The sequence below is a fragment of the Diadema setosum genome, chromosome 16 (assembly GCF_964275005.1).
Source record: "Diadema setosum chromosome 16, eeDiaSeto1, whole genome shotgun sequence".
In the NCBI taxonomy this organism is placed as follows: domain Eukaryota; kingdom Metazoa; phylum Echinodermata; class Echinoidea; order Diadematoida; family Diadematidae; genus Diadema; species Diadema setosum.
In genome coordinates, this window is record NC_092700.1 from 3,508,916 (window position 1) to 3,581,004 (window position 72,089).

General features: G+C 36.0%; 2 protein-coding genes across 2 annotated transcripts in view; both read right to left on the reverse strand.

Annotated features, from left to right (window-relative positions):
• Nucleotides 1-4,544: 4,544 nt before the first annotated feature.
• Nucleotides 4,545-53,432, reverse strand: LOC140240208 (ovostatin-like). The gene is made up of 33 exons (XM_072320001.1): nt 53,341-53,432; nt 50,291-50,510; nt 47,446-47,611; nt 46,245-46,300; nt 43,640-43,832; nt 42,581-42,671; nt 41,096-41,180; nt 40,373-40,484; nt 39,284-39,393; nt 37,914-38,078; nt 35,683-35,883; nt 34,630-34,777; nt 34,574-34,591; nt 33,474-33,655; nt 31,903-32,055; nt 30,602-30,745; nt 29,815-29,890; nt 28,368-28,554; nt 26,187-26,415; nt 24,929-25,070; nt 20,147-20,250; nt 19,205-19,256; nt 17,451-17,543; nt 16,227-16,403; nt 15,387-15,628; nt 14,422-14,496; nt 13,042-13,216; nt 12,095-12,318; nt 11,305-11,544; nt 9,293-9,432; nt 7,405-7,582; nt 5,819-5,921; nt 4,545-4,597 (listed from the first exon to the last, which is right to left on the reverse strand). Exons 1-33 carry the CDS (start codon nt 53,430-53,432, stop codon nt 4,545-4,547), a joined length of 4,626 nt encoding a protein of 1,541 aa, XP_072176102.1.
• Nucleotides 53,433-60,742: 7,310 nt separating this feature from the next.
• The window catches only part of LOC140240209 (alpha-1-macroglobulin-like), a 67,220-nt gene continuing 55,873 nt past the window's right edge, over nt 60,743-72,089 (reverse strand). The window contains 8 exon segments of the mRNA XM_072320002.1: nt 60,743-60,836; nt 61,250-61,352; nt 64,790-64,967; nt 65,672-65,811; nt 66,891-67,130; nt 68,773-68,993; nt 69,661-69,835; nt 70,316-70,390. Of these exon segments, the coding sequence (XP_072176103.1) occupies nt 60,784-60,836; nt 61,250-61,352; nt 64,790-64,967; nt 65,672-65,811; nt 66,891-67,130; nt 68,773-68,993; nt 69,661-69,835; nt 70,316-70,390 (1,185 nt within the window). The 3' untranslated portion in view covers nt 60,743-60,783.

Below are 72,089 nucleotides of genomic sequence, written 5' to 3' on the forward strand. Positions count from 1 at the left end.
AGTTTTACGCCCTTTTCAATGCCTGTAATCCCACTCATTTCAATATCTCGCCTTTTTTTTTCAAGATTATCAATCATATAATTAACAGGTTGATTGAAAGTTAAAATGCCGTACAAAATCATATTTTGTATCATTGTTGTTGTTGTTTTTTTTTCAAACTGATATCAATATTTGACACAAATACTCTGATTTAAACCATTAAGCCTCTTTTTTTTTTTTGGCAGGAAGTGTCACAGTAATTGCATTTTTTGCTTTTCAGCCTAATTGTTATTATTCGGAACAAAATATTTATCTGGTGTTAATTGAAATAGGATGAATTACTTGAATTTCTCAATCAAACAGAATCGAATTATATGGTTATATCTGTTATCTATTATCAGATAATCTACATCTGATTAAGAATTGCCAAGGCACGGCCAGAAAATATGCTATACAAAGAAAACGCGACGATCACAAACTTAAAGGTCTGTGATCGTATACAAATATTTATATATACATATGAAGAGTTTGTTTGCAAAAACCGATAAGTCCATATTTGCCAAATGGAGATATTTGCGATTAAATTTCAAGAAAAATAAGGAGAATAATAAGATCTTTTTTTTCTTCTTTTGACCATAACTTCAAAAATGTACCTTTATATGTAGTGACCAATATATCATTTAAAAGGTATTATTTTGTACTTTATGACAGTGACCGTACTCCAAAATCTTCAAAAATGGACTTATCGATTTTGCGAACAAACTCTTCATATATATATAAACAAAACAAATCTATTCTATTCTATTTTCAGAAAATTCAGTCTCCTCGATATTGTTTTATTAGGGTTAGAGACAATAAAGACGAATAGAGACGAATTAAGAATATTATTTCTTTGGGATTTCTTTTTTTTTTCTTGAACACTTTCTGTAGAACATTGTAATTCGGTATGTTAACTACTGAGATCCCTTCAAATCTATTATACACCTTTTACACACTTCACTTTCAACTCTGACATATTTTAAAAGGATCATGCTAATACATAGGAGTTAGAATTTATCATGAATAGATTATTCTTGCAAAGCATGCTAAGTTTTAGTATAATCTGATAATTCCTTAATTCTTGTAAGTTGCTCTAGAGGTTTACAAAAATTATAGTATATTTGATGAAAATTGGTCTGAAATGGCTGAGACACCCAAGAACAAAGTAAAACAAAGTGGTCGTCATAAAGGCTGGTCCTACCAGTTTCCTTAGGACCTCTTTGTTTTTTTTTATATCTATATAAGCCAATTCATCACCAATTTTCATCAAGTGAGTTTGGGAATTCCTTTTAGTTTTGCTTGCTCTCTCATACTTCATAAGAGATTTCTCATTATTTTACAAAACAAGGCAAGTGCCAAATTGTGTCTCGCCCATTCGCGTACAAGGAATTAATATGTTTTATTACTCCCAGAAGTTAATTGATCTGCTTATGACTTTTGACCTTGTGGTGACCTTCAACACCCCAAGGGACATTTACCATCCAAGTTTGGTCACAAACGAACAAAGGGATCAAAAGTAATGAGCTATAATCGAAACGTGCCATAAAAACATAACATTGGGCCCTAAAAATTTGTTGACCCTTTTCTGTGACCTTTCACCTTGTGATGACCTTTAACTCCCCAAGGGACATCTACCATCCAAGTTTGGTCACAAACGGACATAGGGACCAAAAGTTATGAGCCACAATCAAAACGCGCCCTAAAAACATAACATTGGGCCCTAAAAGTTTATTGACCCCTGTCTGTGACCTTTGACCTTGTGACGACCTTCACCTCCCCAAGGGACATCTTCACTTTAAGTTTTGTCACAAACGGACAAAGGGATCAAAACTTATGAGCCATAAACGAAATGCGCCCTAAAAACTTAACATTGGGCCTAAAAGTTCGTTGACCCGTCTGTGACCTTTGACCTTGTGGTTACCTTCAACTTTCCAAGAGACATCTAATATCACCCAAGTTTGATTGCCATTGTAGCAACATGTGCTGAGTTACGTGTGATAAGAGAGTCTTGCAAGTAAACTTTAACGTATGACCTCAAATGACCTTTGACCTTATCATGTGACCTCTTACGGCACCATAACATGAAGGTACCCCCAGTGCATCCATCACCCAAGTTTGATTGCCATTGTAGCAACATGTGTCGAGTTACATGTGATAAGAGAGTCTTGCAAGTAAACTTTAACGTATGACCTCAAATGACCTTTGACCTTATCCTGTGACCTCCAACGGCACCATAACATGAAGGTACCCCCAGTGCATCTATGACCCAAGTTAAGTTGTAATCCAAGCAACTTATGTGAAGTTATTTGTCAAAAGAGAGTCTTGCAGGTAAACTTTAACATAGAAAAGAGAGTCTTGCACATACTCTTTAATATATGACCTCAAATGACCTTTGACATCATCACATGACCTCCGACAACACCATAACATGAAGATACCCCTAGTGCTTCTATCATCCAAGTTTGGCTGCCATTGCTGTAACAGTTGCCAAGTTATGCATCATAAGAGAGTCTTGCAGGTAAACTTTAACATTTGTGACGGACGACGGACGGACGACGGACGACGGACGGACGACATTTGGATCCCTTAGTCTCGCCTTCACCTCCGGTGGGCGAGACAAAAAGTAGTAGCCTGAAGCTTGAACTTTACCAAAAGTTTACCATCCCTTTAATATCTGGTTTTATACCAAATTTACAATAACTGCCACATCCCTATATAACTATAATTAAAAGTCGAAAGAGAGAGAGAGAGAGAGAGAAATACACCAAGAGAGAAAGGGAATGAAGAGAGCTGTTTGAGAGAGACAGAGTGAGAGAGAGAGAGAGAGAGAGAGAGATAGACATAGTGAGTAAAACAAATTGAGAGAGGATAAGAAGAAGAATGCAAGGTGAAGAAGGAATCGAAGGCAGGACCGTACAAGAAACGGAAAGATAAACGATAAAGAAGGTGAAGAAGAAGACGAGAAAAAGAATGAAAAGGGATGACAGAAAATTACGCAGATAGAAAGTAAAAAATAAATCATGATAATGGTTATGCAGACTGAGCTACTACACTATAAAATCAGACCCAATGTCTAATAAACTCTCCACACTAAAGACACGTTGGGGGTACAAATATGTCAAGAGATTCAAACGTTAAGGCAACAAACTTTTGAATGAATAAATGTGACCCGCTGCAACAAAAGGATCCGAAAGTCGGGGGAGGACAATTTTCTTAAAATGACATGATATTATTCCCTAACTCTTCCACTTTAATGTCATATATAACATGACTCATAAAAGTACTCGGTTGCGGAGATATTGCTGATTTTACTAGCGCATGTGGAGTGGTTTAGGAAATCAGCGTTTCCAGAAAACCGCCTTCAAAGTTTTCCTTCCGACACTATCGTGATCAAGGGAAAGCAAAAGCTTTCACCGTTTGACAATAAAAGGTACACTCCTAGCAACCGCTGCGATGTTCCAGTCTAGCATCATCAGTCTATGCACGACCAATCAGTGACAAGAATGCCACTCTTTGACCAATGAGATTACCCCGCTGTTGCTAGGGGAGGAGTCTAGCTGCGGCGCTAAATCCAAATCTCCGGGCACGTTTTCTCTTCCGTTGAAAGTCGGAAAATCATGACCCAGAAAAATGCTATTTTCTTGCCTTTCCTTTGATCATTTAGCTTCAAAATTTCGGCAGACGATAGAAGGCACATTAGACTGCAAAAGTATGTCAAAAAGAGAAATCTGGACGTTTTGACGGATTTTGATGATCTGACTTCAAACTCGATTTTCTCGGCTCACCCGTCAGCGACTTTAGGATCCTCTTGTTGTAGCGGGGTCAGAAATGAATTAGGATCTCAATTTGTGGGTTGTGGCTGTAGAGCTTTACTATGATATGAAGAACGCTACCGGGCCCTCTCCCTTTCTAGGCCTACTGTGAGAAGTAGAAGATCACCAAACACACGCATGAAACACACACACACACACACACACACACACACAAAAGAAAACAAAGAGAGCAATAATGAATTTATACTGTAAACGCACCATAACTAGCAATGACATTAACACTCTTTGAAATATTGACTTGGGGCAAGGTTTTCATTGACCTGGCTGGTGTTGCTGTTGGTAATTCGATTTTGGCATGATTATCATTTATTCAATAAAATTATTCTACGTTATTTCGTAATGATTTTAGTTATGGCGACTAATATCAAACAAAAAAAAAGTTAAGTGTGTATATTACATCTGCAATTCATTGCTCTGGCAATACAAACTATGTTTGGCTTCTTCAATCATTTCACCAAGTTTTTAAGTAGGTTAAACATTGTGATCATTATGGATTTTTGATATACCATCAAACCCTTGTTAATTATGTTCAATGTACATATTCCAGTGGCTACTCCCTTTCGTTGAGAATTTTTATACGGTAATGCAATTAAACTTCCACTACTTATAAGAGAACATAATTCACATCTTTTGAACTTTTGTAACCATTTGACGTCACGATTTGGCATTTGAAGACGGATACCATTTAATTCTTTACTCATTGTTTGCAAGTTCGCAAGGATGGTAGTTCTTGAAGCTGACTAAATCTGAAAGACAAAACAAAAGTAACAATGAAACCATAGCTTCAATAAGCACCGTTATTATTCGCGACATATTTACAAGTTGATGAAAAGACGAAAATGAGGAAAATGTTTTGACATTGATGCAGAGAATGGACCTTCATAAAAGTTACAGTTTATCTTTGGGAGCAGCTATTAAAAAAAAAAAATGTTCAAGATATTGCATTTCATGCGCGTTTGTAGGCCAGTTGCATCACAAAACATCCTACCATATAACAATTTTGCAATAAATCCTATTATGAGAAGATATCATTATTTTTCTCATAAAACCATAACTGTAGACCGTTTAGTTTAGAAACAATTTTATTATACTTATTTTTCACATTTTGAACGCTTAACATTATCAAACATAGATTTTACTTATTCAGATATTTATATTGGTTATTTCTATTACCCACTTACATTTTGGAAGTATAAGTTTGAAGTACTAAAGCTTGTTTTTTGTTTCATCTAAAATGGTAAATAATGCCTTTAATTTGGCTCTCTGCCATAACCCCTCACAAAACCCTTACCTGTGAGAAATTTCATTTAATTGTGTTGAAATTTCAGGTGTTATGTGAAAGATGGCACTGAAACAATCTCCGCTCTCATCTTACACTCGCAGTTTGCTTTGCAACACTTGATTTTGTGAGTGTAATTCTCAATATATCCGTAAACATATTAGATGACAATTTATAGAACATATTCTGTAATTACGTCGCAGGTTATGTGTTTTAAGAACCGTGGAGTTGGAATTGTAGAAATTAGTCATTGTGTGAAGGTTATGTACACATCTCCGGTGATATTGCTGGTAAAAAAAAAAAAAAAATACAAAAGAAATGCAAATTGTATAATACACAACAACAAAAAATCAAAATAAAGAAAAATCAAAAAAGATAAACGTACAAAAATTGTACTAACTACATGTGTAATTATAGCTAGTGACCTCATGCTTCCACCTAAATAAAGACAGGTAAATTCTGCTCATGGAAATTTAGTAACAGTACTATGCATCTAAGTTGTTAGAGACAAATAATAAATGAGACTTAGGACCCTAAACCAGATTGACATGCAAAGTTAGACGAAGTAACCCTGCTAGAAAGAGCACAGTGTTCCACATTGTGAGAGCGATAGTGTAAACATATTGTGAACACAGTGTGAAATTTCCTCGTACTCTTGAATTGAAAGAAGATTGAAAGCAGAACTTACCTGGCTTGTAGTAGTCATAGACTTTAATGAACGATGATTTGGCATCTTTCACGACTATATCCTGTTTCACGTTGATGAGTACGCAGCGTTTTCTGCTATCAAACTATGAGGGCAATAGAACGAATTAACATGTAAAGTAATTATCTAACTTCCCGTAGAAGCTTTTAAATACAATTGCGTTCTGCCCGAAGAAGCATTTCATAACTTCAGCATCATCTATGCCGAGTAATAAGAAAAAAAAAATACAGTAATATACTGAGAGCGCAGCTTGAAAGATAATGCGTCGTTAACGATAATGTACTTTATGATAATAAAACATTATCGCGTCTTGAACATTGTGCATGAGAGCTACATAGCAGAAAGAAGTAATCAGTTCAATATACTATGACCTCATCCAAGGATATTCATTACTGTATATACAAAATTCATATCAATCATCACACCATGAAACATCATAAAAGATAGGATAGGTTTCCATATGTGACCTTGCATCACAAAGCCAACAAAAAGTCACCTGACATAGATTTTCAGTTAAGGGCAGACTCTAAAGAGCAGACTCTGAGCCATAAAATGATGTATAATTCAATTCAAATGGACTCCCCCCAACCTAAATCCAATCTAAATCAACCCAATCTCTTCATATGGGAAAGAAAGCACACACTCTGGAAAGCGAAGGACAGGGTCTATTCTGATGCTTAATCTTTACGAAGTCATGCTACCTGTGCGATGAATGGAACAAAAAACAGGATGTAAACCACCGGAGAAACAACAATGAAGAGACAGAGTATCATATTAAGCTGAAATTGAGCATGCTTTAATAACATATTTTTTTAAATCATAAAGGCCAATTTTTAAAGCAGTAGCATTATCCTTTCTAAAGTTATTAGAGTTGAAAGTGAAGAGTATGGACAGTGTTAAAAAAAAATGTAAAGGGTTCGCTTTAAGACACACCTAATCACACTGTTCTACTAAAAGGTGTTCGAGAAACATTCTAAAAACACAGTTTCCTGTTCGTTTTATGATACCACACTTTAGCATAATGCAGAATAAGACTTGCTCTTTCAGAAAATATGAAAAAACTGAAGATTGCTTTGGCTGACCCATTTCACGTATTTTCAGGCCTCGCACAAAATCAATGTGTGCGACTTTTTGTTAGTTTTGTGCATGGTCGCATATACTCAAATGGCAAAACGGCAAGAATCTGGAACAAACATATTCTCATAATCAGTATCATATTTTTTTCATTTTCTAGTACTCAGTTAAATTCTATTAACGTTTATGTCATAACAGTCAAATATTTTACCGACTAACATTCACCCCCCCCCCCGAATGAAACATAATTTACCCACCAAAAATTTCCCAAACTGTTATTTTTAAGAGAAGCCAAAAAATGTGATTCTGCTAAAAAATCAAAGGTAATGGTAAAACTACAAAAAGAAAAAAGGGGCAATCCAATGACACTATCCCCATCAACTGCTAAAATAATATGTAAACCATATCATGAAATACAATATAAATTTAACATAAAAAAAAAACGAAACTTCAAACAAACAATAATACATCGAATTGCACTGATTTTCACTTACAGAATCAAAATAGAGGGCCAGAGGTTTTCCAGGGGCATACTTGTAAATGCGCTTCAAACCAATGGTGGCGCCGCGTCTTGTGAGGAAAGCTTCTAAAGAGTCCTCATGGGGGATGAATCCAGACACCATTTTAACCTCCATTACAGCCATACCAGTCTCCACCTCATTCCCTGTGTACCTGTCAGATGGGAGAGAGAGAGAGAGAGAGAGGGTGTGAGATAGATAAAAAATAAAGAGCGAGAAAGAATGACTTTAAAATAGAGAGACAGTTAAAATTATACCTTTTTTTTTTTTGCTCTGTCATGCTCACTAATAAACCTCAAACCTTCGACATATACGACATTCGATTTTTCTTTTCCACTTCTGCAGTGCCAACGTTTACTGAAACAGGGTTTATTGTCACATTCATATGTACCACGCCGAGAGCATGATTTCTTTTGCCTAATAATGTCTTAATAGCCTCTTGTATTGTATTGGGAAAATGACTAGCCTTAGCTGTGACGACACCCGAAAGTCTGATCTGAGTTACTGAGTAGCCTGTTAATAATTGCCTCTGCCAGATTTAAGTATTCGTAAGCACCAAAGGCGCTGATTAAACTTACCTCTTAACCCTAAAAGGGCCGGGGGGGGGGGGCGGAATCCGCCCCCCCCCCCCCTCGACGTTTCGCGCTATAATTCTGTAACGCGAGAAGGCCTCATCGCGAGTCTTCTTGACTTTCTTCGTTCAAGTCTCGCGCAACTTTTGAGACCAAATTTGCAACGTCCGCGCATACTTTGGCGAAGCCACGCCCATTTTTGTAAGGGAATGTCGCTCCAAAACGGGCACAATTTTGTGATTTTGTGTACATTTCCTATGGAAAACAGTGCTCTGTCATGAAAGGCATAAAAACCTGATTATTTTTACAATTAATCACTTTCATTGATTAATTTTGTGCTAATTATGGTAGAAAAGTGGTCAGTGACAATTTCCAATGAAAAAACAAAGAAAAAACAAAAGTTGAAAAACAAAGAAATACATAAGAAATTCTGAAAACAATAAAATACATAAGAATTGAAATGAGTTTTGGAAGTTTTTGTGATGTGCAATTGTTGAATATGCTAAAACAGATTTACAGATCAAAAATTAGACTCTCAATGCTTTTAATTAAGCTAAAATATCACCTTGAGCTTAATTTGCATAATTAATTAATTAAAATTAGAAATTGATTGTTTCAAAAAATCTTATAACACAATCTTGTAGATTATGACGCGGGTCTAACGCATGCAAAATTTCATCGCGATCGCACCACCGATGGCCGAGATCTCAGGGGGGGGGGGGGAATCCGCCCCCCCCCCCCCCCCGGTCTGAGCATAGCCAAAAAAGCCCGGCCCCTTTAGGGTTAAAGAAGCTGATAAGCTCCTAACTACTCGGTGGTATAACACTTGGCTGATTGTTGATTACCAAAATTCATTCCCCATTCATCCAATTTCGCAGAAAAAAAAATAGACAACAGCAAGAAGGAAACCTTCCACATACATTGTAGTTACATATAAGATATTCAATTGTCATGGCCAGCGTTGAAAAGTTGACGCCACTTTCCTTAGTTTGAACAGTCAAACAGCTTCCCATACAACAACTCGAAATTAAATTGATTCTCTCTCTCTGTTTCTATGTTTGTCTTTCTGTCTCTTTTTCTTTTATCTAACAACTTAACAGTAAAAAACAGCCTCTTATATTTAGAAGTCACTAGAAATTACCAGAATTTATCCATTTTTGTATGTGTAACCCACCCCGATTGTTTGCTTGTTGTTTTTTTTTTTTTTAGATAATACACACGGTCATCTTTGTTTTCGTTGGTGCACTGTGATTGAACGGATTAAAGAATAAAGAAAAAGAAGGCAAACTAACCTGACACAGATGCGCAGAGTTTTGTCTCCACATGTTGTAGGGTCACTTGGGGATCTTCCGTTCCATTCACGGATTGTAACATTAATGCTAAACAGCGGGCGTTGTGGAGGAACCACGGGAACATTATAACGTAACTCAGCCTGTTCAAAGCAAAAGCAACATAAAGAGAAAAAGAAAATGTCTTACTCACTTTCTATATCTTTTTTGTGTTCAAGTTTGTACGCATTTGTCTGGACTACACATCCACCTTAGTAGGTCAGATGCAAAGTGACAAGAGAAGATCCTTCGACTATTGAACCTGAATTTTGCTTAAAGGTCCAGTTTACCTTTGGGAGCAGTGATTTCAAAAATGTTCAAGATATCACATTTGATGCATATGTGTAGGTCTGTTGTATCATAAAACATCCTACCATATGAAATATTTGCAATAAAACCTAAAATATATGGAGATATCAGGGTTTTTCTCAATAAACCGTAACTGTATACGGTTTAGTCTGGAAAAATTTTTATTATAACTATTGTTCACATTTTGTGTATTTTACAACACTTAACATCGATTATACGAATTCAAATTTTGACAGTTGTTGTTTCTATCCCTAACTCACATTTTAGAACTATTTTAAAGCACTAATGCTGGGTTTTTGTTTCATCTGCAAATGGTAAATTATGCCTTTAAAGAAATGGCATTAGCGCAATGTGTATATCACTTCCCGCGTTTATAGCTACTGTATTGTTAGCTTTTGCACTGTCGATTTAGGCAAGTTAAATAGCTGTTTATCAGCGTTTGTGTTTGTTTTCAGTTTTGGATTGTTGGCACACATTTTCCAGCTCAATTATTGTTCTACTGATGAACTGATAATATCACTTCACATTGGTGACACAGTCTCTGCGTTCGCTTGTACAAACTGTTGTTCATCTTCCTTACATTAGCTGAATACTTCTCCACCTGCACGGATCACCTCCCCCATAAATGAACAATTATTTTAACCTTGTGTGTCAGAGAGCTGAACATTGAAGAGTGAAACTTGGCATAGCATCCATGTAGCCTACCTAAGAGGTTGCTTTATACAATCACTGTGGAATATTTGACAAAAGGTTGTGCTGTTTTGAACCTGAACGATAACGAAAAACTGAGACATATAAAACAAATTAATATGAAAAATGTAAAGAGATTTACTGCAAAAAAAAAAAAAAATCTTTACTTTTCTTTTACCTTAGGGCAATCTTCAAATGTGACTCTGCATCACAAATCCAACAAAAAATCGCCAGATATGGATTTCTAGTTCAGATCTGTGTATGTTTGCTAAAAATCTGAAATACTTTGGCAAAATGAAGCAACTTACAATCTCATGATATGATTTTCACTTGCTTCCTTTTTGCCAAATTATTTATATTTGCCCACAATCTAAAAAACTTTGGCAAAAGGAAGCAAGTGACATCTTTATGATATGATTGTCACTTGCTTCCTTTTGCAATTGTTTTCTTATTTTGCTACAAATCTATAATACTTCGACAAAAGGAAGCAGGTAACATACTCATGATTTGATTGTCACATGCCACCTTTTGCCAGATTTTTTCATAATTATTTGCTACAAATCTATAATACTTTGGCAAAAGGAAGCAAGTTACATAATAGTGAGTTTTTTAATGAAAATATCAAAGTTCTTCGAATTGTCATAGATGCATAACCGTATGACTTGCAGGAATGCCGACATTATTTCTTATCACAAATTTCCATGTTGAAGGCCCTGCCAAAAAAACATGTTTTCTTCATATGTAGCTTTTGTACTCGATGTCACTTTCTTCCGTTTGCCGAAGTAGGGCAGCATAGTCATATGTATAAAGAAGCTGTTAAATCCAACACCATTATATTATCTACAAGATGCACTAATTTTGACTAAGTGCGAAATCTTGGTTGCACGAAATATTTCCCTTCAACGCCGATCGGCACTGAAACACACAGACTGTACAAAAGTCTGTTAAACAGAAAGGGTTTAAGTACTCATACCCACCTGGAACAGAGCGCACCCACTACCCCTCGCTGTGACCCATAGATCTGCCGGAACCTCCCGCAGGTCTTCACGCTGCCGCACAAGGTGGTTGTTGTCATCGATGTTGAAGGAAAACTCCTCTGTGACATCATTCGAGCCCGACCTCAAAGCTTGAACGTCAATTCGCAGATCTAATGGCAAATCTGGGCCATACACTCTCTCTGCAAACTGAGCCACAGCTTGCAATCCAAGAACAGTGTCCTGAAAAAGAAAAATGTAGACATACATAAGTATAAATAATTATAATTTTATATCATTTCAACTTGTTTTTCATCGTTTGGTAACCTCTAGATTAGGGAGTGCAATATCCCTTTCAGTTGATCCAAGAAAAAAGAAAAAAAAGACGAATATGCTTTCTGATGCCTATGGGATCATTAAATGCCATAACAAACTGTCAGCAAAGCATGCTCTTAGGACATAAACTTTCTAAAGAGTTTCAAATGAAAACAGATTAACCTCAATCTTGAGTGATACTTACCGACCTTCGACGTTCTCATCGTTTTGCCTGTTTAATAGCTCTTAATCTACACAAGCAGTTTAATAATACTTCTCTTTATTGCCCCAAAAACTTTAGATTTCCATTCAGATTCATTCTTTATTTCTACTCTCATACGTAACATTTTATCAACTTTTTTATTGTTCAGTTTTCATAATGATAATGTGATGTACTCTTCCTCTTTCAAAGCTCCGTTCTCGCAAAGGAGAATTGATTAGTAGCCTAAACGGTGACAACACCTAGTGAAATTCTAACCTGAGTCGAAGAGAAACCACCGAGGGCGTTTCGCTGAGCATTCAGCCAGCGGACTATCGGCAAAACATCGTCAAAAATCTCATCGAAGGGCTGATTCTGATGAAGATGTGCCAGCAGAACGTAAGCTGTTATCTCTACACTGGAGGAGTCGGCATGGCAATGGTGGATGCACAAGCTCTCTTCTTTCTCAACAACATCACCGCTGCTCCAGAAACGAAACCCATCTTCGAGGCAAAGGTTTGATTTTTTTTTTCAAAAAAAAAAAGAAAAAAAATGGTTACCAAACGTTGAATCTGCGCATTATCCATGAATCATCTCCTTATAAGGTTAATTTCAATACCTCCGTTTACCTTTATTTCAAGAAGAACTGAAAAGATGGAACCAAACAATTTTGTCTAACTTTGCTCAAGAGCAAATGCACTTACACATAATTATCTACAAATTTTGGATATAAACACTAAAGTGTCACATTCTCGATCAGAAAGAGCTATGGCAAATGATACGAAATCATTTTTAAATTGCAGGTGAAACGAATAATGCCATAGTATTATGGTTGAAAAAAAAAAAGACTGAAATGGATGATAATGCATATATTCTACCACATCCCAAAATAAAAAAATAATATGATAAAAGCCATAATAAGAAGATACAGCTTCAAACCTAAGATTATGTTCAGTACATAATGCTTCATCAGTTGGCTACATTGCACCAATAAAAGCAAATTATGTTGATTATTTATAGCTCATTGGACGCTCGAGATGACGCATGTTCTTAATATCAGTTATTCATGTAAACATATTTTCCCCAATGTTACTGCTTCTGGCAATATTGTGAGCTTATACATTCTGGGGTCAGATGAAAGAAAGAAAAAAAAACAGGTGATAGCATGATTGGAACACACAGGGTTTTCTTGGAGTGATATATTTGCGACCAGAAAAGGGGCTTACTTTTTACTTGTGCTCTGTCGTTAAGGAGGCTTAGAGCTCGAGACTGGCTGGTGAAGTAGCTGCCCAAGCCTAAAGCATAGCTGGTCAAAGCCAGCGCATAGGTGTTCATATCATCAGGAGATGTGGTGTTCAGCCAGTATTCCATACAATACAACCCAAGGACTACTTCATGACCCTACATGATGTGAGATATATTGAATGAAAAATGTTAGAAGGAGGATATGTGCTACGATAAGTACTGTACTAGAAATGGAGGTTCGCTCGTATTATCAAGTCTGACCCTTAGACATACATAATTATACACGAACTAGATATCTTAGAAAGAAAACAACAACAACAACAACAAAAATAATGTAAAATGATAACGTAAACCAAATAATGATGCGGGTAGTCCAGACATTCATTATGTGCAGCTACAATTTATTTTAGGTGGGTACAACTCCGAAAACATAAACATTATTAGAGTATAAGGTATAAGGATGCGTTTACACGATGTTCCCGGTAACCACGGCGGCCCCGTTTCAGGCCACCGTGGATTAAACGGGATGGACATGAAACAACGCGGTGAGACGGGATAGTCAAACGTGGCAGGATGTGATTGCCAGGATGCTCGTGTTAGAGTTTTAAACTGAAAAAAGAAAATGCTACGGCAGCCCCGGTGCTAATGAGGAATCTAGTACGCAGCGTTGAAACGGGGTGTACATAACAAAACGGGGAGGCACGTATTAGGCCGCAACAAAGCTTGGAGGCTCCCCGTTAGCGGTAGCGGGATGCGACTGAAATATATATATATATATATATATATATATATATATATATATATATATATATATATATCAGTCTAGACTGACAAGACGACGTGAGAGCAACGTCTGATAGCAATGTTTTCCCCGGAGCGAGGATTGAATCGAAGAAAACTAGAATGCGAAGAGGGAAAAACATGAGAATGTCTTATCTACCAACGGCGCACTACGTTTCAGACAAATGGGGCTGCAGAGGCCGCCGGAAACATAGTCATATAATATAATACATGAAGTTAAACATACTTGTGTATTCCATTTTGTGAGCTAGAACTACCTGTGCGGTACAGGTATAGTATCATGAAGGAAAAAGAACAGCATAAATCATCTGCAACGTCGACAAAGTCCCTCTGTGCGTCAAAAAATGCTGAAACATATTGAAAAATAAATAATTGTGTGGTAAACTAATTCAAACTCTGCCAGGCCATATGGCTGGGATCAATGCAGCAGAATAACAACTATACCATGAGGGCATTGAAAATCGGACACCTGTGAGTTTAGATAGCACAGGTTATGATATCGGCCCAAATTTGTTTGATGACTTGAGGTGGATGTAAACCAATTTAAGCAAACAACTCACATCAGGGGATGCTCCAGATTCAAGCATGGCGACTGTCACAAATGCTGTCATGGTAACAGGGCTGGAGACGGATCCCTGGGTTGGAGAGGATGAAGAAGTGGACTCACGTGTTAGAAAGAAGACAGTTGTCAGCGTCGGCTAGGAAATTTGCGGCGGGAATTCTGGGAAGCTATATCAGGAGTATGATAACTGGGCTACATTTTGATCACAATCAGCCGATCAGACTTGCGGGGGGGGGGGGGAAGCAAACACCCGATTACAAGTGAGAAAGCTTTGCATAAGCTGGGACAAGAAGAAGAAAATGAAAATTATTTCAGTCATGACATAAAATCCACTCATCCCCTTCAAGTGAATAGCCATACATTTTCTTACGGAGTATGGTTTTACAAACATTTGTTTTTACAAACATTTGTTTTGTTTGTTTGTTTGTTTGTTTGTTTGATTTATTTTTCTGCCAACACAATTTCATACTTAAATCAAGACTATTTTCAGTAATATCACATAAATATCAGTTTATACTGATTACGATGTACATGATTTAGAGAAGGAAAATAGATGTATAAATTAAGTCCAATAACAATATATAATGATTACCAAATTTCCAAATAATTACCTGAGAAATTATGCGGAAGAAGGACTGCCACTATGAGCAAAAGCTCGAACACGTGGCAACCAGGGACCTATCTATACATAATGCACATATTAAATAAAAAATGCAGTGGCAAATCTTCATATTGCTACTCATTTTAAAATTAAGCATTGCAAACGACAACAAGACGGAAAGTTTCTTGGCTAGTTGGTCATCACTCTATTTCAATAATGACGTGACGTTTCATTTTGATTATTATTACTATCCGTGTTTTTTTTTTGTTTTTTTTTTTGTTTTTTTTTTTTTACATTAGCTGAAACTGCGTAATGATAAGGTACTATTAAGAAGTGTTGTTCATGGTAAAATCTAAGCCTACCTGCATTTCTTTGTTGATGACTCGACCCTGCTTGATGATGCAACCTTCTGCGTCCGTAGAGTGCTGAAGGAGCCATTCCCGTGTTCTCCCAAGATTGTTTTCGTCAACTTCCATAAACTCCTTTGCCAAACTGAAAGACTTTAGGACGAACGCGGACAGCCAGGTGCTGCCGTGAACGTCCCTGATCCCAAAGGCGCTGTAGGACCCGTCTGGTAGCTGGTAGGTGAGCTCTCGCTGGTAGCCTTTATTGCAGTATATTTTAAAAACAAAGTATTATGCCTTTGTTGATGTAAGCAATACCATCGGGAACGTTGGGGAATGCCGTAAACTTTGTGGTGTTATCATCGGTAGGGGAACTAGGATGATTCATTAATCTAAAACATGTGTCTTTGTTTCCACAATGGGAATTTTCTCCTCTAGTTTATTGTCCCCCTCCCCATCTTTAAAAATACAATAAGAAGGATTGCACAAACAACTTCCAAACAAACGCAATCATAACCTTGGGGACAGCTTCTTTGCAGAAAAAAAAAACATAGGATTTGTTCATTTTAGGATTAACTTTCGCATCATACACTGACCAGATCTATCTTATATTCTCTCTTCTGCTGAGAGTCCATACTACGTTACATAATGTTGCATACAAATGTTTTCGATTGATGCTGGCCTAAGCCTCTGTTTATACTGTGTGAGCACATGGACTCTTAAAACTGACTTATGCTTGCCTTCACAAGGCATTTTTTTTTTGCCATAGAATTGTCACACTAAATTCTGAATAACCATATTTTATAGCTTTGAAACCTACAGCCACCCAAGGGACTAGTCCGTTGTTTGGACACTTACCGTTTTCCATGTACTCCAAGGCCTTTGATGATATCTCATCAGTCATCTGGTTAGTTTCCGTCAGGTAATGCATCACAAAGATGCTGGGTGCCATGGTGATCATATTCTGCTCCCCGCATCCAAAGGGCATCCTCAGCAGTTCTCCAAGGTTACTCATGACTGGTCCAATCACATCACCTGTATAACAGAATCACAGCAAGCTCTTTTCATATGTGCTCCCTTCACAATTATGTTCTTATTCTTTATTACGTATACAACCTGTCTGTCTTCACTTGCTACACATTGAGTACAAAGGCAATGTCATTTCAGTGGATGCGGAAGTATCAGTAGAACATAGCTGTGCAGTTCAAGGACTGTAGCTCAATTATTGCAAAAGTTATATACTGTTAGAATTTCGATTAAAGCTATGTGTACGAATGTATTGCAATATTTTGAGGGCTGAAAAACCAAACAAACAGTATTGTATTGTGATTGACACGGGAATCATACAGGGGCAAACAGTGTATCGAATGAAATCGGCAGCATTTTTACCAAAAAAGCACGGAATCATGGAAGTTTGTTTAGAAAATAAATGTAATACCGCGAAATCCAAATATGAAATTGAATTTGGAGGGACAAGCCCTCCTATTTCAGTTGCAATCATTAAACCTCCTAATGCAACTGTGAGTATGAATTACACTGAATTGAGATGTAAAACATTACAATTACTGATATAATCAAACACAATGCTTCTGATTAATGTGATGTCAACATTGATGTTGTCATGAGAAGACGCAAAAAAAAAATCTTAAGATAAAAGATATATCTTTTTGCTCTCCTAAAATATATATTTTTAGATACAATGTATGAGTTCTTATAACCCAATGGACGATTGGTCATCATTAAGTTGGAGGTAAAAAAAAGGACATCAAACGAAAATGAAACAAAATAGATTGGCCTTGAAAAGCTGTCCTGAATCTGAATTTAGATAAACAATTTCCTGGAAGATATTTTGTCTGTACCGACGTCAAATATATGCATATGAGGTGTAAGTCTAGTTTTCATGTGGATGCATCACCACATAAACACTATTTTTGTACACGAAATGATTTTCTTGTGAATATGTCAGTATGTCAAGTTTTAAATTGCTACGAACTACTTGTTTTCTGGTAATATGAAAGAAAGGGTGGGGAATATGTTTAGAAATACAAGATATACACAATTATGAAATCATATCAATCTCACCGATAACTTGTATTCTTCCTCGTGCAGATCCTGGAACAATTACCTCCGGCAGAGCGAGAGTCACCATCTTGGAATATGGTTCATCACCCTCATCTACCAGAACCAACAAAAACGACGGAAAGTAAGAGAAAAAATCAAATGCGACCCTGAAACACAACACCAACAACAACAACAAAAAGTCGACAAGAATTTTTGTTAAAGGCACATTCTGAGAGAGCAGATTTTAAGCTTTGAAATTATATATCACTTCATTTGAATAGAGTCTCCTAAATAAAATCTAAATCGTTCAATCTAAATATTAAAAAAAAAAAAACATTCGAAAGTGGAAAAGTGTGTACTGAAAGAGGCTCTAAAGTATAGGGTCGATTCCAGCGCTTATAATCTTCCCATCTCGTCCTCAGTGGAATGAATGGGGATACAATAGGCTGCAAAAGTACATAAAAGTAACGATGAAGAAATCATATGAATAGGATGGACTTTCACATGCTTCATCAACACATCCTGTTCATGACTAAAATCATCTTTCAAAGCAGAAGCATCACCCTTTCAGAGTTTAAAAGAAAATTAAAAAGGGCCTCTAGGGCATACCTAGGCACAATATTCTACCAATAAAAAGATTAAAAGATCAAAACAGAGAAACCTCTGCAACACAGGTTACCTTCATTGCTATGATCCCAAATGATAAACTAATGTAAAAGAAGAATATTGCTCTTATGGAAAATATGAAAAACCAAGATTGACAAGGTTGACGAGTGCCACCTATTTTGAGTCCTGTCGAAAAATCAGAGCGTGCGCCTTTTTGGTTGGTTTTGTGATGCATATATTCTCAAATAAAACTTGGAATTGAAATTGAAATTGAAATGGAAATTGAAGATGAAGGTGTTTTGAACACTTTAAATAATCAATGATTTTTCCATTCATTCCAGTTCTAATGATAAACTTGTGATTAAAAAAAGGTACAGCTTAACACACCTGAGAGCCTTAACTCTTTCCATTTTCAAGACACTAGAGTATTGGGGAGACATTTGAGTTAAAGAAAATAATAATGACAAAAGCTGATATTTATATTGCGCAGCCACTATGAAAATATACTCTACTGAGCATTACAAAGTAATAATAGTAGTAGTTATAACAATAAAAACAATAAGAATACAAATAATAACAATACATTTATATAGCGCATTTTCCATAAACGTACATGTTCAAATGCGCTTTACCAGTGGATTATAGTAAATATCACAAAATACATAATTCAAAAATAGATTGCATTGTTGAAAAGATGGGTTTTTAACCTGAACTTAAACTCAGTAACCGTAGTTCCTGCCGTCGGGGAAGAAAACAACAAAGGGAGATTATTCCATAATTTCGGTGCAGAATACAAAAATGCCCTGTCACCATGAGTAGCTTATGATTTCCGTGACTGATATTTCAATAGTGTTTGATCCCGTGAACTTCGGAGATGATAGAATGTTTGAAAATATTGGATTACAAAATAGATGAGAAATATATCTTAGATAATGAATAAATAAAAAGATGAATACATTATTCATGAATAAACGACACAAATGGATAAGTAATTACATGTATCATTATGGAAAACGCCAATTCTCTCTCTCTCTCTCTTGAGAGAGAGAGAGAGAGAGAGAGAAAAGATCCCTGTAATTTATTCATAATAGAAATTTATTCAAGATGATTTCTATAACTGCATGATACGACTTCTTTCCAGGAATGAAAGATCATTTCAAACTTCTTACCATCTGGACATATCATTTCGCTGAAAGTTTCTTCTCTTTCTGCACCTTCAGGCTTACATGCAAGAGAGAGAAATAGAGAGAGAGAGAGAGATACGAGATGTTAACATAAATTTTGAATAAACAATACTGATAATGTATACTTTCCTTCGTTCACAGGTTGATGTGAAACGATTGTACATTAATATATGTGTATGTGCGTGTGTGTGTGTGTGTGTGTGTGTAGACAATAATGAAATTAACAGAGCAGATCATTTTTCTTTATAATAAATCTTAAGATAGCCGAACAACTACTTTTAGTCTTTCAACTTAATTGTTCCATTTTAGCAAAAACTGCTATTCTATCATATTGCACTAATTTAATCTAAGTTTATGTCTTCTTAGTCCGTTTGTTTTTGGTATTCAATGAGGGTTATAGAAGCTATCCGAATGAAGGAAGATTTTTTGTATGTCATCAACTAAATTCAAGAGAAAAAAAAATCCCACTTTGCGATAATTAAGATGAACGCTCAATTTTCGAGTAAAGATTCTAAAGTTGTTACAAGTAATGAACAATGAAAAAAAAAATGACAGAAAGAAATCCGTAAGATGCAGTCTTAAAGCTTGCATGTATACCATGAAAATAGATTCGACCTACCAAGTGTTGTTGTTGCTGTATTTTAGGAGATTAAAAGTTGCCCCAGTCAAACGACATCTCACTACCACTATGCCCTTGAATACTTGTATTTTCGTAAGTACTCGCTTAATTATAGACGTTAGGAAAAAGAAATTACTGATTCGTCACGTGATTCATTTGCACATGTTGAGAAACAAAAGTGAATGGAATTGAAAACAATATCTAACACATCAGATTCTGCAGGATTTTTGTTAATAATGTATGAACTGTATCTCATTCACTAATTCTTCCGGTCTACTGCATGATAGTACGCGGAGGTTTGAACTCACCTCCACAAGTATGGTGTCTTCAAGGGCATCTACGACGGGAAAAGTGTAATTACCTGAAGCAATTTCCACATTCTCATCTGTAATACGGTCTGCTACAGCATCGACTGGAACAATAAATGGGCAAAAAAAAAAAATACATGCTACAACTTTCCCATCACACCAACTGCCTTCTTTGCCATCCAGTAAAACATCTCCAAATCACTAGTTGAAACGTTTCTAGAGCCTTTGTAATATGTAGCTGCTTCAAAAGACGTATAAAGAACCAAAGAAAAAAGAAAATGAAATTACTACTCAATATGTACCTGAGTAAGTATTAGAGCAGGAATTTCCACGTAGCAACGTTTGAATGTGACAACGTTGACATCCAAAGATTAGATAAATCATCAATTCAATAATACCAGGATACAAACCCAACCTGCGTGTAACGCAGTATTTATTTATGTTTTTTTACTTCAATGTAATGTGCCCCTAACTTGCTATAAAATTCGTATGGAAACGTCTATGACGATCAATGGTGGGTTCAGTAGATATTCGCCTTCGTTTCGCTGACCCCATTCAAGTAACTTTCTGTGTAGAACTTTTTTTTCAGCCCATCAGCGCACGGTTGATTTATACCTTGCATACGATTGGTATTTTAATTGTTCAATGGCTCATGTAATTGGCCGTTGAAAAAAACAAAAAAAAAACAAAAACAAAACAATGTATGTACCGCTTGACTGCGTTTATACAGCCAGGTTACCATTGAACCTGCCCTGTTGCGACACGGATTGTCGCCCCTACACGGATTGTCGCCTCCTACACGGATTGTCGCCTGGCGACAATCCGTGACGCTTGTGCAGTTCCCAGTTTTTGACCTCGAAGGCGACAATCCGTGTTGGCAAAAAATTTGTTGCGACACGGATTGTCGCCCCGTCACGGATTGTCGCCCCGGGCTCGGCGTGGTTCCTCCGGTGTTAAGCTTTGGTGGGATGGGTATGACTGGTAAGTTATGCGTATGTGTGTGTGTGTGTGTGTGTGTGTGTATTGTGAGTTGCATGATATGTGATGTGTATGATTTGTTGTGTGTGTGTGTGTGAGTTTGGAGTATAATAATACAATATGTAGAAACTGTGCATGTGTGGTGGTTACATAGTGGTAGGGGTTTGTTTGTCTGTGTGTATACGTGTGCCTGCATGTTTACGTGTGTATGTGGAATATAGTGGCGCTACTGTGGCAATACAAACGCCTTCAGAGTGTATGAGCACGTGTTTAAAGAATTCACACCAGCGTTGATCTAAAAATAGTATGGGTGTGTCAACCAAATATCAGCGGTGAGGCGGGCTAGGCGAGAGAGAGACCGAGAGAAAATACATACGAGGGAGGTACCCTCCCCAAATGTTATTTGTCTTTGTTCAATTTTCCCTGCAGTCATTTCTTCCATCAGTCTTATAAACTAGAACGTCCATACCACTATTCTTTGTCCCAGAATAGGTTTGGCATGCTTTATGCATGAGCGAATAATTTCCACACGCCGTAAAAAATTTGTCAATCGTTACTTGATTTTAGCACAAACGAACTGCCATTGCACACCGCTAATACATACGTAATACAAACAAACACCCACAAACACTCAAACAAACTTCATAATGCAAACAAACCAACTCAACACTTTTTCCCTTGATATTTATTGATTTCATTCAAACCATTCATAAATCGACCCATTCTGGGTGCAACGTGAACAAAAAAAGTTACAAATGGCAATTCGAAACAAAAGCAAATCAATTTGTCCATTACTTCAACATAGATAACTCGATTATAGACCAACCCTACTAATAATTTCTTCACGAGAAAGTTTTGACATGTATAGGGCCCTACCAAACCTATATTCCTTGAATATAGATTATGTGACCGTGCACCTCAACACGAACATAAAGTCGCACACACTGATTTTGTGTGAGGACTGAAAATAAGTGAAATGGGTCAACCTAGCCGAACTTGACTTTTTCATATTTTCTGAAAGAGCGGGTCTTCTTTTACAATATGCTAAAATTTGGGATCATAAAACGGGCAGGAAAGTGTGTTTTTTAGCAGTTTATCTCGAACATTTTTGGTAGAATAGTGTGATTAGGTGTGTCTTTAGAATCCCTTTTTCATTTCTGAAAAACCTTGTCCACACTCTTCACTTTCAACTCTAATAACTTTTGAAAGGACAGTGCTACTGCTTTGAAAGTTGGCATTAATTATGGACAGAATGTGTTAATGAGGCATGCTTAAAGGGTGTGTACAGTTCTGGTCGAGGTGAAGATTTAGCTTTTAACGTTTTGCGAGATATTCAGAAACCACTGTATGAGATGTCAAAGAGCATGCAGTTCTAAGGGGTATCAAAAGTTTATTCGATGAAAATCGGTTTTGAAATGGCTGAGATATCCAAAAACAAGGTGAAACAAAGAGATCCTAATAAAGTTGTGGCATGTCGCCTTTTATTATTAGCCCTTTTTGGGATATCTCAGCCATTTGAAAAACCAATTTTCATCAAATAAACGTTGAATCCTTCTTAAAATTACATGTTCTTTCATATTTCATAAGAGGCTTTTCATTATCTCACTTAGGAATGTTCAAAACATGAATCCCCACCTCAACCAGTACTGTACAGTCCCTTTAATTTCAGTTTAATCTGATAATCTCTTCGTTGTTGTTACTCTGGTGGTTTACTTCCTGTTTTTTGTCCCATTCATCGCACATCCATCCAACACACACACACATACACACACACACGCACACACACGCACACGCACAAACGGACACTAAATTATCATGTGCACGCGCACATACACACTTCCTTGAAACCTCACCATGACTTTTTACATGGCATGTTTACTGGATGTAGCCATGTAGGTTATGTGTTAGTATTTCAATGATTATGTCCAGAACGATATTACCCAGCAAAATGTGCTTCGAGGGCGGGCGACAATCCGTGTAGGGGGCGACATTCCGTGCCGCCAACGCTCATCACGGATTGTCGCCCCGAGCAGGAGGCGACAATCCGTGTAGGGGCGACAATCCGTGTCGCAACATGCCCGTTCTCCGTTGACCTGCAAAAAGAATTAATTCCGTTTCGGAGCGCTTTCTGAAGGCTCTCGAGGAAGTGCGGGAAGAACTGGGTATTAGATAATCTGTGAATATGCGATTTTTTTTTTTTTTTTTGGCTAATGTGACCCTGCACCACAAATCAAACAAAAAGTCGCCAGACATGAATGTTTAGTTAAGGGCAAATTCTGAAAGAGCAGACTGTAAGCGTTAAAACCATGTATAAGTCAATTTAAATGGATTCTAGCAACCTATATAAACATTGGAAATAAAGCCCACACTCTGGAAAAGTTGGAACTGAGAAAAGAGGCTCTGAAGTACAGGGTCTATTTAAGCGCTTAATCTTTACTAAGCCGTGCTTCCTGTGTCATGAATGGAAAAAAAAAAGAACATGATGTAAACCACAGGAGCAACAACAATGAAGTGATTATAGGATAAAGCTCACATTAAGCATGTACTATCAAAACATTCTGTCTATGATTAATGCCAATTTTCAAAGTAGTAGCATTGTCCTTTCAAATGCTATTAGACTTGAAAGTGAAGAGTGTGCAGAAGATTTTCAAGGAGTGAAAGTGTTCTCTAAGAAAAACCGGATCACACTTCTCTACCAAAAAGAAAAAGAAAAAAAAAGGGGGGGGGGGTTGTAGAAAAAACTGATGGGAACCCACTTTCCCGTGCAATTCATGATCTCAAACTCAAGAATAGAATAGAGGAAGATTAGCTCTTTCAGAAAATATGGAAAACTCAAAATTGACTTGGTTGACCCATTTCACCTTTCTTGAGTCCTCACGTAAGATCAAGGGTTGCGACTTGTTGTTTGTTTTGTGATGCACGGTCACGCAATCATGATCAAAACAACCTCGTAATTATTCCATTCGATAATATGCTTGTTATGTTAGGTCTGTCTCTACGACATTATAGAAAAAAAAACAAGATATATGACCTTCTAACACAAAACCAACAAAATGTTGAACTCTTTGGTTGTGTGAGAGGATTAAAAAAAGGTGAACCGAGACTAAAGAGTCAATCTTGACTTTTTCTTTTCTGAAATAGTTATACATGTTCTACATTATTATGCAGTTTTCGCTATAAAACAAACGGAGAAATGTGTTTTTGACATTTTTCCAGAACACATTTATTTTTGAAATGATATGATAAGGCATGTCTTTAGAGTCCCTTTTTGATTTCTAAACATGAATAACTTTTAAAATGGTGATGCTACTGCTTTAAAAGTTTACATTATTCATGGATAGGATGTGTTCATAGAACATGAGCAATTTTAACCTAGTGTGATAATCCCCCTTGTTGTTGCTGTAAAGTTTGATTGTGTGTGATTTTTTAATCCAATTAAATCCAATTAATTACGGATCAGAAAACGTTAACGCTTGAGCGCACTCAATATTTCACAACTTCTTTTCTCACTTGACAATTTTCCAGAATGTGAATGTGGCGACTTTTATAGTTCTGTGATGCAGGATCAAAATATTGACCACATAAGTTGGTAAATTTTCCATAAAAAAAAAGAGATTGATTTACCAATAAAGTAATTATGTCTCCCAAGCTATAAGGTATTCTCCTTTTTACGATTTTTTTTTTTTGATTACTTGTTTCTCAGAAAGACAAGATGAACAAACAGAATACAGGGTTACAACAACAACGGAATAAAGATGAAAACAGGGAAAGCTTCGGAGATAAAATACATTCTCGTTGTACTACCTCTAATGGGAATATCTCCAAGCCCACTGAAGATCAGTTCATACTCCATAGTCCGAGGGGTACTTCCACAGACCTCAATACCCGGAGACTCGGGTTCAGCCTCAATAGAGAAGTCAGCACTTTCAGTCATCGACAGCTCAACCTTGTGAACATAGCAAAATGAAGAACGTGTAAACATATGTACATGTAAACATATTGGTGGGACACTAAGTCAGTACCCAAGACAATAGAGATCAACTCTATAGACGCATGAAGAAACCAGGCAAACCAGTCATTTCCATGGCCAATGTCTCAATCCAGTATTTCATATGAGCTCCAAAGACTTCATGACTGTCACATACCAGTGCTGATACCAAGACTGACTTTCTCTGCATTCAACGTCAGAGGAATTACCAATGAAGATTGACTCTTAGTTTCTTACAAAAGCCAGACATCATCCATCACCTTCGTGTATATAATCAACTACTTCAAGAAAAATGACGGTATTCTACAGTGACCGATTCAACCGCTGATCATTTGTGGCCTGGTCTGGGGACAGCGAGTCTACTTGAGGGTGATAAACTCTAGGGGGCTCGTCAGTTGTAAGGGGAGAGGAAGAACCACAGATACAAACAATGTTCTCAGTTAATGTGTCCACCAATAAGACTTGCCCTACCAACTTTCAAGTGGAGTCCCAAATTTGACTAACTCTGGGACTGTAACGATATCTTGCTTGTTTACCGTGGAGAAGACACCCCCCCCCCCCCCCGGCGACCGACGTAGATAGCTTTTCGAGAGGTATGTGACACCAAGTATTTTTGATGGGCAAGACAATCACACACCTCAAAAATACACCCTCAAAAAATATTATTTTTATTAGCGTTCTATAGTGAAGTTTCTTTCATCAAACATAACTTTAAGTGTGTTTTCTTTGCCGAAGGACATGTGTGGACAATGATAGTGATGATAATTATAGTTTACCTAGTCCTCTAGGTTTTAGGAAAGAAGGTCCTCTCTTTTTAACTGCGGGGGATATATCATTGATATGCCTGTATTGACTTCATTATGGTTAGGTTTGGAGGAATGATCTGAAATATGGTAAGAGAATGCATGGTAATCTGCTATCAAAGTGTCTAGGCACTCATCAAGGGAGAATTGATAGATGTCTTATGTCTTGTTTACTTGCCTTATTTACTTGGGGGGGGGGGGAGGGCAATCTAGCCCCTTTTGTAGCACACTTATGGATTCGCTTTGTCAAGGAGTGCAGTATAAAACTCACAGTTAGACAACCAGTCAGAAAGTTGAAGACTGATACTTTGACAGGAACTTTCTCACCCCGGAGGACGGAGTAAGGGAGTGTGTAGGAGAGGAAGAACGGCTGGAAGGCTCGGATGGACGTTGAGTCAGCCACGCCCACTCCGTGAGTGGGTGACAGACAGAAGGCACTGGCCACCCAGTCCGTTATGGTGTGTGGAATTTCTTCCCTGGTTACATGCTGACCACTTGCCCTGTACAAACCAAATAGGAGACAATTTACATAACAATGGCTGTACATCCAACAATATCTTCAAGGTAATCAATTGTTTCAAATTAAATGCATATGTGACCCGCTACAACAAAATGGTCCTAAAGTCGCGCACGGTCAAAGCCGTGAAAATCGAGTTTGAAGTCAGAGCATCAAAATCGGTCAAAACTTACGATTTTCTGAATTTGACATATTATTAGAGTCTGACATGTCTTCTATCATCTGTCGAAATTTTGAAGCAAAATGATGAAAGGAAAGACCAAACAATAGCGTTTTTCTGGGCCATGTTTTTTGGCGTTTCAACAAAACAGAAACTGGTTCGAACATTTGGATTGAGCGCCACAGATAGGCTCCGCCCCTAACAACGACCAGAGTGATCTCATTGGTCAGTTTGCTGCTTGCGGCTAACCGAAGCGTGAAGCTCGCATACTCCCCAGTCGACTGGTGCGTGCTGGCGGGGTGCGCTATGCCCAGCCGCTTCTCCTGGCATCCTGGTCACTGATTGGTCGGTGAGGAGACCGCCGACCCTGTGTTTGAATGAGCATTTCGGGGGTTGCTAGGGCTTACCTTCTATTGTCCGGAGGTGAATACTGACTTGAGTGTCCCTTGATCGTGATTGCATCGCAAGGAGAACTTTTAGGGCGCTTTTCTCGAAACAGTAATTTCCCAGACGTCTCGACATGCTCTCTTGCAAACATCGATATCTCCGCAGCCGAATATTTTTTTTTTTATAAGATGTGTTATATATCAATTTAAGGCAGAAAGATAAGGGAATTGTGTCATGCAATTTTTAAATAATCGACCTCGCCCGACTTTAGGATCATTTTGTTGTAGCGGGTCACATATGATTTCAATCATTTGCCAACTTCCATACCTCTCTTTCTTTTTCATCATAGAAGACCACTAAGTTTGCAATGGTATGTACAGTAGTACAGTAATTAGAATGCCTGATATGATATTTTGTAACCAATGTTCTTTATCACGACACAATTTACCACAAGTATCCCCCCCCCCCCGGCAGAATCATTTTTATTTCCTGGTGGTCATTCTAAGCATAGCTGAATATTTGCACATTATCATATGCATAACTTGCCATTTGCAGATGAAACAAAAACCAAGCATTAGTCCTTTGAAATAGTTCTTAAATGTGAGTTAAAGATATAAACCACTATTTTAGATTTTCAATCGGTAAAATCGATGTTAAGTATTGCTAAATATACAATAATGTGAACAATAGTGGGGGCGCTGTGGCATAGTGGGTAAGACTCCCAACTCCCGAACGGAGGACCGTGAGTTCGAATCCCGCCCAGTGCTTTTACATCCTTGGACAAGATGTTTTTACCCACAATGTCCCTCTCGACCCAGGTGTATAAATGGGTACCTGGCAACGCTAGGGTAATAATAATAGCAGGGTCCTCTGGTAGAGCAGTGACAAAACTGAAGAGGCTACCCTGGGTAAACAAGACCTTATTATTATTATTATTATTATTATTATTATTATTATTATTATTATTATTATTATTATTATTATTATATTTATAGCAAAAATGTTCCAGACATAACCGTCCACAGTTTCGGTTTATTGAGAAAAAAATACAAATATCTACTTATATTTTTGGCTTGATCGGGAAAATCTTATATGATAGGATGTTTTGTGCACCACCAACAGACCTATAGTCTACTATACACATATGCATTCAATGCCATACCTATTATCTTGAACATTTCTAAAATCAATGTTCCAAAAGGTAAACAGGACCTTTAGATATAAGCATATAAGTATTATCTACAAGCATATAGTTTCATATTATTGCGAAACGGCTTTTTTTTTTATTCATTCACTTAATCATGTCACAGAGGATATTAGTATGGGATTTATTGATAAACAATTCACACATCTACGTCGAAACACGTTATAAAAGAAAAATCACTTACCCTATTCTCGATAACTTCCAAAGCCATGTTTCCGGAAAGTAAGATCTCAACGATGCTAAGTTTTGAGTTTCATCTACAGGCTCCTGTTCAATCCTTTCTAGATTCGACGTCCCCATCCGTTGAGTAAATTGTAAGTTACTCCTTTCCTGTACAACATCGTCCACCCCAGTCAGCCAAACGAATGTTGCTTTTCGCAAAATAAAAAAAAAGAAGAAAATTAGGGGTGGACTTACAAACAAGATTTTATCAGATATTGAAATTGGAAATTTGTACAACAGGGGACGTCTGAGACAGTTAAGAGTCGCGAATACTCACGACTGATAACACAATTATGGAATTGCATGAAAATGTTTTTTTTTTTTCTCATGAACAACTTCTACATAACTCTCAGCTCCAACGCTATGATATATTATTAATTCTCATATTGCTCTTTAACAAAACTCTCAACTTTACTGGAATCACTCAGCTCACACTTGTCCATAACGGGCAATCATGTCAATGGTTTGATTTGCAATCTTCAACACAACGGTCACAAAATGAGGAAGACGCATTTTTCACCTCCAGATATAAGTTAACGATTTCAAAAATTAGAGACAATAATCTCATACAAAGCAGTAATTTGTGGTATGGGAGACAATGTTTTTGGTTGCACATCACGAGTTCGACACCCACGAGTCATTCAGCCCAAGAGTTCGTTCCCCATCACGAGTCCTTCAGCTCACGAGCTAGACATTACGTGAACAAGGCTAACGAGCACAACATCAAGTAGAAGTAGGCCTACGAATTGTTAACGATTGAGCCAATAGGCAAATAAGGCTCATTAAAATAGGTCCGTTATCTACATAGTTACGAGACATGCAACCCCAGGGCCAGACAGGTATCGAGTGACACCGAGAAAAACAGACCCACGGCGATGACAATAACAGGTACACGGGGTGCAGACGATATACAAATAAGGCCCACGAGCTCAAGACTAGGCAAAAGTGGTCCATTGGCTAAACACCACCGTTATTCGAGATGTGACATTTGAATATAGCTCGTTGGCCCACTTTTTTTCCTTTGTCCAGCTTATTGGAATGACTCAATGTTATCAGCATTGTTGTCATGTGACCAGAAAAAAAAAAATAGGTATCAGTGCTGAATGTAACTAATCTGTATTCTTTTGTGGGAAATACATCGCATTCATAGTAATAAAAGAATGATTTGTATATTTCACCCGTTTAAAACAAAAAATAGTCATTGGATAAGAAATGATTACCCTTATTACGTTGATTGTTCATTCTGAGTTTGATATTTGGGTAGACCTTGTATCACACTTGGCCTGGAATTTGGTGCTGTAAATTAGGTGGTGTTGGTTTTATCGGCGATTAAAAGTCTGGGAGTAAATAAATAACACTCAGAAGAAAAAAAAAAGAAAAATGTAAGAGATGATTAAGAGTCAACTTACGGAAACTTTTTGTAATGGATACCCAGCAAGGCCTTGTTTCTAGCTCAAAGTTGGACATGAAATCAACTCCAGCCATCTGAAGGAGGTGAACACAGCAAATGGTCATGATAAAAATATCGCGTGCTCACTAGTTCTGATCGTCCCCGAAGAAAAGATAAAAGTATTCGACATCAACATTTCATCTTTTTGCATATGCATGTTTAATTTCCTTAATAGGACACAGCATCTAAATGTTATGGTCCTCCTGACAACATCTCATAATGCTTTGCGGAATCGAGAAAATTAAACTTATAGTCCACAGGATAACAATATTCATAAAAGTTCTGACCGGTGTTGAGGAATTAGCCACACAATAATGTAAATTTGGCATCTAACGAGGTGATACATATACGTTGTAGTTTGAAACATGCTCATTATACAATGTATACAATCTGAACCAACAACGCGTGCAGTAATGCAAACCCTACATATCACTTCCTTGGACAGCTGTTTATATTATGAATCAAATCAGTCTCCCATAAACAACACAAGGAATACCCTTTGCGTTAAAATGCATCTGAAATGAATTCACAAAATTATTGTTCTGTGGTCTGAGAGTTTAAGAAATGGTAGTTTCATGAGCCAGTAACACAAATCAAGCACGGCGCCTTTAATTTTCGTATGACCGTTCTGTGATGAAGTACTAATATAACTTAGCGGATGTTGCCCCTCAAAACAGTGCACAGCAATGCAACCTAAATACCTCTTTCCCCTTTGGTTTGATACAAGGTTCAATGACCATACTTACGCGAAAACTCTCCGAACTGTCAGCATGCTTAGTATACCACCGTGCCTCATATTTTGGTGGGAGCTCAATCTCTTTCCTCTGCCGTGAGCATGACTCGGAGCTTGTGAATTGGACATCGTTGAAGAAATTGACTGAGTTAAATACCTGCAAAACATAGAAAAAAGGGCACCATCATTTCAAAGGAAATGAAGGTGCCTATTTCCACATTTATAAACTATAATTATAGCTTATGGAATCCTGGCATGGGGAAATTGTTGTACATCTAGACTTAATTATTTATTATTGATACAGAAAAGAGCTATACGGATAATTAACTTCGCTACATTTCTGGAAACTTCTTTTTTTTTCCAGCAGAACACTTAAGATCCAGGATTCATATTATTCTAATGTCGGATAATTTACGTATCACGTAAACTCAGGTGGTCTCGCCAATATATTTTCTGCGATGTTCGTTACGTATACTGAAGTCCATTCGTACCCTATACGAGACAAAAAGATTATTTTCATCTCTCTCCTGCACGGACCGTATCTGCTTTAAAAACAATAACTACTACGGGACCTAATTTTGGGGAATAATTTGGATAGAGAAAAAATCTCATCCCAGTCTTTTAATTCGTTTTAAACATAAACTTAAACTTGTTTTTATGAATTCATACTTAAAGCTACTCTTTAATCCTCCTCGATATTCTCTGTTCATATTTCGTTTTTCTGTCATGGATCGATTATGTAACACGTGCCTCGTTCGCGATATCTTATTATCTCCTGGACCTTCTTTGTGCATATTTTGTATTTTTGCTATTGTACACTGTATCTGACTTGTAACCTCGCTCGGGTGATCACGGAACTCTCCATAAGTTTTGTGCCGCGGACATTGTTTTCTTTGTCTTTTTATTTTTATTCTTCGACGCTTATATTTTCCCGATTCACACATCGTCATTCCTTTCAATTGTAAATATCAAGAATTAGTATCACATTAGCTTCTGGGAATATACACCCTACAAGCAATGCTTCTATGTAGATTCCTCATATTTCACATGTTAAATTGTCGTACTTGACAATTCATCCATGCTTTTGTATTGGTATGTTCAGGATTTATCTATTTGTCGAAATGTGGAAAAGGAAACAATAGAAAACAAACAAACAAACATTTACTTTATGCTTCTCACATGGCTTTGAATATTCATATTTTTTTCAGGCTTCATTTAGATAAATCTGTTCATTCCACTCATACTGTATACAGGCCGTGTTTTCGAATATAAACAAAAGAAAGAAAATGAACTCTTTTTCTGCTTATAACCTACCTCGTCTTTTGTGAGTTGGTTGTTGCCCGCCATGATATGCACACTTTTGTCCACTACACCAACAGCACAAAGTGAGGACGGCTGGGCAGACACACGTACAGAAGTTGGTTGCCCTGGGCGAACCTCTCGGCCTTCAAGAAACTCTACAGACACCTGCAACAAAAAAGAAAGAAAAAAAAAGGGGAAGAATAGTGGATGAACAGATCTTGAGTGATTAATTTTTGTGACCATCGACAGTCACGATTTAATTCCTGTGTCCACAATATATATCACAGACGCTCGCCCATGTCGCATTAGAAGAAAAAAAAAAATAGAAATGTTCGTTTCATAATCCCCTCACAATATCTATCTCCAACTTCTTCATCTTCCAAAAAAAAAAAAATGAATATAGTGTCAATGTAAACATAAATTCCTTTCTCACACGGATCCTGATGAAACAGTACTGCTGTCAAGACTTCTAATTCATTTTACATAATCATAGAAAGGACAGAAATCTCACATTTGAGCTGTATAGAATTAAAACTTGTCTTAAAAGCAACCAAAATGAAAAAGAGCAAAATAATGGTTAATCTGATATATGTTTGTACGGGAGCATGCTTTCACTCATATCAGCTAGAAATATTTTTCCCGAATTTCATATTTAACATTCATGAATGTGAGGGTATGACATCACCATGTCACTCATACGGATAATCACGAGGACTGGTCAAGAAATGTTTTCCGAAAAAAATATGACATTTGAGAATGACATGATATGTCCACATCTCCTATTCGATTTTTGTTATCTTTATATCATTTTGTAGGGAATGTTTGTCTTTTTTTCTGTTTTTTTTTTCAGGTTTATTTTGGGGGGTTGGATTTCTTTCCTAATGAATAGTGTTTGAAATAAAATGTTCTCATCTGAACAACAGCATTCATTATTATAATGCAGAAAAAAAAAATAACTTTCATCATCCACTCTACTTCACAATGGTCCTTCTTTGGCCCGTATTGTTTGTGTACCAATTAAATTCTTTAATTGTGTACCTCTATTTTGAATTGTAAGATTCTTGCATTTACTTTGGGACCTTTTCCAATCAAGCCCGCTAGGTTTTATGTGGCCCCAAAGGAAATGTGCATATGCGTTGACTTGAAAACTTTAGGGATTGCTTGTTTTAATGTCAAAATGAATGAAATTAAACTGTCAAATCAATCCGGATCATGTTAAAGAGGAGAAGCACAGTATTTGTTCAGACACCAATGGTTTTATTCATTCAGGCCTACTGCGTGGTGTACAAATTTGATGTGTTGTGAAATAGAAATCACTGCATATCTGTTCCCCTTTTTGGCATGCTCATCATATTTTATTATTTGCTACTACAGTATATTGGCCCCCAATGGATAATATCAAAGATTTTACATGTAGTGTGTAGGATCTCTGATATTACGCTGCATGCTCGACTTAATCAATCTTTTCTCAGCTAAATTTGCCAGGTCATAGGATGAGCAGAGGTTGACATTTCTACAATTCACGTAGTCGATTTCCTACTATATTAGGATATGTTATTGGTACTGGGCATGTTGCTACCAACCTTGTGTTCAAATGCAGGCGCTATTTGAATTTCCCCATTGGCGCTGACGACCTCACCATCTTCACGGACGTAAAAGACGAGAAGATGGGCTAGCGGAGACATTTGCGTCGTGGCAGTGAAGGAAAAATTCAAGTTGTCGATAACAAAAGAAGGATAGGGTGGAAGATCAGGCGCTGTGTCTTCTGTATTGGGTAATAATTAATGGGAAAAATGTCGAATGATTTTTTTTTTTTGAACGTCATACAGAATATCGTACATATAATTGACAAAAAAAGTGCAACCATCATTATGAAATCTCACATTGGTATTGTGAGTATCTGCTCAAAGATTGCTCCTTTTAATAGTAATAGCAATAATAATTATGATTATATATATATATATATATATATATATATATATATATATATGAAGAGTTTGTTTGCAAAAACCGATAAGTCCATATTTGCCAAATGGAGATAGTTGCGATTAAAGGTCAAGAAAAATAAAGAGAATAATAAGAAAATGTTTGTTTCTTTTGACCATATCTTCAAAAATATAGCTTTATATGTAGCGACCAATATATCATTTAAAAGGTATTATTTTGTACTTTATGACAGAGATCGTACTTCAAAATCTTCAAATATGGACTTATCGGTTTTTGCAAACAAACCCTTCATATATATATATATAAAACATCTAGATCTGGCTGCATGGAATCAGATTTTAATATCAGGAAGTTCATCATTGTAATCACTTGTCGTCTGTGCATATCCTTCGAGCCACACAATGTAAATTTGGTATCTAACGAGAAGATACAAAACATGTTCCTAGACATGGCATGCATACATTTTGAACCAGTAAAGCGTGCTGCAATGTAGATCCTGCAAATCATTTCGTTCGGACAGCTGTTTATGTGATGAATAACAATATATCCGAATAAAAAAAAATACACTTTGGGTTAAACTGTATCTGACACGAATCCACACATTATTTTCAGCATATCGTTCGAGCCATATTCTCTCAAAGATGTGTAGAGTTTATGCAACTTTTCGTCATAAGAGATTTAGATATGAATGTTCCACTGCAAACTAAGTTTCCTTCATGCCTTAATAAAGTCAAACTTTGAGAATAATCATCATCTAAAGAAAAGAAAAATCAATCAAACAAACAAACAAACAAAACGGAATTGTTATCTTCCCTCTCGTTGTGGTTGATGTATTATCCCTCCGTATTACTTCGTGGACCTCTGCGTCTGGACCTATCACATATAAAGGATTTGTCCATGTCAGCTGCCCATTAGAGACAACACGTCCTCGTGACAAAATCTGTCGGAGAAGCAAAATATCTTTTAAGAGGTGGAGACCACCATAGCAATCATGTTCGCGAGACGTTCCTTTCATTCGGACGGAAGTAGCCTGCGTTCAATATGTAAACTATTTCAACTTCCAAATCACCTTCAAAATATTATGCAACATCTTGTTGTTGTACACAAGACACGACATTTCCCTAATTGCATGGAAAAACAAAAAAAAAAGATAACTACTCAATAACGTACAAATTCGTAAAGTGGACAGTTTGTGAGACGCTATTATTGTATAATATCACACATGTCATCTAAATGAATAATGAAAGGCCACGAACTTGCCTGTTACTGGCCCAAAACTGCGGGATAATTAACCATTTGAAAATAGCATAGCCATCAAGAGATCCCGAGCTCAAGCATCATAAACGGATATAATTATGAAGACTGGATATCTCTGTGTCTAAAAGTTGATTAAAGCACAAACTTTTTGATATGCAACATCGCATAACAATGTCATACTATACATTATGGTCCCTTTAAATATAGTGGTGATTAAAATAACAACAAAACTGATAATAATAATGATAATAATAATAATAATAATAATAATAATAATAATGATAATCATCATCATTATAATGATTATTATTATCATCATCACCATCATTAGTATTACCTCGATGATTATGATATTAGGCATAATTGATATTACATTAACATCATTTATCATACCAAATAATCATACAAACGCAAGCAGAAGAAAATTGACCAGAAATAAATGTAATTCATTTGTGGAAAATGAGCAAAGAAAATGAGATTCCATCAGGATGCAAACTCATTTTCTTTGCTCGTTTTGCGACTAATACTTATAAAATGGAAAAATCATAATTGTTGAGAAGGGAAAAAAGTAAAAGATCAGATACCAACCCGGTAGAAAAACTCTATATTGGACCCTGTCTCAGAGGCAGGTCTTGTAAAGGTAAGGCTGACATTTACATCTTGACCACTGCTCACTCTTTGCTCAGAGGTTTCGATGTCAAGAAACGAACCGCTTGGTGAATAAAATGCTTTCACTGATTTCTTTGGACTCGTAAACCGTGCTCGAAAGCCAGGGTCCACCTCAGTAACCTGTTCATCACCAAATGAATGAGTGGAAACAACAACTGCATACATTTATTGATCGTTACACACAGGATAGGTATGATATGCGGAATGACAACTACACGTATGTTTTTTTTTTGTTTTTTGTTTTTTCCAAATCTTCCCGGTTTATCGTGCGCGTACGATCATTCAAATGAAGAGTTTGTTTGCAAAAACATAAAAGCTTAAGTCCATATTTGCCAAATTAAGATATTTGCGATCAAAAGGTCAAGAAAAATAAAGAGAATAGTAAGAAATGTTTTGCTTCTTTTGACTATAACTTCAAATATGTAGTGACCAATATATCATTTAAAGGGTATTATTTTGTCCTTTATGACAGAGACCGTACTTCAAATCTTCAAAAATGGACTTATCGGGTTATCGAACAAACTCTTTAAATGCTTATCCAGATATTAGTTTTCATGATATTCCCTTGTGAATGTTCACCGAGATTTCACAACAGCAGGCGGAATAAGGTGCATTCCATTTATTATAGGACCACCTAAAAGTCGACGGATGATAAATTTCTCAGGTATCTAGAAGCACCCATCCTGAAAAGGCACACTTGAATCTAAAGAAAAGAAAAAGAATCACTAAAAGACGCGATACAAATAGACTTAATACTCATTTAAATATCAAACGGAATAAAACGCACACACACACAGGCACAGACAGACATAGAAGAAACTGTATGCAAAAGCTTTTCACTGAGATGGCATGGAAGGAGGGCTCTAAGGTCTTAATGGGTTTAAGGTCTATTTCAAGTGTTTTATTTCACCCAGTACTCTATGTGGAATCAAAGGGAACAACAAAAACAAAGGAAAGCAACAGAAAACGAAACAAAACCCTTTTTCACAGCCACTGTGTTAATGTACTGAAATGTTCAAGAAAAAACAAATGTAAAAACGTAATATCCCATTTGTTTTATAATTCCAAGCTATGATAATAACTTCAAGACGGTAACTCGCTCTTTCGTGTAATATAGCTAAAAAGGACAAGAATGAAGCCTTTCACCTATTTTGAGTCCGCAAGTAAAAATCCGGTTATTAGTGACCTGCAGTTCGTTCTGTAATACACGGTCATGAATACGATTTTTGTTTAACACTTGTCATTCTTTTTTAAAGAATAGTCTTTGCATATTGTTCCATATCAAAATCACAATGTATTTTTTCCTACAGTCTCTCGAGAATAAATCTAGTTAGCAAAGGCAACTTCATACAGACTTTGCATACAAATTAATCCCTAAAATAAACAACCGTAACAGATAATTAAATACATATATGAATAAACAAACAATATTAACGTTTAACAATATTTCATCGTATTACAGTTAGTTAACCATACCATGAGGTGTTCAGATGGGCTCTTAAATTTTGATACACACGCATAGGTAGATATTCTCTGGTTCATATCAGCAAGAAGAACAATCATTACGACAGTACACATTTATCAGCAAGTCACGTTCAAACTTCATGACAACTTACAATATGTTTTGTTGGTAAAATTTTAAGTAATAAGAAAATACGTGGCATTGTTTACTTCATACATTGTAAGGCTGATTTGAATGTTACCAGACTATTTTCAGACACGAATTGACACGTTTAAATAAGGATGAGTTGAGATATAAAGATGAACATCAAAATAAAGGAATTATCTTAGGTTTTAAAATAATCATGCTTGATCTGAGTTGTCTTTATTTCAACTGAATGACAACAGACCATTCATCAGCAAAAAGAAAGATTGATTATTCAGGGTCAATCATGGCTTTCTATTCACTGAATAATAACCAGCGTTGGTTTCCATCAATGCATTCAATGTTTCAATCGTATGTAACGTTCTCGAAGATTATTTCATTTTATTCACTACCTTAAGCAAGCATTGGACATGTTGGTTTTTGTGCGTGTGTGTAAAGGGTGTGAATGAGGGTATGTGTGTGTGTTGGGGGTGTTGTAGTTGTTGTCTTTTTGAAGTGTCAGTGCAGTGGAGTGATGTGTAATATTTTTAAAAGGGGCTATTACCGTTAAACTGAGAGTCGTAATGAATGGATCAGACGGCCCTTGAATCTCAAATCTTCCAATACCACTAGTGTCGGTGACAACGTTAATGTGACTACTGGTCTCTTCTACGTTTACGCGAACTGGAACGCCTTGAGCTGGGATGCCATCTGGGTATGAGAGAAAAACCTTTTTTTTTTCCAAAAAAGAAACATTAATGCAAGAATGTTATTTCAGTGATGACTTAAAACAAAATCAATTATCACACATAAGCGTATCAAATATAGCATTGTAAAGAGGTAGCAAATAGCTTGTTTCAAATAAGCTTTTTTTAACCTTGAAACTTATTAACCAGGTAAGAACTTAATATTAAGTTAAATATAATTTTTTTCAAAGTTTTGCATTGGGTTTATTTGGGTCGGCGTCCTCCTCCCCCTTTTCAAAAAAATGATAATAATAATGCACACAAATGGCCACACAACACAAAGCTTTCTTTTGTTTGGCTGATTTGCGATAATAGTATAGGACAGGGCCTCAACGTATAAAATTGAACAGTGTTTTGTGGTCTGAACCTCTCCGTAAATACTGACATTTTTGACCGAGTGTGTATCTCAATATTGCAGATCTGAATGCACACACAACTAAAGAAATAAAGTAACTTTTTTGGTGCATGTGGCGAGTGAACTGTGGTTGCGAAGTTTGAAGACACTTCGGCAAACTTCTTTGCTTCATACTTTTTAAAGTAAATTGAGAATCTTTTAGTAAAATTATAGTAATCGACAAGAGCGGATCGTTATAACTCGTGTGGGTTGATCCTTTCCTGAACTGGTGCTCTGAATAGAAAACATTAATATTTACTATATCAATCCCATTCAATCTAATCGCAAAGTCTTGTTGATGTAGATTCTGTATTCAACGGGGACATTTTTTGATAACGATGTTATAAAAATGCATTTCTATAAATACCTGAGAAAAAAAAATTAGAAATGCATTAACTGTTCATTGATTTTGTTCAATTAACAGAAACAAAATGGTACAGACATACATTATAACACTTTATAGTTAAAAAAAAAAAAGAAAAAAAGATAGCGCCATTTCCACATACATCCTCAACCTGCCTCAGTAAACTCCAGGAAACAATGATAATAACATTTACGAGGTAAATAAGGTTGTTGTTGCAAAAAAAAAGAAGAAAAAAAAAACTATACCAGCAAAACATCTCTTTTTTTAACACGTGGCACGTATGATATGTCATAGTATTATTGGCAAATGAAGCCACATAAACAAGAAGAAAACATGTCGGAAACAAAAATAAAACCATGAGAAAACCACTAGTGCATTCATGATCTCATCTAGAATTGAGTGACTGATTTCATAGTCGTATCATTCTTTACCTGTCCTCTATAGGGTAATCCTGGTTTAAAGAAATCTGGTCCATTGATCATGACTCTATACTGTTCACGAGCAAGGGGAATAGCGACAGTCGGTGCCCTCATCCGTACTCCTTTAGTCACGGAAACACACAAATCCCAAAATAAAAGGGAGTGAACAATAAAAAAGGTAAATGACAGCAAAGTTAAAATAGGTAAATGACAGCAAAGTTAAAATACCAACATTTTCTTAAACTGGACTGCATGGTCTCACCTTTATTTAGATCATTTCATCTTTAGTCTGTTTTTGGATATCTTAGCTTTTTTTCAAAATTAATTCTTGTCAAATATGATATTATTCCTCTCGAAAATGTATGCTCTTTGATAATTCATATATGAGTGAATAACTTTCTCACAAAAATTTAAAATCGGAATCATCAGTTCAACAAAACTTTACCAATCATTTCAATACAGACAAATTGATTTTGTTGCTGTTGGTTTTTTTCTGACTCTTTATACTGATTACCATTTTTTTTTCATTCTTATGTTAATTGTCATTATTATTTTCTTTTATTGAAAAAAAAAAAAGGCGCAATGTGATTGCTAACAGTTTTTAAGGTATTGCCAGACAGATCATGTTTATCTAAATCCTGTAGGTAACAAACAAATGACAAATTCGTCATACTTTAAGCATGCACTGCAGGTCAAAAACTACAGTTCGATGTTAGGGTTTATCCGCAGCGTCGAAAAGTATTTGTCAAAGTCAAGGCAACTTTCAACAATTTTAATGAAAATCTGATGAAACTGCGTTGGCAGATCTACACTCTCTATCAAGTGACTACCCGCCGTCTTTTTTTTTTTTTTTTTTTTTTTTGCACTATTTGGCCAACTTTAAATGTCTTAAAACTTTCAGGATCACAACCTTACAGACTGCCAATAAAAATAATTCATTCTTTGTTAGCAGGACCTCCACCGGACTGATACATTATGTTCAAACGCTTTATCTTCCAAAAGAAAACATACTGAAGAAATACACCCTGGCAGGACTGATTGCCAGTAGTAGGCACACAAAGGGGTTCGTTTTAGAACAATAGAAAAGCAACTGTATCTTACTTGTTCCTGCCTCTTTGAAGATTGCGACGATTCTAATTTCTGTGCCTCTCTTGTGTCTATGAATTGTTTCATTGAATTCAGCACATCCAGTAGCATCTGCTTGTAAAACAATCTGTACATCGTGTTCAAGACAAAGAGTTAAATCAAAATACCAGGAATAGTGACTTAAATTCATCATTTGCCCTGAATTTCTGACAGGATTTAAAGCACCTGCTCCTGACGTGATACACCATTAGTTTACTTGAATATAATCATGTTTGCCAGGTTCGTTTTGTTTACAACTGTTGGGTCCGAATAGGTTTTTGCTATAAAAAAAAAAAAAAATAAGAGAAAATATCACCATTTTTCTCCATATGATATAACGAGCAAACTTTCACTTCTTTTATGTCGCAAAAGATGCAAAATGATTAGAAACTAGCTGTTTTCTAATCGCCTCATAATTTACCTCATGCTATCCACAGAACATTGAAGAGGTGATGCAATTTTGGACTCACTATTCCTCTTCTACCGATAGAAAGTGATGACAGGCAGAATGACAGAGAGAGAGAGAGAGAGAGGAGATACATGATTGAGAAAACATAATGATGCTCAACGTGAATGCACATGAAAATTATTGCATTTCTGTTGTTATAATTGTTGTCAATTTTTCATTTCATTTCATTAGTGACGATTTGTGTTCTCTTGTCAATGCAATTATCCAAGACATCAAACACCCAAACTGACCTTTTTCAGAACTTTGGTCCTGGCAAATGAGTTCTCCTTGATTCTGGCTTTAATAATCCCTCTTACTGGCTGACCATACGTGTACCTTTAGGTCGGAATAAAATTGAGATGTTATTGATTTTCAGGTAAACTTCAACCACAGTCTCACTGTATGATAATGATAGCCGTTGTAATAGTTGTAAAGTACAAAAAAAACAAAAGCAAAAGACAATTATAGCTTAATCTTGATGGCAACGTAGAAGGGGTGGTACAGTTTTGGTTAGAAGGGACTAAATGTTTCCAACTTTTTTCTTAGTATAGACACGAGAAGCCTCTTTGAAATGGCTGAGATACTGTATTTGAAAACAAAGAGGTCTTAAAGTGAGACCCATAGACCATCAGGACTCTCTGCTTTGCTTTGTTCTTTAATATAATACTAATAATAATAGTCAGTTCTTAGAGACGCATAATACCATAAGATAGTCTCTATGCGTGTACAAAATAATGAAACAAAATCTGTCACATATTTCTTTATTCAAACATGTACTCAACAATTGTCAAAAAGGTAAGTTTTTAACACAGATTTGAATTTATCAAAATCTGTAATGCATCTAACACTGAGAGGGAGATTATTCCATAATGAGGGTGCCATTTTTCCAAAAGACCTATCACCATATGTCTTAGATTTGACACTTATTTCAGAGAGGAGATTTTTTGATTTTGAGCGCAGATTACGACCAGGATGATATGGCTTGATGAGTTCACTGAGATATGCAAGGGCATTTCCATGAAAACAATACAAGGGTCAAAATCTTAAACCTGATTCGAGCTCTTATGGGCAACCAATGAAGACTACGAAGAATGGGAGTTATATGATCAAATTTCCTTTTGCGTGTCACAAGCCTGAATTTTGTATCCGTCGGAGTCCTTTCAGGTGAGAGTCTGGAACTCCAATTAGCAAACCATTATTATTATCCAAATGACTAAAAATAAACGCATGAACCAGTTTTTCTGTAGTTGCTTTATCGAGAACGTGTCTCAATTAATATGACACATATTTCAAGACCAATTTTCATGAAAAAGGGATAATTCCTGTTAGTATTGTTAGTTGTTTGATTTTTCATATTTGTTTCTAATTACATCACTAAAAGTTAAAATTTGAATCCCCAACTCAACAAGATCTATACCATACCTTCCAAAACATTTTTCGGGGAATGGCGAGTTGAGTTCCCTTTTCACTAAATTTTAATTATACCACAAAAATGTTCAATGACAAGTAGCTGCAATCAATTCTACTAATGTGGAAACTCATCAGTATGATGACAAAATCTAGAATAAACTTGATGACAGATAATGAGTATGAGTTGGCTGAAATATACGATCGGTAGATTTATTCTTCACTGTTATAGCCTGTTGAATAATAATAATAAAAAGTGCATTAAACTAAACTTACACCATGATAATCAATGTGACAACTTTTACAAATAGAATTGAGGTACTACTTACTTCGCACACACTGCAAATACAACAGGTGACGGCTCGTGGGCATAGATGTATCCTGTTTTAGGCGTCACCTTCACTTCAAATTTTGGCAGAACTGGGAGAATCACAAAACACTCTTATACTTATCTTTGTCTTATACTACTGGAGAAATAAACTGACTGAAGCTGAAAAATAAAGACTGCGATATATTCATAGTGACGAGAAAGTTGTGCCACTTATATGAGTCTACTTCCCGAGCTACTAATCTTTTACCATTTTTCATAGATCATTAAGTCATATGAAGTTATACTCTAATAGGTTACTCTCATTGACAGGTACTATAATACAGTATCATAACACAAGTGGGGCAGAATTACAAGGACGCAAGGGAACAATAATGCTAAAAAAAAAGAACGTGTGACCAAATTATCATTATTCTTAATGAAACTGTTTCATCGAAGGAGGCTATGTATGTGTATATGCATGATAAAAGACGTTAGCGTATGATATAACCAGAAAATGAAGTGTCTTATGGCAAAAAGAGCCAAGCGTCATTTTCTATTTTACTTTTCAAAGTGAGTCCATCGTCAGATATAGCAAAATCAAACCTTTCTAGTAATACATCACTTTCAACATCACGACGAACGTTCTAGAAGTTTCGATTTAAAAAAAAATACTACAAAAATCCATTTTTCATGAAAATTACAAATTCCATCAACTTGATATTGACATATGTTAAGGGTAGCAATTATTCCCCCTGCTTTCTGAAAGCGGTTGGTCCACTGCACTTTCATAATTCTAGAAAAGTGAATTTTTGTTGAATATCCTTTATATTTTCTTTGAATTGTTGTCCACTCATACGTCATATCCTCTAGTAGTCTCCTTATCCAGCGGTTCCAACACCAAAACTTTAAAAATTCATAACTTTTGCATCGATTGTCCGATTTTTCTCAAACTTTCACTGATGTGTTCTACTAATGTTGCTGCTTTCACTCAATCCACATTGCTCTTTGGGTTTACCTTCCCTTTAAGTTTATTATTGATATAAGATGCTATATATGGTTGATGCAGGCAGCCTCTTACTGTACTCCTTGACATCAAAGGTCTGAATGCTATCGGGCGTATGCCCGTGCTGTTTAACACTGATCCGCCATGTTCCCATCGCCGGCTCATCAGACAGGGTAAACTGTAGGTCTAAAAGGCCATCCGGACTGAGGAGGTTCCTCCACTGCTTCATACGTGTTCCACTCGGTGACTCAATATACACAGTGTGTGCCTGTCACGGGTGAAATGAAAGGGTGAAAAGGTGAAATGGGTCAACACACTTTACTGAGTCAATCTTGAGTTTTTCATATTTTCTGAAAGAGCTATCCTTCTTCTACACTATTCTTTAGTTTCGGATCAATGGGAAAGTGCGTTTTCAGCAGTCTTTCTACAACCTTTTTTTTTTTGGGGGGGGGGTAGAATGATCAGTTATGTCTTAAAGGTCCGTTTTTATTTCTTGAGATCGTTCGCACACACTCTTCACTTTCAAGTCTAATAACATTTGAAAGGGTAATACTACTGCTTTGAAAGATGACATTAATCGTGGACTGTATGTGTTCATAGAACATGCTTAATTTCAACTTAATCTGATAATACCTTCATTGTTGTAGCTCTGGTGGTTTACATCCGGTGGTTTGTCCCTTTCATCGCAGAGCTAGCACGGCTTGGTAAAGATTAAGCGCTTGAATAGACCCTGCACTTCAGGAGCCTCTATCCTCAGTTCACACTTTTTTTTCCAGAGTGTGTGTTTTCTTTCCAGTATTCATGTAGGTTAGTGGAGTTCATTTAAATTGAGTTATACATCATTTTAAAGCTTAGAGTCTACTCTTTCAGAATATGCCCTTAACTAAACATCCATGTCTGGCGACTTCTTGTTGGTCTTGTGATGCAGGGTCACCTATATAAATATTTGTTGTAGTGCATAATTAACAGTTATTATAAAGGAGGAAGTATGTGCATAGGCTGCTATTTAAAATCAATATACTCAAAATGTGAGCACCTTAAATTACAAAAGTATGAACAGTGTAAAATATATGATGATATTAATAGCCAATAAATTAGGATTTTGCATCATACACTTGCTACTCTATTATGCACTGGATGTGAACAATACCGATATGTACGAGTTTTCTCAAGTTTTCTCCCTGTACAAATGTAAAATGTAAAGATCGCAACTGCTGATCTGTCGGAAAAAAGAACCAGTGGGACTCCAACCTGTCATCTACCTATTTCCTGGCAGCGACTCTACCACCGGATATCCCCCCTGGTTGCCAGCAGTTACACGATGAATTTTGAACAAAAACCAAAACTCCGAAATCCCGACATTGTTATGTTACGTGGTCTAAGGCCGACAAGGCATATTGAATGAAAGTGAGATATCATTCGAAGGGATGGAAGTTTCGGGTAGATGACAGGTTCGCGTCCAACTGGTTCTTTGTTGTTGTTGTTGTTGTTGTTGTTGTTGACATGTTTGTTAATTTCAAATCAGCTGTTGCGATCTTAACAGATTTGAGGGAGAAAAAATGAAGAAATTCATACCTCAATATTCATCCCTCTAAATCATATCATACTTTCAGTAAATGGAGATATGTTCATTAAATGACGTCATCCCACCTCAGCTAAAGTAAAGAAAAACATGTTTGTTTTAGAGACGGCGGAAAAAGAAAGGGAAAGGGAAGCGTGTGTAGGTGTTTAATGTATTTGTGTGGGGCTTGTGACCTTGGTCTATTAAAGACACTTTAGATAACAATTGCCTTGTAAAGAGTACAATTCACGAGCTAATGCTGACACATAGTACATTCACACTCCCATTTGCCAATATATGACCGTGCATCACAAAGCCAACAAAAAAAGTTGCACAAATTGATTTTATGTAAGGACTTAAAAAGGCGAAACGAGTCAACCAAGTCAATCTTGAGTTTATCAATTTTCTGAAAATCTATAATTCTGCATCAATTCTAAGTCTTGGAATCATAAAACGAAAGGAAAAGTGTGTTTTCAGCGATTTTTCTACAACCGTGTTTTCTTTTTTATAAAGTTATGAGATCAGGTATGTCTTAGAGGCCTCTTTTCATTTCTTTGAAATCCTCTGCATACTCTTCACTTTCAACTCTAATAAATTTTGATAGAAAATTGGTACTTCTTCCAAAGTTAGCTTTAATCATGGACAGGGTTTTGTTTAATAGAGCATGCCCAATTTGCGCTTAATCTGATAATCCATTCATTGTTGCTGTCCTGTGATTTGCACCATGTTTCTTGTCCCTTTCATTACACAGCTAGCATACTTAGGTAAAGATTAAACGCCTCTTTTCTCAGATCACACTTTTTCAGAGTGTGTGCTTTCTTTCCAATATCTAAATAGGTCGTGAGAGACCATGCAAATTGAATTATACATATTTTTAAAGCTGAGAGTCTGCTCTTCCAGAATGTACCTTTTTGTGTAATGCAGGGTCACATACTACTGTCTTTTAATGAACCTTTCCACGAACAGGACTGGAATAGTATTTTGTTGTTAAATGGATACATCCTGTGATGAGTGAAAATGTATAAATAGTTCCCATGAAGCGATTATGTGTGCGTTTGCAAAGGCATACGAAGCACATCTCAAATACGAAAAGTTAGGAAATCAGCTTGATATACTTACATGGTCAGGGACCGGCATCATTTCTGGATAGCTCAGCGTCAGGACTCTAAACATCACTGTTGAGAAACAAAAGTATGGAAAGTGACTGCGAGATATCAATATGAGTTTTAAACGTATACCATGGGCCACCTTATGTATAATTTACTTTTAATTGTATTTTCTCCTTTCTGTCATCATATATTGCTATTCTAGATTGTAAATGACCTTCTGTTTTTCTTTCTTGTTATAAATAATTTTAGTTTAGCCTTCATCATGCCACTTTCAACACATATCTGTTTTATCAAGCTCTCACTTTGAATCAAAGTGAACTTGTGAACTTCAATTCCATCTTTACCACGAAATTATTAAATGGTGTCTATTATGCCTAACCATCATCCCTGACATCTCGCTTTGTCTTCCTCCCTTCTCTCGCAAGGCAGTGGAGGTAATAGATAAAATATGAGTGAGAAAACAGTGTCAGACGTAACAGAGAATTACACATTAAGTTCAAAGGATACTGCCATTAAATAGATAGGAACAAAACATAACATACGTTATTATGAGGTACATGTGTATTGACAGCAACACCTTGTTTGAGAGTACCTGTAATTCATGTAAAGATCAACTGTACTATTTACATTCCTATGTTGGTGTAATTAAACATAGTAATGTTATTCTTTCATGATATTTTCGCAATTTCGATCGCCGCTGTTATCCACTAATCGCATTGATCTTCTTACTCTTTTTTTTTTCATTTTAGATATATACGTACTACATCGTTGGGAGCTTTGTTCTCCTTTAATTGGCAATAATAATGATAATAATAATAATAATAATAATAATAATAATAACAATATATTATACATGTGAACCAAGATTGCATTGAAAATTTGTACTAAAATCAGAGGATGGCTGTGATGGATTCAGAAATAATAACTATTCCATCTCATTTGTTTCATTTTGATTTGATCTTTTACTCTTTCATTCTTTTTGCTCATCGCGCTGAAATTTTAATTCACTCTTCTTTTGTAATAGGCCCCAGAGTACATCATATGTTTGAAAGTATCATCCCCTTTAATACGATTTTTTTTTAATATGCAATTGAACCAAAACAAAACTTGGAATTTGTACCTATGGATTAACAGAAAGGGTCAACACAGTGCCCAACATGGTCAGCAGGGAGGTGGACCTACTCCCTGGTCAGCATTCACAAATATTATACCTTTCTGGCCCGGTTTGTATAAATTCTTGTCCGTTTGGATGAAAGCGTGTATCGCCTCGTAGTCCAGTATCAGTCGCTTTTGAAAGACCTGTCTAAAGGGACCCCCGGTAGACTTCTCACCAGTAAATTTGTGATGAAAATTGACAGAAACACGCCTTGCACTGTGCTGTGTAAGAAAGAAACAAAGTGGCTATGTTTCAGCCTTTGAAAATTGGTGATGAAACCCATATCGTGTACATGGTGAACAAGCATGAATATGACTGACATTCAACTTGAACTGTTTTTTTTTTTGTAACCTAGTCACGAATTTATCCTCTTTTTTATATCTATGAAATATGACGTCAATAATTGTTAAATCTTATTTTATATTACCATTACAGGGCACGCTTCTATTTAGTCTTTCTTTTTGTGATTTTAATTTGCACAATGCGCATATTACCTAATTCTGAAAAGTGTTATTATAAAAAAAAAAAATAGGTTCAAATGCTTGGTGGCTATCTTTCTTGCTTAGTGAATGTTATAAAAGCTCGGATATTCTTTCCACAGCATACTATAAAATGCTCCTTTCACCTATGCTCATTTTGATGGTATGAAAAAAATAATAATCTCGATTCTTATTTCATGTGTTTGTAATTGTTTTGGTGCATTTATTTATTTATTAATATATATATATATATATTTTTTTTTTTGGGGGGGGGGATTCCAAAAGGTAGTAACTCATAATCTGACATGGAAAATTTATCTCAGGAAAAAATATAAAAAAACAGTGTTCACATAAGCTTTTCTATAAAAAAAAATATGTTAATGAGTCCTTTTTTTTGTACTTTGATTCATTTTGGAAGTACAAAGGGAGGAAACATCGCCTGCATGGAACTACTCTGGAGTCTTTGCATGCTCACTGGTTTCTGATATGATCATACCGGATTTAGCACCGTTAAGCGTTACAATCAAAACTCAAAGGGACTTAGGACCTTTTGAGTCAAAACTAAATTTCAATTTCGATTTCCTAAAAAGAATTTAACCATCTAGAAGAGTAGATATATATGTTAGTTTGGAATGTTAATTCGAGAGAATACATTTCTCTCAAAACGTTCAATTTCGAGACAAATGGATGTGATAATTTCTTTTAAGGAACCTCTCTTATGCAGAACTGATGGACATACATAATCTCTTAGATATTTAGGGTTGGATAGATTTTGAAATCAATTTGATTTTGAATTAGAATTCATATAGAAGAGATGAAAAGTGTCATGTTTATTCAACAGATAGCATTACTTTATAACAAAAATAAAACAATTTAGATTTTTTTAAACAATATTATAGTGAGCAAATTGGCCCAATTATATATAGTAGAGCGTCGATATACATGTGTATAGCGTCAATGTGGGGCTCATGCTTTCACTACTATTGCTACATTTTTAGAATATAGAGTTCTAAAATCATGACATTTAAATGTATGGTTACAATTCACTTTTCAACCTTTTCATTTTTTTTTCATTTCCAATGAGAGTATACAATATGACATTTGCATATAAAGAAAGTAGAGTACAATGTGACTATTGCATATTAAAATGGTATTTGAATGCACGCCTTTTCTTTCAACAATGAAACAAAAGAGATGCATGGGGAAAACTATAACCATATCGTCACAAAGGAAACAAGTCGGAAATGAAGGGGATTGCTAAAAAGCCCAGCTTGTAGAATGCAATCCCCTCGTGAGTAGTAAATTGCAGTAATAATCAAACGAAATTATCTAGCCTTTAAAACAAATACCATAAAACAAATTACACGCAGATTTTCTTACTGATCCTTCCCATTTTCTGAAGTAATTAGAACTATTCTTTTTATTTCTTTTTTTGTGAGCCCTTCGAGACCTATCGCTATTTGTAATCGCCATCCAAATGACACATTTGAAATTCAATGATAGCATACTGAGGAATAAGATAAGAGTATCATTTGTGACCCTGCACCTCAAAACAAACAAAAAGTCGCAAGACATGAATTTTTATTCAAGACCATAATATTCTGAAAGAACAGACTTTAAGCTTTAAAATGATGTATAACTCAAATCAAATGGACTCTCCTAACCTATCTAAATATTGGAAAGAAAGCACAAACTCAGGAAAAGTGTGAACTGAGAAAAGAGGCTCTGCAGTACAGTGTCTATTCAAGCGCTTAATCTTGACCAAACCGTGCTGGCTGTGCGATGAATGGGACAAAAAAAAAGAAGAAGTAAACCACCAAAGTAACAACAATGAAGGGATTATCAGATTAAACTGAAATTAAGCATGCCTCATTAACACATTCTGTCCATAATTAATGCCAACTTTCAAAGCAGTAGCACTATCCTTTCAAAAGTTAATAGAGTTGAAAGTGAAGAGTGTGGACAAGGTTTTTCAGAAATGAAAAAGGGATTCTAAAGACACACCTAATCACACTATTTTACCAAAAATGTTCGAGATAAACTGCTAAAAAAAACACACTTTTCTGCCCGTTTTATGATGCCAAATTTTAGCATAATGTAGAAGAAGACCCGCTCTTTCAGAAAATATGAAAAAGTCAAGTTCGGCTAGGTGACCCATTTCACTTATTTTTCAGTCCTCACGCAAAATCAGTGTGTGCGGCTTTATGTTCGTTTTGAGGTGTACGGTCACATTTGTTCTGAAGTAGTGATAATCATGCTTAATCATGAATTACGTACGATATGAAACTATATTCAATTGCGTTTGATTTGTCTCTATGTTTGCCTGTTTATTGCTGCTTTTGTTTTTCTTTAAGAATATGCGAAATAATACAACCGCACAAAAAATGATCTTGAATTTGTATGTGCGGGAATCTTACTTACATTGAACCCCGTTGTGTTCGTTAATTTGCAGCCCAGATTCAAATCAATGCATTCATCCGTGCCATTGAACAATCGCTGAACAATTACGGTCGGGCATGGTAACGTGAGATACGTGATGTTGAGTTCCATGGAGACAGGTGCTACAAGATTTTTCATCGTGAAACATCCAGTCCCTACTTTGTTGAGCTGCAACATCTTCGGATACATGACAATCACACCACTGACAGGGGAGAAATAGACAAAAAAGAAAAGAAAAGACTAACATCCTTTAACCCCCCAATATATTGATACAAACATTATGTGACCCTGCATCACGAAACCAACAAAAAGTCGCCAGACATGAATTTTTGGTTAGAGGGAGATTTTTAAAAAAGCAGACTCCGAGCTTTAAAATGATGCATAACACAATTCAAATAAACTCCCCTAAACTATCTAGATACTGGAAAGAAGGCGCATACTCTGTAAAAGTGTGAACTGAGGAAAGAGGCTCTTAAGTACAGGGTACATTTAAGCGCCAAGCCGTGCTAGCTGTGCGATGAAAGGGACAAAACAGAGGATGTAAATCACCGAAGCAACAACAATGAAGGGATCATCATATTAAACTGAAATTCAATATGCTCTATACACACATTCTGTCCATAATTGATTTTTAAAGGCATAGTATTATCCTTTCAAGAGTTATTAGACTTGAAAGTGAAAAGTATATGCAAAATATTTCAAGAAATGAAAAGGGACCTCTAAGACATAGCTGATCGATCTACTCTCCCCCACCCCCACCCCCCAAAAAAAAGTTTATAAAAAAAAATGCTCAAAACACACTTTCCCATTCATGTTATCACTCCAAACTAAAGGATAATGTAGAAGAAGGATATATATATATATTTTTTTTTTAATATGAAAAACTGAAGATTGAGTCGTTTTATCCCTTTCACCTTTTTTGAGTCTTCATGTAAAATCAAGGGTGCGACTTTTTGTTCGTTTTGTGATGCACGGTCACATATGCAAGGATAAATAAAGCAATTATGCTTTAAAGGGGGATTTCAGTGCAGTAGAACGATTGTCTGAAAAGATGAAGCAATGCTGTTTTATGGCAACAATGAAAATGTGATTATTAAAGTTGGATTTACGAAAGTTGTATCATTGTAAAGTATCGCTATTTTGTTTTTTCAAGAAACATTTTTTGAACGGTCAATTGTGATGAATGCGCAAAATTGTGGAGTAATGATGTCATCACTTCACAACCTCTCATAAAGCTTGTAAAATAGAGTTCTGATTGTTGTTGTTCTGTTTTCTTTTTTCATTGGAATGCAATCCCTTCTCGGTCTCAAATCTTGACACTGAACACACGTTTTACATTTTAACAGCAACAAACATTACATTTTCGTCACAATGGAAATTGTGACTTGATCGCATCATTATCTCACTTATTTCCATATTATTCTTATCATTTGTACGAAAACAGTTCAGCGGGGAATAGCGAATCCTCAGAAATCACAGAAGAATTACTAGAAGGCAACCTATTGTTGTTTTCAAGAAGGCAACCAGGAATATGCAAATGGTAACCTTTTTATAAGGGAAATAGGATTATATTTTCATCAGATGTGCATATGATCTGTTTAATGCGATATTCCAAGTTCAGCAAACAAATATTGTCGTCCTTTACATGAGATCAAGAACTAATGCCATCACCATTAATTTGACAATCCTCATAACGTAACACAGTAGCAAAAACGATACGAAAATAAAAAGACAAGTGAGAGAAAAGGATTAATTTTGCAACCTGGTTAACGAAGAGGATAAATAAAAAGAACATTATTTGAAATGCTGATGAAAGATATATGAATATCAAAGGCTCCACTGGGACTCTTTTTCATATAAGTGTATAAACATTTTGAAAAGTAATAGAGTTAAGGGTCAAACTCCAGACGAATAATAGAGTAAAAGGGCTAAAAACTATTTTAACTCGGGGTCAAATTGAGCCCCCCCCCCCCCGACATTTCGCGCCACGATTCCGCAACGCGCAAAGATTTTACAGCGTCGTTTCATTACTTTTTTTATTGAAGTCTCCAGCATATTTTCAGACCAAATTTGCGTCGTCCGGGAACAACGTTCTGTTTTGCATATGTCAACCCGAAATCAGCTCAAATTCATGATTTCGTGAGTAAATCCAGTGCAAATTGTGGTTTTTTTTTTTAAAATCGATACAAATTAGATTATTTCAACTTTTAACCGCTGAAGGTAATCAATTCTCATGTAGATAAGCTTGAAAAAGTGCCTGCAAAACAAAACAATAAAAAATAAAAGAAACTGGTTTTGATTGAGCTATTTTTTTTTAACAAGAAAATTGTTTGATGTGTCTTAATGAACTCTGACACAAAAGTTTAGCAATCCCCTAATCTTTTTAATGGATTGATAGATGAAGTATGATTTAATGCGTAAAATAGCATAATTTATTTATTAGAAAATATACAATCAAAGTTTTTTTTTTTTTTATTGTATAACTATGTAATCTTGTAGTTGACATCCGGCTCTAAGTGCAGGCAAAATTTTGCGGCGATCGCGCAATCGGCGACCGAGATCTAAAACATTGTAAAAGGGGGTCAAATTGTCCCCCCCCCCCCCCCCCTTAGTAAAATCTTGGTCTCAAATAGCCCAGTTAAAATAGGGTTGAGCAAGTGAAAATGAGGTTTTAAACATTAATATTGATAATAATCTATATATTATTGATAAGAATAATGTGTGATGATTACAAATTGCGCCATATCGAAGGTATTGGTGGGTCAATTGAAATCATATGATGTAAATATCGGTGGGGCAAACTTGCGAGAATTTTGGAGAAGATGAAACAATAACTCGACCTCTGGGTGTTCGGATTCACCCAGGTGAAAACATTGATACTACCGTAAAGATCATAAAACACCCTGCAGAACGGTAATGAAAATGTAGACCTGTGTTTCATTTTGTTTTGTGTGAACTCTCATGAGACCAGGCAGAATATCTCTCTCAGTCCTTCCTAGTGTGACCAAAGAGTGGTCTGGTGCAATATTTACCTTTCTTCTGATCCCTCTTTTGCATGCATCAAAGCCGAGCAGACGACCACCACGCTGGTTAGTGCTACCACCGCGAACGCTAGCCTCTTCATGGTGCCGTTCCTCTACAGGCTGCAAGTACAGGCCAAAGAAAAACAGAAGAAGAAAGGGTGCAGTTGTTTCATAAGAGTCGGTACCTCAGATTATATTGTGTTCACCCGATGGACTGACCATGAAAACATGTAGTTTGTTCCACTGTCGGCTACTCGGACTATAGCCTGTTAGGGAAGCACTCAGCTGCAATTTTCGCGACAAATCACAGAAATAAAACAGCATCGGTGGCAGTCAGTCATTACAAAAGCCGAAAAAGAACACCATACAAACAACCAACAATAAAAATAACACACACACACACACACACACACACACACACACACACACACACGCATTCAACAGATCTTGGTTGATGTTACCAAAAAGCGACGTTGTCGACTACCTGCCAGTTTAACACAAATGTGTTGAGTTTTGATATCAGGAATGGGACGCACTTACCTGGTAAGTTATTCTACTTCTTCGGTAAATATATATGTACTTATATATATATATATATATATATATATATATATATGACAAAATGAAAGAGTACATACTACCAGGGTGGATCTCCGCTGATGAGATAAACATTTCCTGCAAATTGTGTCTGCGGTTTCATGATTTAATCCCACATCGTGCTATCCCTTTACCCCGTATTTCTGGGAAACGATAGCCCTGGGAGGTATGTCAATTGTTCCAGCAGTCATTATCTTGATAACTCCAATTTTTGATTGCTTTCAAAAGTACCGAGAGGTCAATATTTGAAGCGCGCCTGCCATTACGTTTTACTGCAGTTGCATTTCAAATCACATATTTTACCGGTGGAATTGTAGTCCACAATTCCCGAAGGATATTTTGTAATCGTAATTAAAATCGTCTTTTAAATGACGATGCGGACGTGTTTTCCGATCGCGATTTGTCATAATGACGGATCAAAACAGTCGTGTGAAGGGACTGACTTGTCTTATTTGTGAATAACGAAAAAGAATATAGAAATAAGGTCAAACTCTAGTTGTAATAAAGCATAATAAAGCATAAAACGTTATAAAGTACATTTCTCAACTCATTTGAAAACGGCCTGATGGAAACTTGCAAAATCGGCATACCACATCACACTTCTAGGCCGTGGTTTATGTAATAAAGACGTACTAACAGAGACATCGGCGTAATCTTACCACACGAACAGTTATCATGTGCAATATTTTTAGTGTTTCTAGTGACAGTTGAAACATCGTAGTTCAAGGCTTTCTCGCTCAATGCTATAATAAGAGTAAACGAGTATTTATGGGTCTGTTTTCTTGAATTGTTTTGATTTTGATTTATCGTGTTTTAATCTTATATCTTGTAAATGTACACAATCACGACATACCATATATTATGGATTTGAGAATACGGTTCTTTCTCTTAGATTGCGCTTTGTAGTCATAATCAAGTTTGGTTTGATATGATGATTTTATGTCTGTTTGGTAAGTTATGCTTATTTATGTTATTTTATGCATGTTACTTTAGAATTAGGTATGTTACTTTAGAATTCCTTATTTATCTTTTCCAGCAATATTATCGAACAATAATTGAACATATTATGAATGATATAATAACAATGATTGTAACAGGCAGTGATAATATCAATATCAAAAGAAAGAGGTCTGAACAAAAGGTCTGGAAAAGCAACTCCGTGCTACATATGCATAGAGTCTGCTTTTACACATACCAAGAAATCGTTCTTTGAAACACGGTGATCATTACCCGTCGACAGAATCGAGTTAATAATCACGCAATTTTGCAATGAGAATGAAACCACAGTCACACAGGAAGATTGAAATCGGAGGTCCAATCAAGTTTTAAATGCGTATCACACCGTCTGGAGGTATTTTTTCCATCAGGATTCGCAAGATGTACGGAACGACACATACAGGTGGAGGATTTGACCTCCAAATTTTGTTTTGGGGTGGAGCTTATGGTAAACTTTCAAGCACTTCCGGAAAAAAACGGGTCTTCAAATGTTCGCAATTCAGTCAAAGCGACGCGGTTCAAAACAGATTGACAGGGGAACTAAAAAAACCACACCTCCCTCCCTCGCTTTTAGAATAATAAAAAAAAAAAAAAAAAACAGAATCCATGAAGCTTTCCTCGGTCGCCTATTGGACGATTATTTTCACGCAATTGCAATCGTAGTGGTGATTTAGCATTCAAATTACGTTTCTCGTTTGGTGTTAAAAGTGATACTTGTTCCTTAAATAATTTGACACAGAAGAAATGATAAAAAGGCTTCATATCAAAATTCGTCAAATAAAAAGTGAACTTTTTTTTTCAATCTTTGAGAGAATCGCTTTTGCTCGTGAAGAGCTGTTAACTATTTTTTCCGTGTCTTCCTTTTGGCCCATCACCTTGCGTTTTATACCAAACGGAATTATGACTGTTTTATCGCATGCATGTGCGCATGTGTTTGTTGAAATAGGCAGGGAACACTTGATGTATTGTACATAATGCTTTATTACCATTTTTTTTTTCGAACAGAAACTAAGTTCTCTCTTTCGATTCCAGAAAATCAAAGGGAACCATGCCCAAATATTCATATGAAGTTAGTGAAAGCATCAATGTTAATAGAACAAACTAGTTAAAAAGAATGAGGAAAATCAGACAATTAAAATAAATCATAGCTTTAACATAATTCTTTTAGGTTCGATGACGCCATCGAAGGATGAGGAGACTACCGCACGTGCTACCTTAAACAATTTCCACTTTCCTTCTTCTAAAGCATTGGCTGTTTTCAGATAGGAATTATGTTACATTGTTCTTTAAAATTGCTGGGATGTTCTATATCATAACTCGGCAGGGTAGTATACATTAAATCGGTTTGCTATTAAGGCAAGGGTAACTTGGAGGTAGGGGCAAAACTTCTTTAGACTCGAGCAGCTTATCCTATGAGCAACTGTCTGAAATTATTGTCAATTTCTCGTAAGTACGAAATGATAGAGAGTACAGAAAGTACTTTCTATGTTTTATCATTGTCGGCGAAGAAAGCAAGAATGACATATTCCATCTTCTGAAAGCGCGACGTATATCTCAATGCATCATGTTGAAGGCAAACTCAGCGTTTTGTTCTCTATCAAGTCGCGACGAAAATGCATGTAAATACTATTCATAACTCCCTGACGCCAATATTAGATTAAATTACACTGACACACTCATCTTTATACAGGTAATTAGACGCCTTCAAATGTTCTCTTTTGGAGATGCTTTAAAAATGTGGTGATTATTCTGAGCATCTTTAGATGAAGATTATAATAAACACGTGTACATACCATTCCATCTCAACAAAACTGTCCTCAAACATGTATAATATTCTTTACATTTTAGATAATGCCTTTCATTTGATAAAAACAATATTATACTTCACGTCAGTGTCAGTGCCAAATGTCATTTTCGTACATTCTTTTCTCTCATCATTTCGCTCTTGTTACAATGGATTCATTTGTCACAGATGTTTCTGTAATCTGTTTTCGTCGATTTGACATGCCACATTCGTTTCTCGTCACCGTTAATAGTGATATGCTAGAACAATTATGACACATCGTATGTATAAACACAAACCCCCCTGTTTCCTCTTCACAAGTACATTGTCTACTCAAAGTGACCTTCAAAGCGAGCGAAATGGTAAATTTGTAATTCATATTCATAAAGTGGTAGAATACATAAATATTGATATATATATATCTATATCTATATCTATATATATATATATATATATATATATATATATATATATATGAATGAATATATACATGTTTAATATATATGTGACCCTGCACCACAAAACACACAAAAAGTCGCTAGACGTTGATTTTTAGTTAAGGACAGATTCTAAAAGAGCAGACTCTAAGCTTTAAAATGATGTATAAATCATCTCAAATGGATTCTCCTAACCTATCTAAATATTGGATAGAAAGCGCACACTTTGGAAAAGTGTGAACCGAGAAAAGAGGGTCCGAAGTACATGGTCTATATGTCTATAAGCGCTTAATCTTCACCGAACCGTGAAAGCTGTGCGAGGAATGGGACAAAAAGAAGAAGAAAGAAACAGCATGTAAACCACTATGGAGCAACAACGAGGAGATAATCAGATTTAATTGAAATTAAGCACGCTCTGTCAACACATTCTGTCCATGGTTAATGCCAACTTTCAAAGCAGTAGCAATATCCCTTCAAAAGCTATCAGACTTGAAAGTGAAGAGTGTGCAAAGGTTGTTGTTGTTATTTTAAAGATCGAAAGAAGAGAGAGAAATGGGGCCCTATACAAATAATTTGCCCCAGACAGCACTTATAACATAAAACAAACATTATAGATCTTAAAGAGATATAAACAAGAATATTAAATGCATACCAAGTCTCCTCGAGGGAGCTCATATCGTCTCCACGAGGGAGCTCATATTGTCTCCACAAAGGAGCTCATCAAGTCTCCACGAGGGAGCTCATATTGTCTCCATAAAGGAGCTTATTACGTCTCCACGAGGGAGCTCATATGATATTGAACTGTATCATTGTTTCGAAAGAAAGAAGAAGAAGAAAAATATATATATACAGTTTTTATATCAAGGAGCTCTAAGGCGTTGATACAGAAAAATATTTGCATATACAGAAAAATATTTGCAGTGTGCAAAGGGTCATCAAGAAATGAAAAGGGGCCTCCAAGACATACCTGATCTCACTACTCTGCAAAGAAAGGTTGTAGAAAAACTACTGAAAATGTACTTTCCCATTCATTGTATAACCCAAACTTACAAATAATGTAGAAGAAGGATACCTCTTTTAAGAAGATATGAACAATTGAATATTGACTTGGTTGACCCATTTTACCTTCTTCAAGTCCTCAAGTGAAATCAAGGGGTGCGACTTTTTGTTCGTTTTGTGATGCATGGTCATATATATATATATATATATATATATATATATATATATTAATCTGATAATCCCTTCACTGTCGTTGCTCCGGTGGTTTACATCCTGTGTTTTATCCCTTCTATTTTGCAGCAAGCACAGCTTGGTAAAGATTAAACGCTTGAATGGACTCTTACTTCAGAGCCTCTATTCTCGGTTCACATTTTTCCAAAGTGTGTGCTTTCTTTCCAGTATTTAGGTAGGTTAGGGGAGTCCCTCTTTAATTGACCTATACATCATTTTAAAGGCCCCGTCACACTACAGCGAACACCCAACGAATGTCCAATAAATTTGAAAATTGGAAGATATGTTCACATCCGTTGGTAATACTAGAATAATTAGTAACATGCTTGGCGTTCTTTGTATTCATTAGCTATTCGTCGGGATTCGCAGAGACACGCTGGAGACGATTTTTTTTTTTGAACATGTCCAAAATCTCCAGCGTATCTCTGCAAATCCCTACGAATAGCTAATGAATACAAGGAACGTCAGACAAGCAAACTGTCTTCACATTTTCGAATTCGTTGGGCTTTCGCTTGGAATTCGTTGGGCATTCGCTCTAGTGTGACGGGGCCTTAAAGATTAGAGTCTGCTCTTTCAGAATGTACCCCTAACTAAAAAGCCATGCCTGGCAACTTTTTGTTGGTTTTGTGATGCAGGGTTACATATACATTTAGAACAAAGTAATTTTGACTCTCTCTCTCGCTCTCTCTCTCTCTTCCCATAAGTTCTTGTCATGCACAAAATATATCCAAAACTTACAAAATCGTGCTTTTTGATAATGACAATTGTATCAAAATATTTTATTACGGTATATGCTACATTATATACTATTTTTTCCCCATAATGTAAAGTAATTCTATTTTCTTTTTTTTTCATTTAAGATCTTCAAACTATACCTACTGATTTTACAGGTATCAACAAGAAAAACAAAATAACCTCCCCCCCCCCCAAAAAAAAAAATGGCGGCTATTATATATATCTTTGTATTTTGTCACTCACATGATCAAACAGTGACGACAAATTCAGTTTCCTCATTTTAAACAAGACAGTCTTAATATACAACATGATATAACACTCTAGTGTAAACAAATTACTATACTTAAATACTTTTTGTTTTTATCAAGTATTCCAAAAACAAATCCACTGATATTAACAAAAGAAAAGGTCTTATGAGGCTAGGTCATGGTTTCATATCCTATAATATGAAGTTACATATGAAGGGTTTGTTTGCAAAAACCGATAAGTCCATTTTTGAAGATTTTGAAGTACGATCTCTGTCATAAAGTACAAATAATACCTTTTAATTGATATATTGCAAATATATCAATTATTATCATATATTTCAGAGACCATACTGGGGAAAATATAAAATACGAAGAGTTTGTTTGCAAAAACCGATAAGTCCATATTTGCCAAATGGAGATATTTGCGATTAAAGGTCAAGAAAAATAAAGAGAATAATAAGAAAATTTTTGCTTCTTTTGACCATAACTTCAAAAATGTACCTTTATATGTAGTGACCAATATATCATTTAAAAGGTATTATTTTTTTACTTTATGACAGAGACCGTACTTCAAAATCTTCAAAAATGGACTTATCGGTTTTTGCAAACAAACTCTTCATACCTTACTGCACAATAAATGGTAAATAAATTGCTTTTAATCAATGAAACGACTTAGTGGTTATGATTCCATACGATAAAAAAATGATAACATTTGCTGTATGCTAGAACAAATACAATTTTGCTATAACTGTCATGCACACGTTTTCGTGACGACGGGATCCTTTTTTTTTGGGGGGGGGGGTTAATATAAAACAGGTTTCTTAGGAAGCTTGTCCTTTTCAACAAACAAACGTTATTAGGAAGTATTGTGTATACATTTTTTTTTTTCTCTCTACAAGGCTGCAATCCATTTTATATTGTGTTTCATACAGCTGCTACAATCATTGCCTAACTCTGCTGGAAATCAAAACATAATATTATTTTGCCTGGTTTTAAAGTATAGATTCATTTGGCCATCGTCTCTCAGATTTGACGATATCACATCATTCAAATCATTCAAATCAACAATGATGTTTTTGTCATGATGAATCGCAGTTTTCAGGATTTTATGAGGTCCATTTACATGCATCCACATAGTTTATACAACATCACATAGACAACTGCAAAATTCATTAATGGCAACAAACGGTTTGACTTATTTCCCTTAAATAGCGATGACTAAGATATGTCCGCATGCATTTCTTATACAGCTCTTTTATTATATGGGTAATGTGCATGTATATTTGTTGCTTTAGTCAGTACTAGCTTCTTTATATCGATAGAATTAAGCTGCAATCACTGCCATAAAATCATGAAGCTCATGTTGTTCATTTTATTTCTAAGCACTGTCCTATGCTTTCAGATCTGAACACGGATATCATCATTTTCATTCCTCGTTCGCCAGTTCACAGGGATGGTAGTTTTCAAAGCTGACGACGTCTGAATGAAAATAACAAAAGTAGGAAAAAACGTGTAAAAGTTGATTCATCACATATTTACCATTTGATTGAAATACTACAATCATCAGAAATATTTCATACATTAATGCTTAAAAAGGGCCTTCATAAATCTCCTCCTCTTTTTAGTTGTTTAGGGCATCTTCTATTACAATACATCACACATGCAATTATTTATTTCGTGGTATAAAAGACTAAACTAGTATTTGAATTTTCAAGGCAACATTTTACGTTTCGAAGTGTAATTCTGGTTTCATAATGGTGAAGATTGATGTAAGAGAAATTTCACACTAATAGCTTCCCAAGAAAATTGACTATTGCACAGCGCTTTCAAGTGGTAAAGACAAATAGAAGAAGAAGACACTTTGACAACGTCTGAGAAAAAAAAAAGCTTACCTGGTTTGTAGTAGTCATAGACCTTGATGACCGATGATTTGGCATTTTTAACGATCATATCCTGTTTCACTTTGATGGGCACGCAGCGATATGGGCGGTCAAACTGTGTGCAATGTACGAAGGAGTTTTAACATCTCATTTCTTAAGGAAAATTTGAAATACAATTACAAAATCAAATTGTCAAAGTAAAGCAAAAGATTTGAACTGATGAGTGACGTATTATCCATGCAGAATATATAGTCCAGGCGCAGCGACCCAGAAAAAATGACTTCGTTCAACCCACCCCGCAGAAAAGGTTTGACTGCATGGGGTGGTCGGTTGGACCCTCTTGAACACCCCTAGGTAGTATGTGATATCAAATTGTGGTATCAATGAAATTTTACAGGCCATTTTAGTTGCGACATGACCATATTCTTCGAGGAAGCGTCTGCGCACACTATAAGACTACTACACGTACCACTAGCACTGCTACAGGCGCCAATGCCAGTGGTGCGTGTTATAGTCTTAGCGTGCAAAGACTTTTTCCGCGACAAACATCGGTTTTTGCCTGCAAACTAACTTCTCACGCTAAGCTGGGGTCGGTGTAGTGTAGTTTCCAGACGTTTTTATTTCGTCTTTATTTCTCCGAGTTGAAGCAAGCCACGTGAGAGTGCATACCCAGCGATTGTGACGCCCGAACCGTTTTTTGTGGCAATCATTGAGCATGCACCCTCACTCGGCTTAGCGCAATACAGCGGGCTTCTGCACAACACACAAGCTGTAACTCAGAGAAATAAAGGCGAAATAAAAACAGCTAGAAATTAAGACTAGGGTCGGTAACGCTTGTCGCTATTGGGGCACTGAAAATGACAAAATTATCACAGTTTTGCATTTATTTCACGAAGGATTCATTGAAACGCCATAAAACTATTATGTACATGTTGTTAGAGATGTCAGCAATACAATGGGATACATTGTATTAAGGTATAATATTGTGCATGGTTACCATGGTAACCGGATGCCTACAGGTGACTGGTAACTCCCAAAAATATCTGGAATTTAGACAGGTTTGTTTCTTTTGCCTTTCGTGCACATCACTCATTGTAGATGAGCTCTACACTGTAAAATTAGTCTGGATAAAAAGGGAAAAGACGCCCAAGATTTTTCCCTCATTCTCTCCTCAGCATTAATATTCATTACTGCACTTTTTGAATAAAATTTACATATCATAATATTTCATTTTATTCTATATAATCTATATATTTTTTTTTTTTTTTTTTTTTTTTTTACAATAGCTAACGAACACAAAAGTACGGTTAATTCTTTGATGGATAATCCAGCGCACGTGTATATTATTTCTTTAGAAAGGAATTTATCGGTACTCTTGAATACACTTCCTTTAAGAACATAAACAATCAATTGCTTTCCTCAGCTCTTTTCCAGGATTGTTTTGAATAACCATCGCTCTGTAAATACTCGAAAGAGCTACTATAGAATATTGGCTTTGCTTTCTGTATTCACCTTATTTTTAAGGGAAATTTGTGTCCATACATTATTAAAAACTATATACATTTGCCTATGCTTTGAAGTCAAATTTGTGTTGAAAGTACGACGGATGCAACTTTTTCATGCATTTTACTATTCGAGAATGATATCTTTCTTTCAATGGCCGTTTATTATGCCTTTGCTTACAATTTTTTCTGTAACTTGATAATGCTTCAAAATATTCTTCACATATACCTGATGTCGTACACTTTATGCAGAAGGAAGGACATGCTTATTGAGCTTTATGAAATTATGGGCTTTAGTTTTTGAGTTATTGACAACTAAATTCTGATTGGATAATACTGGTTGCCATGGCAACAGGGAAAACTTTTTTATTGAAAATCAATAAAAAATTGTGTTTTCTTATTGCATCTATAAGATAAAAAAAAAAAAACAATGTTTGCAGCAGCAGGAGGCATTTTGGGGGTTACCAGTCAGCTTTAGGCATCCGGTTACCATGGTAACCATGCACAATATTCTTACTTCCAATGGATCCCACTGAATGGATGACATTTCTAGCAATATGTACATAAATATAGTGTTATGCAGTTTTGATGAATTCTTCATGAAATAAATGCAAAAACTGTGTGAGTTTGTCGTTTTCAGTGCCCCAAATAGCGACAAGCGTTTACCGACCCTAGTCTTAATTTCTAGTCGTTTTTTCGTCTTTATTTCTCTGAGTTGCAGCTTATGTATTATGCAGAAGCCCGCTGTATATATTGCGCTAAGTGGAGTGAGAGCACACACCCAGTGATTGCGATTCGGTCGTCACAATCACCAGGTATGCGCTCTCACTCGGCTTGCTTGAACTCTTGAAATAAAGACGAAATAAAAACGGCTAGAAACTACACTACACCAAACCCGGCTTGGCGTGAAAAGTTAGTTTGCAGGCAAAAACCCTTGTTTATCGAAGAAAAAGTATATGCGCGCTAAGACTACTACACGCAGCACTGGCACTGGCGCCTGTAGCAGTGCTAGTGGTGCATGTAATAGTCTTGGCGTGCGCAGACTCTTTTACGTTTGTTCCAACAAATCATGATGAAAAGTGGCCAGTAAAATTCTACTGACACCACAATTTCGAACCACATACTACCTGGGGATGTTCATAGAGGTCCCATCTACCACCTTGTCTGGTCAAACCTTTTCTGCTGGGTGGGTTGAACGAACTCCTTAATTAAGCCTCTTACAGGAATTAGCGCCTTGACTAATAATGTGAAAAATATAAAGTGAGTTTACATTGACCTTAAAGCGGTAGGATTTAATCAGTCTCATATTCAGATTAGATATGGTGTGCAAATGAAATACTATTGTATCTTCAATAATTTTGACGTACTAAAGAATAATACTAAAGAAGGAAATCATTACCTGAAATGTTTAATCTAACTCGTTGAATTTACATCGTGTACACTGATTACGAAAAATTTAGGAAAATCATTATGTCTTCTTTTTTATTTACATACTAGTCGCGTAAGTATCTTCAATATACAAGAAGGTCGGACTGTGAAGCCAACTTGTTATTTAAACATATGGTACAATTTCCTTTCTCTTCTAATTATTTATGCGAATGTCTGTACCAGCAAACATATTTTCCCTGTCTCTCTACTTGTGCATTTATAGCGACACATTTTTTCTGTAAGTACTTCTTCAAGTATGTGTATAGTAATTGGATAACATTATGATATGTAACAACAACGGCAACAAAAATCATAAAAAAACTAATGTACTCATTAACAATGCCATACATGTTCTTGTACTCCTTTTTCCTAATAAAAGCACAAAAAAAAATGTGATTCCAACAACAAAGCCAAAAGATAAGATAATTATAAGTCGACACTCTTGACAGCTTCAAATGACAGTTACTACTACATCAGCTACAAACGCAAAAAGAGAGATATAATGATAATCATACCAACACTTCTACTACTACCTCTACTACTACTACTAATGATAATAATAATGATAGTAATGATGATAATGATCACAATGATAATAACCATAATAACAACAATAACTCACTGAATAAAAGTAGAGGGCCAGTGGTTTTCCATTGACATACTTGTCAATGCGTTTCAATCCAATGATTTCGCCATCTTCTCTGCGGAAAGTTTCCAGAGAATCTTCGTGGGGGATGAATCCAGACACCATTTTAACCTCCATTACTGCCATACCAGTCCTCCTCTCATTTCCTGCATACCTGTCAGATGAGAGAGTTGTGTAATGTTCACAAGTAAAACCCTTCACACATTATGCTTCTTTCTCATCTCAGTTTAGGTGTAAAGGATATTTCGTAAACTAAAATGGGTTAAGTGCAACATTAGTGTTTCTTCACTGTGAGGAGTCATGTTGGCGGAATTGATTACTTGTATTCTTCTTAAGTCTTAAAATCGAATATAACTGAGACAGCTAATGGGTACCTTGCTCCTTGCTGAAAGCATAGTTTGTTGACAACATAAGTGTTACAATAATGATGCACCATTTCGCTGTCATGTGATAAAAAAAACCCTGGATGTATCAATCAATGATCAATGTCTTACTATTGGATGCAAACACCGGGTCTGAAATCATAAAACAATTGCATAAACACTAACTTTACAAACATCGATTTCTTAGTGTGTTTCTCTTTCTGTATTTACGTCTTCCCTTCTCTCTTAATGATTTATTACTTGAATCAGTTTATGATTATAAGCCGTACACTTATCTCAAAACAAAAACAAAAATAAATTATAGTCAATAGGAAATGCAGGTTGTTTTTGTTTTGTTTTGTCTTGTTGTTGTTTTCTTTTGCGTTTACCAACGTCTGAATTTAGCCAGCTCTCATTTGGGTATTCTAACCGTCTTTTCCAGCGAGACTTTCGATTGAGGGAAAAACAGATTAAACGAGAAGTATACAAAACTAACCTGACACAGACAAGCACAGTTCGGTCTCCACATGTTGCAGGGTCACTTGGGGATCTGCCATTCCATTCAGCGATTGCAACTTTAATGTTGAACAGAGGGCGTTGTGGAGGAACCACGGGAACATTGTAGCGCAACTCGGCCTGCTCAAAGCAAAGGTAATATCAAAGAAGGAAATTTACATATTCTGATAACTTTCTATATTATTTTTAGTGTGATCTGCTGTCTCTGTTGTTGTTTTCTTTTAGGCTGGGTCGCATATTAACTTGAAGGTCTGTTCTTAGCCCATAAAATAGTTCAATTGTCAGTGCGTGTCAAGAAAGAAACTTACTAGCTCAGACAGTACGGTGGTATTTGAAAAAAAAAAATATAAGAAGATAAAGACTCTTTTCGGGTTATTGTAATTTTGATACCATTAGCAAGAGTTCCTTATCATTTCCCATTAAGTATTTCAACAGAACTTTGTGCACATAATTGTACTTCCAGCTAATATTCCAAGTGCTATTTATCTTGTAACAGGTGTTTATCTGGCATCCTAGAAATATTTTGATAAGAACAATAGATGCCTTTAGGCCTATGCTATTCGACAACTTTCTTAGCGAAAACGACATTACAAAACTTGCGTCCCTAGTGTATTATTTATGTTTTTTTGTTTGGTTGTTATTGCTGTTGTGTTGCTGTTCTTCTTCTTCTTCTTTAGCATCTGATGCATAAGCGCTAGACATGAAAAACCGAAAGCTTGCTATGAGCTTTACAGGGACTACAATTTGGACCTATCTTGTTGTACAGTATACTATGACTGTGGAATGTGAAAGTGCTCTATTGAAGCAACAGCTAAAACGGTTATATGAAGTACAAACATGATAATTTATGACAATCTATAATGTAATAACAAACACAATTAAACATAACATATGGCGATTAGCATCAAGAAGAGAAAAATAAAACTTTTTTTTTTTTAAATGCTGTTTTCGTTAAAGATGTCAAAGTCATCGCACATGAATTCATTTTCTTTTTTTTTTTTTTTTTTGGTGCATTTGCACTCTTTATATCTGAACCTGTAGCCGTATTACAGCTGTGAAATGTTTTGACCTAGACTGAAGGCATACTTTGGTTGTGTACTTTGGATGCAGATCGGCGAAAAAAAAAAATCCCTCGATGATCTTCGTGCTGTTCGCAATTCGTTTGAACAAATCTGGATAAAAGATATCAACAGACCCACCTGGAAGAGAGCACACCCGCTACCCCTTGATGAAACCCAAATATCTGCCGGAACCTCCTGTAGGTCTTCACGCTGCAGCAGGAGATGGTTTTCGTTATCGATGTCGAAAAAGAACTCGTCTGTAAGATCACGGGAGCCCGACTTAAAGGCTTGAAGACCAATTTGTAGATCTAACGCTGAGTTACGGTTATACATTCTCTCTGCAAACTGAGCCACTGCTTGCAATCCAAGAACCGTGTCCTGAAAAAGAAGAAAAATATTTTAGAGACGAATCAGACATCTTTACTAAATGTGCCCCTGCATCTTAAAACCAACAAAAAATGGCAGGCATTGATTTTGTGTGAGGACTGATGAGTCAACCTAGCAAATTATGAGTTGTTCATATTCTATGAAAGAACAAATAATCTTCTTTGTTGTGCTAAAACAAACATGAAATTGTGTTTTAAGTGGTTTTACTTGAGCACTTCTTGGTAGAGTAATGATCATGTGTGTATAAAAGAGACCCATTTTCACTTGTTAAAAACCCTATGCACACTTTTTAACGTTAATTCTTAATAACCAATAGAAAGACATAATGCTACTGCCTTGAAAGTTGGGACTTATCATGAACATAATGTTTTAATACAGCATGCTTGATTTCAGCTTTATCTGATAGTCACCTTATGGTTACTACCCCGATTGTTTACATCCTGATCCCATTCATCGCACAACTAGTGGTAGTTTAAGCGCTAGAATAGACTCTGTACTTCAAAGCCTCCTCCTCTTAGTTCACACTTTCCAGGAGTGTGTGGTTTCTTCCCAATATTTAGAGAGGCTAAGAGTCCATTTGACTTGTGCTATACATCATTTTTAAAAGCTTAGAGTCTGTTCAGTCAGAATATGCTCTCAACAAACAATCTATGTCTAACTCTATCAACGCGTGCCTTAGCATTATTGTATAGCCTGCGCGATGCTACCAATCTACACTATTTCATTCATTCATTCATTCCTTCATTTCTTTATTGGTCTATGTCAGACATAGTTTCACTATACACATAGTCACCTGTAGATTGGAAAGATGCAATATATCATTCAGTCAGCTTCTCGAGAGAGGGATGGAGAGGCCCTAATGCATACAAGACAATGCCGCATGTATTTGCTTTGAAAAACCAACACTTTCGACTTCCATCCTCAACCTTCTCATTTCCACTTTCTGTTCGCTCATTTTAACATTCATGATAATAAGGTATTTTGTAGGAAAGAGGGAATAACTATGCCATCACTAGCTCGCATAATATATATTTATATATATATTGAATGCAAATGCTTTTTCCCATGAAAACCAAAATATAAATGCTTGCGTCAAAGAAAACAAAATGAACTGAAAAGATATTAATGTTTATTCCACTATCATAGCACTGTTGCTCCCTACATTCAATCGGTTTCACATGCTATGTCTATTAAGCTGTTAGCTGTTTTTGCTTTCATTGTTCTGATGTATAGATATAGTGTGGATTGTAAAGGAAATTATAATATCATGCAAAATAAACGTGTTTTCAACGCTGCTATCATTTTTATCATAACTACAATCACTATTAGGTAGTAATATATCAAAAACAATACTAAAAGAAAACTGATAAAAATATCGAAATTAATTCTAATACTTCATTATTAGCAATATCATTACTATAACTACTACAGCCACTCCGATTTTCTTTTTGTTAAAATTGCTATTGTTATCGTCATTACAATTATTACTGAATCTGTTATTGTCATCGTTTTTTTAATATAATTTTAGTTTGTAAAATACGTCTTGTGATGTAAGTCTTTATAATAATAACAGTTGTGAAAAAGGGAACTAATCTTCATTCAGAAAAGTGACAAATATCAAATAGAATTCTACCTGCGTTGAGGAGAAACCACCGAGGGTGTTTCGTTGGGAATTCAGCCAGCGGACTATCGGCAAAACACCGTCGATCCCATCGACTGGCAAATTCTGATGAAGTTTTGCCAGCAGAGTGTAAGCGGTAGTCTCTACACTTGAGGAGTCGGCATGGCAATGGTGAATGCACAAGCTCTCCTCTCTCTCAACAACATCACCACTGTTCCAGAAACGTAACCCATCTTGGAAGAAAAGGTTAAATTTTACAACATAGAAATAAATGCTTACGAAACATCGGTAGTGACAATTTCCCTCGCTCCTTTTTAAAGCAATCATCTTTTAATGCTGTTCATCTGAATGTATCTGTTTATCGTTTTGTTGAGATATAATAAATGGTGCTGAACGTATATTTGACCATCTGAAAGAACAGATATAATCGAAGGTATCAGCCAATATTTAGGACAGAAATATTGCATCAATATTGAATTTCCAGGTCTGTAGGAGATTACGTATGGTTAACAGCTCTACTATTGATAGGATCTCATTTAGTTTGCGGGTGAAATAAATGACGGCATGTAGTGTAGACATGGTTCAATTCAAAGAGAGGTTTTCAGGCTAACAAATAAAATGGAACTGATAACAGAATGAATAGAAATAAACAAACACAAACCGTAGTAACATGAAAAGTATATATGGGCAGGAACGGCATGTTGTATTATGTCAACCACCAGCTGCTCATATGGGCGCTACAGATAATGCACATTCTTAATTTGTCTTTACTAGTAATAGGCAAATAGATTTTCTTTGGTCGTAATGTACTTGGTAATATTATACACAGATGGATTAGAAGGGAGGATGATACACAATGCTCTCCTGGAGTGTAAGATTTGAGTACGGAGAGGGACTTACTTTCTTCTTGTGCTCTGTCATTCAGGAGGCTAAGAGCTCGAGACTGACTGGCAAAGTAGTTGCCCAAGCCAAAAGCATAGCTGACCATAGCAAGCGTGTAGGTGTTCATGTCAGAAGGAGCGGTGGTGTTTAGCCAGTGTTCCATACAGTATAGCCCAGTCATCACATCTAGACCCTAAACATGAGGTTAATAGGATTAATAAAAATGACAATGTCACGAGAAGGATGGACGCTTGCGTTTGCCAATATAAACATTAACTAACAAATTTACATATGAATGGAAATATGCGAAACGACTAAAGCAGAGAAAAAACCGCACACACACACACACACACACACAATCAACAGCCAACTTAGAAATGCACTATGTATAGCTAAAATTTACTTGACTTTGCTAAAAAAGCCAAACACAATTCTTATGTATTTTTTTTCAGCAAAGCTGGCATGTGTACTTTAGAATTTATATGGAGGTGTCAAAGTGGATAAGAACAATGGTCTCTGAATGACATGGGCGTGGAATACATTCTTGGGTTCGACCAATAAGAAGACCGACATGTTTGCCCTTCAGCAAGGCACTCCACCAATGTATATGAATGCGTACCCGATAAGTAAACTCATATCAAGCCAGTTTTACTAATTTAAGCAAACAACTCACATCAGGAGATGCTCCAGATTCCAACATGGCGACTGTCAGAAACGCTGTCATGGTAACGGGGCCGGAGACGGATCCCTGGATGAGAGAAAATGCATTACGTAGGAACGGATTGGAATGTTTATTAAAGAGAGGGCAATTACACACCCTTCACAGCAGTGTGGTCTTGTTCGGGAAATGAGTTTTTGCCTGATTTTCTGTTTATTTCAGACTAAGTCTTCGTAAATGTGCTTCCGTCATTTACAGCTCTAATGTCAACACCAAGGCAACATATTAAAATTCATAGTATGTTGTGTAAGATCACTGCTGTTTTCCATGTCTTTCATGTTTTCTGATGCCATCTACTTTCATTTTGGATATTCTTTTGAAGTCTTCGTTACTTTTTGGCGACATCATGTCCATACCAGTTTAACTTGTTCTTTTACATGACATCTTTAATGAGCATCACTTTTGTTTCATTCGTTAAGTCTTCATTCCTTCTCTGCTCTTCGAGACTTCTTTCCATGCAACATCTTAGCAGACGTAAGAAAGAGTAATTCATTGGCATTAAATTACTGACGAAATTTGGAGCGGAAATTTCGAGGAGCATTATAGGCAGTAGGAGATCATTTGAGTGCAGTGGACTGTAAACTCTGACAAATTTTCATCTGAATCAGGCATGGGGCTAAACAAAATTCATAAAACAACCGCGCAAACGATCACAGGATTGAAAAAAAAAAAGTTAGGCTCGAGTTTGGACGAAGAAATATATGTAAATCAGTTTTATCCTCAAATTTAATCCACAAATGTCCAATTCCTATTGGAATAACTGCTTCTTATTTTTTGTTACTACGTATTATAGATTTACAGACATTATTTTGTCATTCCACGTAAGTACTCAATTTGCTACAACGCAAGGCAAAATGAATTGCGCAATACGTTTTATATTTTCCTTGTTTGATAACATTTCTATCCACTTGTGCAACTTCTTATCTTCCTCTTTATCTTGTTTTCAAACAACAGTTAAATCTGGGTGAATGTTACTATGGGCCCAATATCAAAGCATTACCGTATGTCAAAACAGGACATCGATAATTCCTTTCTTTCGTAAGGTATTATTACGTTATGTTACTTCAATTAATCAAATTAATTCTAAATCAGTTGCAGTAACTTCATTTGCTATAAAATGGACAAATTGTGAGCACGTTATCTTTGTTTCTTCAGTTTGCTTGTTGTCAAAGGCCTTGTCGTACCAAAATCGTAATAAAATGCACACATTTAAGCGTACGTGTTGATTGTTATCGAATTTATACCACGCTGGTAAATTACACTCAAATTACCAAACATAAAAACGAAACAATGCAAAACAGTGAAATAAAGATAATCGGAAAATGTGCATTACACCCACGTCATTCAGACGCTTATTTTTCTTTTGCGATCCCATTATATCACTTTTGAGTAAAGTGCAATTTATGAATGAATGTACTTACGTATTTTCTATATCTGCAACACTCCGCTCTGTCTCCATGTGGTAAGTAAACCGTGCATGTTGTTGCTGTTGTTGTTGTTTTAATGTCTCTATGATAGGGTAGAATTTTGTGATTTATGTGTTGGGCCTCTACGAAAAATAGTGTTAGAAGCCACTGACAGCGGTACTTTACTGACCGAGAATAACTGAATAAATTAAGTAATAGACAAATGAAGGAATAAAATAAATAGATAAATTATGAATAAATGAATAAATAAATACATATATAACAAATGAATTAAATGTATAAAACACCAATGTGAACACAAA

What these genes read in the sequence shown, in the direction of transcription:
- LOC140240208 (XM_072320001.1), bottom strand. Translation starts at nt 53,432, where the DNA reads ATGAAGAGGCTAGCGTTCGCGGTGGTAGCACTAACCAGCGTGGTGGTC. An exon ending in CGACAGAGCACAAGTAAAAA is followed by an intron (nt 12,319 to 13,041) that starts GTAAGCCCCTTT and finishes TTTGCCTCGAAG; the next exon opens with ATGGGTTTCGTTTCTGGAGC. An exon ending in ACTCTGCGCATCTGTGTCAG is followed by an intron (nt 7,583 to 9,292) that starts GTTAGTTTGCCT and finishes CCCATCTGACAG; the next exon opens with GTACACAGGGAATGAGGTGG.